At 34.3% G+C, this 72,089-nt stretch overlaps 1 protein-coding gene, 1 long non-coding RNA gene and 2 pseudogenes across 3 annotated transcripts; 1 reads left to right on the top strand and 3 right to left on the bottom strand.

Moving 5' to 3' along the window:
• Positions 1-21,025: 21,025 nt before the first annotated feature.
• LOC120178362 lies at positions 21,026-27,746 on the bottom strand. Of its 2 annotated transcripts, none has more exons than XM_039184222.1 (11): positions 26,925-27,746; positions 26,225-26,489; positions 25,472-25,634; positions 24,609-25,359; positions 24,057-24,483; positions 23,776-23,957; positions 23,301-23,457; positions 22,874-23,101; positions 22,413-22,763; positions 21,697-21,798; positions 21,026-21,606 (listed from the first exon to the last, which is right to left on the bottom strand). In XM_039184222.1, the coding sequence occupies exons 1-11, from the start codon at positions 27,503-27,505 to the stop codon at positions 21,376-21,378; spliced, it is 3,438 nt and encodes a 1,145-aa protein (XP_039040153.1). In that variant the 5' UTR covers positions 27,506-27,746; the 3' UTR covers positions 21,026-21,375. The 2 variants fall into 2 exon arrangements, with proteins under 2 accessions (XP_039040153.1, XP_039040154.1); XM_039184223.1 differs by having other exon boundaries at positions 24,609-25,356.
• On the bottom strand, positions 23,210-41,896 carry LOC120178363 (annotated as a pseudogene).
• On the top strand, positions 29,925-45,095 carry LOC120178364. The gene is made up of 4 exons (XR_005521506.1): positions 29,925-29,990; positions 30,078-30,178; positions 30,268-30,285; positions 45,086-45,095. It is a non-coding gene; the product is annotated as an uncharacterized LOC120178364 (long non-coding RNA).
• A 15,353-nt stretch (positions 45,096-60,448) lies between these two features.
• Positions 60,449-66,307, bottom strand: LOC120178346 (annotated as a pseudogene).
• Between the last annotated feature and the right edge of the window lie 5,782 nt (positions 66,308-72,089).

Genomic DNA, 72,089 nt, shown 5'->3' with positions numbered 1-72,089 from the left:
GCCGGCCTCATCGAGCTTTCCAGAAGCCAGCTGCCTCACCAAATCAGTGCTCTATGGTGAGTCACCGCCATAGCTTGGTGACTCACCAAAGATGCTACCCATGGGACCGGTCTGAGGAGTACACTGTGGTGGCTATAAAAGCCACCACTGAACCTGCAAAGAACGACAGACAACAGAAAACAGAAAGAAAAAAAACGAAAGGAAAAGGACACACAACAAAACGCCACGGCAGGAAACAGAGGCGATAACAACCAAAGAAAACAAACGAAAGAGAGCAAAACAATCACAACAACAACCAGAAAAGAAATAAAGAAGAAACGGGAAAGCAACTTACCAAAGAGGAGCCTCTACGAGCCACCGGAGAACCGAAACGTCGAAGAGAACTATCCTAGATCTACGACGATTGGTAAGGTTTTAAGCTAAAACAACCTATGATTCGGGTATAGAAAAAAATAGGCTTCGATTTGGGGTGGGTTTTATAATTTCCGGCCACCGTTAACGGTGGCCTGTGGCAGCGATCGGAGCTCGACAGCGGTGGCTGACCGGGACGGCTTCTCTCTAATTTTAGAGAGAAGCCAGAGAGAAATCTTCTCTCTCTCTGTTTGAGAGAAGAAGAGAAATGAAGAAATGAATGGTTGGCCCGAAGGGCCAGCCGGTTTAGGGTTTATAAACCCTCCTCCATACGACGTCGTTTAAGGGGGAGGAGTGTGCGTGTAATTTCTATCAGGGATAAATCCCGTCCGCAGTACTCCAAGTTTGTATATCTTACATTTTAGTCACTAAAAGCAATTTTTGATTATTTTAATTTAGTCTTCTAATTTTATTTTATTTTAATTTAGTCCTTATCAGCATATATATATATTTAGGAAAATATCAAATTTAGTCCCTCATAGTTTATTAATTATTATTTTAATCACGTATTAATTAATTAGGTTAAATTACACTATTAATCATTATCTTTCATAATATTTCGAATTATTATCTTTATTTTTAATACTTTATATTTAGTTTTATAATTTTGAATTTCTTTTATTTTGATCATTATTTAATTACAATATTATTTTGTTATTACTTTTATATTTTAATTATTGCTTTAATTATTATTTTATTATTATCTTAGTCATATAAATATATATATATATATATATATATATATATATTTTAAAAATAATAATGTTTATTTATTTTCGATATCAAAGAAAAGGGCAGTCTTAATATAACTGGATGTCCTATTCTGGTATTTTAAATAATTAAATATTATAAAAATTATAATTTAGTTTTATTTAAATTATTAAAATTTTAATATATTTTTATTTATTAATATCAAAGAAGAGAATTGTCTTAAGATACATAGAAGTCCTTTTCTGATATTTCTAAATAAATAAATATTTTATTTATAAATGTATATAAATTAATATTTTTTTTTCATAATTATAATTTTGAAATAATAAGATTATAAATTAAATATATTTTGAATTTTTAAATTTCTAATAATAGAGACAATTTATAATTAAAAAGTACCAATTTTGGGCGTTGTAGGGGTGCTAATCCTTCCCTAAATGTAACCGACCATGAATCCCTTTTTATTATAAAAAAGAAAGAATTTTTGGTTATAAACGCAGATCAGCTCATCTTTTAACTGATGTTTTCTTAAAAACTCTGTTAAAAGATAATTCTTAGGTATTCGACCTACCTAATCCAAAAGGTTGATGGCGACTCCCAAATTATTTAAAAAAATATTTATTCACATTACTTTTCCCGCCAAATAAAAAAAATTTCGTGCCCGGACGAAAACCGGTTACGACAGCTTGGCGACTCCGCTGGGGACGGTCAAACTTTTAAAATCAACTATATATTGTCTCTATTAATTATAAATTAAAAAATTCATATATTTGATTTATAATTCTTTCTTTTCAAATTTTTTATATACTTATTATTTTCATAGTATTTATATATTTTCTTATTAATATTTCATTTTTATTTGCAAGTATTTTATTTCATTAATTATTTTTTTCTGTTAGAGGTTTGAATATTTCTCCTCACACACAACACTTGCATGGCATAACATAAAGCTCTATAATTGAGTTTGTCCCTTTTAAGTGGGAGTGAAAGCGACGTCTTCGTGAGAATTTATTCTCCGTGTCAGACCTAGCAAGTAACTTTCGGGGTTCATATACTCTATGTCTTCGTGAGAATTTATTCTCCGTGTTAGTCATAGAGAAATGTATCCCCTCGAATTGAACTCAATCCATTTTAGTCTATAGTGGACTAGGATTGAGGGTTGGCAGCCTAAGGGGGCACTAACAAGGACAATTCGAGTACCTTTACTCCTAGAATTGAAACTTTGCATATAATAAACCTTAGAACTTCTCCTAATCTAAGACAGTACTAAACCTCTGTCCTTAGGTGTACACAAAGGAGAAATAAGCTTTAGCTTTTAATTTTTTAATTTATTATTTTTTCTGAATAAATGCCTGCGAACTAAAAATCATGCGGTTAGGTTAAATTTTCCAAACAAAGCATGGAACTAGAAAGCATGAGGTTAAGATTTATACCTTGATAGATAGATTTTTTTCATTAGTTAGTACTAACTATTTTATTTTTTTCTCATTTCTTTTGTTTGCATTGCATGATCATAGCATAACCAGAAGGTGTTTACTTGAAAGACTGTTCATCGTATTGGAAAGAAATTGTAAATGGATAAAAAGTTTTATGGTCAAACAAAATATGATGCGGCCAAGAAAAGACATCATGAGGGAACTCTGAAGATAGAGAAGAGCTATGCACCCAAAGATCGTATGCCCATTAAGGAGCAAGAGGAGATACGAGAAATAAGAGAGCAGATGTCCAAGATGATGGATAGAATATCTGTTTTGGCCAAAAGAGAAGAGATTCCTGCACAGAAAGAGAGAAAGCTTAATGAACATAATCCTGCAATCTCAAAGATGCAAGGGACTTCTGATCCTAATCAATTGGAGAAGTTACAGACAATCATCATTCGTATTCACAAGTCATCTGGAGATACCAAAGAAATGATGACAATTGTAAAAGCTTCCAGAGAAGAGAAGAAATCAAGTAACCTGAAATCATCGAAGTTTAGTATGCTCCCGATATCTAAAACTCAGGTTCAATTCAAGACAAAAGGCGATTCTCATGTTGATGTTATACCTATAACATATAAAGAGTTGTATGAGAAGCTACTTGAAGCACGAGAAGTGGATCCATATTATATAAAATCGTTCCAACCTCCGTATCCAAATTGGTATGACATCAACGTTCATTGTGAATATCATGCCGGAGCTCAAGGACATACCATCGAGAATTGTCTTGCCTTCAAACGCCGAGTCCAAAGTCTTTTAGATCATGGAACCTTACAATTTATGGTAAATGATCGACTTAGTTTGGTAACCGAGGGTCCTGATAGATTAATACCAAAAGTCTTCAAAGGTAAGAATATCAGTAGGGGCGCTTAAAAAGAAGAAGATTTGCTGAGGTTTAAAGCTCAAATACGTCATTTGAAGATTGAAAATGATAAATTGAGCACCAAAATGGAAACCATACATGAAGACTTCCAGAAGGTCGGTCAAGCCTTTCAAAATGCTGGTATAGGAAACACTCCAGAAGAGTGGATAGCCGGGGTCACCAAACTGAAAAAGAGTTACAACATACATGAAGATCTTGTCCAAAAACTTTTTGAACTCAAATGTTCTCTCACAAAGGAAAATGATCAACTCCAAGAATAGATATAGGAGATGAAAGAACACCAGAATGTTATGGAAGAAGCTGCAGTCCAGACAAGCAATATGACTCATAAGCTGATAAACTAACTTGGTTTTAGAGAAGAAAATGGGAAAGTTATTCCCTATATGTAAAATTTTGTTAAAGTTAGGACTGAAAGTTGTCCCCTACATGTAAAAGTTTTGTTTGATGTACTGAAGTTTTTGTGTTCAATGAAATCTGTTCTCAGATGATCACTCTTGAGTAACACCTTTTCATACATGCATTTACATTTTGTATCTGTGCATTTTCATTTTGTATTTTTACTTTTTATATCTTTGAATTGCACATTTTGCATTCTTATTTTTCCATTTATACATTTTTCACATTTTTATTTAAGTACTGTTATATAAAAACATGTTAATAATTAATGAAAGGTTTTGTAACAGTAAAACCAAGGTCATTCATTCATATTACTGTCATCATGAAAACAATGGAGCAATATTATAAGGGACTACAAGACCAAAGGCCAGAACAATTGACAGGGTTACCTCTGGATATAAGGAAAGAAACATCAGATTCAGTACCAGATGGATCAAATCAAATTATTCAGTGTGTGGCATCTGATAAAGAAAAGATAACTGCTAAAGAGCAACCATGCTATCAGAATGAAGAGTCAAGAAGGATATACTCTGGGGCATCCCACTTGAATCCAAAGAATAGCCTCGTTCATTATTCACAATATGAGGAAAGATTTAAGAGGATGGATGAAGCAATCAAAAATATGAAATGTGTTGATACTTCCCACAAAGAACTAGAAGCAAGAGAACTCAGTTTGGTTCCATATTTGATTATCCCCCATGAATTCAAAATGCCTGATTTTGAAAAATATGATGGCACTAGTTGTCCCTTAATCCATTTGAGAATGTTTTGCAGGAAAATGGAAGGATATTTGAGTTCTGATGATCTATTAATTCACTCTTTCCATGATAGTCTTGTTGGCCCAACAGTAGTCTGGTACAATCAGTTGACACAAGAACATATCAAGAGATGGGTAGATCTAGCTGATGCATTTTTGGGACAATATCGGTATGTTAAAGGCTTAGTTCCAACACGTATGGATCTTCGAAGAGTAAAGAAGAAAACCAATGAAAGATTTCAAGAATATGCCTTAAGATGGAGATGAGTGGCAGCACAAGTTCAACCTCCCATGTTAGAAAAAGAGATATCACGTATGTTTCGTGATTCCCTTCCCGCTCCTTTCTGTGAGTTGATGCAGGCAAATCCGACAAAGGAATTCGAGAATCTTGTGACAACTGGAGATTTAATTGAGAATGTAATCAGTGAAGAAAATTCAAAAGTCACATCCAGGAGCCCAACTGATCAGAAAACAAAAGCTGATGATGTAAATGTATGTCGCATCCAGAATCCCCGCAACTGCAAAAGAAAAAGAGCAAGTAACTGTTCGGATCGACCAAAGAAAGTCATGCGATCAAGAAAAACTTTGGAAGTGTTCCAAATTTCCATTTCAGACTTGTATCCTCATTTGGTTAAAGGTCAATACATCACACCAAGACCAACTAAAGTGACACCAAATCCTTCTGCTCATATCTATGATCAAGATAGAGTTTGTAATTTTCACTTGGGGGTATCCGGGCATTCTACAGGCAATTGTAGGCCACTGTTAAAAGAAATTGAGATGCTTGTTGACAAAGGGGTTTTGACACAAGAAATGATCAAGAAATGGGGGGCAAATAAGGATGAGAATCCTGATCCTATTACATACCCAACATTAGAGGAATAATGAGGCATGATAAAATAAATAAGTGGAAGTGTTATCTACCACTGTAGTACCTTTCTACTTTCAACATCTTGTTTGAACTTGTTTTTTGTTCCTTTCTCCGCCTTTTGTACAATAAATAAATTTGTGTTACTTTTATGGTTATGAGCAAGGAATCAAATTTTAATCTTGAGATTATTGAGTATCAAGTAGATTAAATATTCTTTTAATTTTTCAAGAGTTATAGATCTATTGGCAAGTGGTAAAATTATATCTTCAATATCCCATCCAATGCCAATTACTCGACCCTTACCAAAACCAAATCCTAACACTACATTTATCTGAGATTTTGAAGAAATGTCTCTACTTGTTTTTGAGACATCAACTCTAGATGTTTACCTTCTCGGATAGAGTTTGTTGGTTTATGATATTACCCCTTCCACCATATACATGACTTTAAGAGTCACACATTTATCCTTCCAAACACGAAACCATCATAAACCAAAAGACCTCAAAAGAACCAAACTTTCAATTATCCATGAATTTTACTGCAAGAAGAGACGAGATGAGGCATCATGGACCAACTCATTGATGATAATTTTGAGTGATTAGGGCATACTCAAAGAAGAAGGGGAAAGTGATTAATTGAAATAAAATATATCATGCATTAATCACATTTTTTCATGTAAGTAAAATTAATCTTGAATATTCATCCCCCTGGAGATACCTTTTTTTACAAAGGTTTCTGTGTATGAGATAACAAACAGCATTGTTTCATTTATCCTTTAATAATATATATATATATATATATATATATATCCTTTGTTGTCCCCACTTGAGCCTGAATGATTTTTCTTATGATTCAACCCTAACCAAGGATCACCCTCCACTTTAGGGGGCAAGGAGAAGGATATTTGCTCACAAGAATAAAGATTGTCAATACATTTTTATTACAAAGACAAGTTTCCATGAAGTCATGAAAGTTTTGAACTACAAAGTATGTCAAATACAGAGTGCTTGAAGATCAATCCAATCAAGAATAATGGAAAACCTCCAAAATGTAAAAGGAAAAGGAGGTGCTCAAAGCAATTGAAGTATTATACTCATCCAGCAAAGAAAGAAAAAAGAAAAATCCAGCAAAGAAAGGAAAAAAGAAAAAAAATGGAAAAAGAAAAAAAAGGGAAATAAATAAAAAAAAACAAAAAACAAAAAATTGAATCAAGATGGGTGAATTATTGAGCCTCAAGTTACAAGGTTGATCAAGTACAAACAAGAAGAGCAAGAAATGCTGAAGATATGAGAAAATGGAAATGAATCCAAAATTTGGCAGTCTAGAGGGATCCAGATGATTGAAAAATCTCCAACAAAGTAGATCCAAGTTAAGCAAGGCAAGATTGATGGCATCAGAATGAATTGATCATTGGTTTGATTACCCTTAAACACTTGTTTGGGCCTTTTTGTCCCTTTCTTTCGTAACCATAAGCCATGGCCTACGTTACGTACCTGAAAAGTCCATTTTAATCATACATGGATTTCTAAGTAAAAGAGAATATCTTCAGAATTCATTCCGCCTCTCAAGATTGATTTTTATTTGCAAAAATTGGTTTTTAAAATCTTTAATGCATGATATGAAAAATGATAAAAAAGGGGGGTTCAAGATGTAAATTTTTAAATAACATCTTAGAACCAAAGGAGGATTCGAGTTGAAAACCTGAAAAGGCGGCTCGAATATTGAATGGTGCAACAACGACATAAGAGACAATCTTAAGCTCTTAATAAAGCACCGCACATCCCAAAGACGTTCCTGAGAGTAGGGAAACAAGAAGCATCTCTACAAGATGAGCATAACAACCATTTCTTCAAGTTAGTGTAAGCCAAAACGACATACTGAACCAACTTGAAAGAACCTACTTTACCAAAATCCACCCACACCTCAAATCAGTTAATAATTTTGACACTTGCCATAGGACTATGATTTTTGAATGATTTAAAAATGTAGTTGATTTATTTGATATTTATTAAACTCATTGTTTATGATCTGATTCTATTGTGAACCTAAGAAGGGCAATACTTTGTAAAAGTCTTTCATTCTTCAATAAAGAAATGAAAAAAAACATTTTCAAACAAGACAGCCTCAAATGAGGAAGATCCTTGAAGCAACTGTTGCTTATTCTACCTCTGTTGTAGAAAAAGAATGAACGAGGCCAGAATAATGAAGCACTTCACATTTTTTGAAGGCAAGTGGTCCAAGAAGCCAGAAAGTCTGGAGAATTGAACTTGTGATACTCTCCTAAGACATTATTAGTAGTTCATCAAAAAAACATTATCGTTTATCTCATGCTGAGGGCGATAAGAATCACCAAAAAGATTATTTTCCCCAACCATCAATTCATGTTCTCTAGAAAATTACATCATAGAACCATGAACAAGTCACTACCTGTACTCTGGTTATACCGTGATGTTGGCTCAAGTCTTGATACATCATTATTGCTTCTTCTATGCCGATCACTTTCTTTGTCAAGATGATATTCATTATGTTCTTCAGAAGATTGCTGAATTTGAATTTAAGGACTTATAGCACAGAATAAGACGTTGGAACAAATTCTACATTTGTATGCCGTACAGGATTCCAAAAGTTTAGATAACCAGTTTTACCATCAATTAAATCTTTCCATGGTTAGGGAAGAGTGGGATATGACAGTGTGTATTTTGGAGCAGCAGAAGAGACAGTCAATGTGGCAGTCATTGCAAGGAAATGCACCAACAAAAATCTTCTAGTTCATCCTGATGATGTTTATTTCTTTCAGTAATGTTGTTACATGGGATGCCATCGACAACAAGGTTGAATCCACCAAATCTACTCATCAATTGCTCCAATCAATCATGATTCAGTTCTTGCACATCTATTTTCAAAGATATGCCAAGATAGTAAAAGACGGACTCTGCATCACTGATTCCAGAGAAAAGAGACAGGACATTGATACCACCGGGAAACATGTCTCTAGCAGATTTTTCTCCTTGTGTATGGTTTTTAGGGAAACCTAGAAGCATTTCCACCTCATCAGGTTCAAGTGGAACAATTTTATTCCTTCCAACCCATACCAGATTCCAGTTTTAGCACTCATCAAGAACATACTTCTGGACACTCGAAAGTCATTGTCATAAGCTTTAAGAGCCTTACAGATCCTTTCTGTCAATTTGGCACTTCCTGTACATGTTTATAAATAGTTCAACTTTGTTCTTGGATCCCAGGAAAGCCATCATTTCTTTGTCAATGGAAAAGCATCAGCATATGGAGGAAGCATAATAAGAGAAAATCTGTTCTCAATTAGCAGAATTATGAATATAGCCCTTTTCAGTGTAGTAGCATGAAAATGCTTCGAATCTACAAATTCTGGCTCTACATCGAATAAGTACTATGATATTCTAGTCCAAACATTAACTGGAGCAAGTGCTATGTGCTCATAGCATCTTCTGGAAGTGTTCTTTGAGTTATCTGATCTGATTTGGTATGAACTCCAAAATCAATCATTGGATTTAAAAGATGAATTTGCTCATGGTAGAAATAAGGAGACCCAATAGCATCTTCTGGAAGTGTTCTTTGAGTTATCTGATCTGGTTTGGTAGGAACCCCAGAACCAATCATTGGAATTGAAAAATGAACTATATGATCGTCTTCATTAAGAAGCTTCCTCTGCTTCTCCCTTTTCAAAAATCATAGCCCAAGTTTCGCCTTTGCTTGTAATTGGGATCATTGCATAATGGTTTCCTATCTTCTACCATAAGAAGTGCATCAGTAACCTTAGCCATTTGATCAGCACATATAAAATCTGTCAATTCTGCAATTGATGAATCTGAACCACGTCTCTCCATGGTTATTGAAGCCTCAGCCTCTGAGAATCCCATTTTTGTCAAGTATAATAGTTTACTCTCCTCATCAGAATCAGAATTCATGATTTCCTCGATATCAGAAGAACTATCAATATCTGTGAAATCATCCTGAAAGATTGCTTCATAAGCAGACGAGTTGTTATCAGAATCAACATGTTGCATGGGTGCGGATTTTTTGATGAGCTTGTACCATTGTATATGTAGTCTTGTCATTGCATCAGATTACTGTTTGCATAAATTGGTTTCTCTCCTACATAAAAGTATATTTCATATATGACTTTCACTGAAAGATGATAAGCCACTGTGTCAGCTTGGAACGGATTACCAAGCTATTTTTACTGCTCTGTCCGACTAAATCCCTCCAGATACAAAAAATGGTCACCTCATTCAGAAGACACATATCTCAGACGTTTCTGTTAGAATGATTGAGTACTTCTTAAGTTTATGACAACATAAAGAGAATTTCTCCAGTTACTTGACAACATTGCTATTCAGTAACACCAGAATGAGAGTATTCAAGATAAACAGATTTGGGGCATGAATAAAGCCACAAGTACAACAGTGTATTGTCAAAATTAGACCTCGTGGGGATCATGATATTCAAGTCAAACAGACATTGAGAGTCAATCAGAAGCAGAATATTGGGGCATCTCGAAAGCCCATTTCAGACAGAAATGTTTCATATGGGACATCTTGAGGACCCATTTCAACCAGAAATAGAATATTGGGGCATTTTGAAGGCTCACAACAATATGAATATTTGGGCATTCTTGGAGGCTCATCTCAACAAGAAGTAATGTTGAGCACACTTTTAACATCTGTATCAGCAATTGTGGGGGCAATTTAAAGGTTCCTTCAGACAGATCCATGTGGGGCATTTTGAAGGCTCAGATTAACAAGAAGCAAATGTTGGGGCATGCTCAAAACCCTTTTCAATCAGAATCAGAAATGTTGAAATATTCTGAATATTTATCAGCAAAATGCTGGGGCATGCTGAAAACCCATTTCAATCAGAATCAGAACTATTGATGCATTTTGAACACTTGTATTAGCCAATGTTGGAGCATGCTGAAGGCCCACAACCTCTTGTGTTAAAGATCATTGATTTGAGAAAATATTCCCAATGAAACAGAAAGATATGAAGAATGAAAATGGTGAAACAGTGATAGTCGAGCTGACTATACATAATTGTTTCGTTCATCAAGTAGTTATATTATGTTCATATTGTTGAACAAATATCTACTCAGCAAGTATGGTTTCAAGTACCCAATCTTCTTAACTATGTATCACATGACAGCGTGTTCTTTGTTAAGCTACATCATGGTTGCATGAATAAAGATGGTCCACCAGGCAGACTACTCGATCCAGGGTTCAATTCCTGAAGATCTCAGCTTTGAATTTTGCATTATCTGTGTCGGTGATAATTGAAAATATTTCTTTGAGATTCCTGTCAGTTAGTTTCAACCATACTGTTGAGGTTACTAAGATATTTTTTCACATCAGTTTTGCTTACTTGATGACATCGAAAAGGGAGACTCAACTCTCACTTATATTACTGTTATTCATGTTGTTATCGGGATCATCATTGCTAGCCAGGGTGAACTGAGTTTTCATCTATTTTGGTTTTATCATTTGTGTTTCATCCCCAGCTGCAAAAATTCCACGGATATCTTTCTGTACATGATCCTATAGCTGAAGTGTTTCTACTTTCTACAATGCTCATTGTAAAAGAAAGCATGATCAGTATCACATTTTCCTTTCCATAGATGATATCAAGATTTGTTAGGTATCTCCTATTCAATTCGACACCAGCACATTTTGTGAATTTGACTAACTTTTTGTTCATACCAACATTACACTTGAATCCCCACTGAGTTTTGTTCTCAAGAGGTCTTGTGACGTCATTCAAAAGCTTTGAACATTAGGCAAAGAGTTTCAATGATTGAGAAATCTTGGCAGAAGCCACAGGAAAGGATGAATGTGTTGTCAAATGTTTTACGAACATCTTAACAGAAACCACAGGAAAGGATGAATGTGTTGTCAAATGTTTTATGAACATCTGAATAGAAACCACAGGAAAGGATGAATGTGTTGTCAAATGTTTTACGAACATCTAAACAGAAACCACAGGAAAGGATGAATGTGTTGTCAAATGTTTACGAACATCTGAGCAAAAGCCACAGGAAAGGATGAATGCGCTGTCAAATGTTTTACGAACCTGCTATTCTGATGCTGAACCAATGTTACGATCATATGGTTTCCATTTATTGATCCAAGATGAAATCTGTATTCTTCAACCCCAAGATTAGAAGTAAGATATAATGAAGATTTATTTCCACAAAAGGGAAGCAGAAATTTTAACAATAAGAAACTAGTGGAGCCAACTATGATTGAACGACAGGTTGTTGTTAAGCATCTCGACATTATATGGTCCAAGTTTCCTTATTCGAGATCTGATAATATGGGGACATGAAAGGAATTGAGATAAATTCTCCTTATGATGTGTTTCAAATGTCAAATCAGAACAGACTCTACTCCCTTAATTAATCCCTGCTGAGTCATATATCTACATCTACACTCTTCAAAGATGATAGATTCTCTTTTTAAAGATGATAGTTTCTCTTTTCAAAGATGAAAGCTTTATGGGATTTCTACACAAGTCCAAGCAAATAAAGTTGGTTTTATCCAAAACAAAATGGGGCATCAGGGTCATAATTTTGACTACGAAAAGAGTTCCACAAGTGAAACCTTTCTTCTAAGACTTAAATGAAGCAAAGAAGGCACCACGATACAAGTTGATCAGATGATTCTGCAGAAATGCAAGCTTGATAGCATAAGTTTCTACACTGATATCTAGAGGTAACCCTGGCAATAAATGATGAAGTGAAGGAAGACCAAGTTCACCACTTTGAAGTCAAATGAAGATTGCATCAACATTCATGCATTCATAAGAACATCATTTGTACAATAGACAATGCATTACATTGATACATCTGAGTGCATTCAAACATGAAGTTTTACAGATATTCAGAAGAACAAGAAGATTCAGGGTAAAAAAATACCTTACATAAAGAAGGTATTCAAAACCACAAATACAGGAATCATACAAACATCTGAAGAAGAGATGGACGCAATCCACAAAAATGAGCATTATCTTTAGATTGGGTCATGTTACCCAATCAACATGTTATTTCAAAAAACAGAATGAGAAAACGATTTTCATAGTTTCTCATTTTATCTTTTCTAAAATGAAATTGTTGAAAAGTAAGAAAACGATTTTCTTAAGTTTTTTTACTTAGTAAACTATTTCTAACAGCCTTATCTTGAGATTGGGGCATGTTACCCAATCAACATGTTATTTTGAAAAATAATGAGAAAACGATTTCCATAGTTCTCATTCAATCTTTTCTAAAAATGAAATTGTTGAAAAGTAAGAAAAAATTTCATAGTTTCTTACTTAGTAAACTATTTCCCACATCTGTAAGTTCTTCAGTGCATGATGTTTCCAAAAAGCCTTCGGGAACTTTTTGATGTTTTCAAAACCTTCGGGTCATCTGTAAGCCCTTCAGTGCATATTCAAAAAGCCTTCGGGCCCTTCAGTGCATATTCAAAAAGCCTTCGGGAACTTTTTGATGTTTTCAAAACCTTCGGGTCATCTGTAAGTCCTTCAGTGCATGATGTTTCCAAAAAGCCTTCGGGAACTTTTTGATGTTTTCAAAACCTTCGGGTCATCTGTAAGTCCTTCAGTGCATGATGTTTCCAAAAAGCCTTCGGGAACTTTTTGATGTTTTCAAAACCTTCGGGTCATCTGTAAGCCCTTCAGTGCATGATGTATTCAAAAAGCCTTCGGGAACTTTTTGATGTTTTCAAAACCTTCGGGTCATCTGTAAGTCCTTCAGTGCATGATGTTTCCAAAAAGCCTTCGGGAACTTTTGATGTTTTCAAAACCTTCGGGTCATCTGTAAGTCCTTCAGTGCATGATGTTTCCAAAAAGCCTTCGGGAACTTTTTGATGTTTTCAAAACCTTCGGGTCATCTGTAAGCCCTTCAGTGCATGATGTTTCCAAAAAGCCTTCGGGAACTTTTTGATGTTTTCAAAACCTTCGGGTCATCTGTAAGCCCTTCAGTGCATGATGTATTCAAAAAGCCTTCGGGAACTTTTTGATATTTTCAAAACCTTCGGGTCATCTGTAAGTCCTTCAGTGCATGATGTTTCCAAAAAGCCTTCGGGAACTTTTTGATGTTTTCAAAACCTTCGGGTCATCTGTAAGTCCTTCAGTGCATGATGTTTCCAAAAAGCCTTCGGGAACTTTTTGATGTTTTCAAATCCTTCGGGTCATCTGTAAGTCCTTCAGTGCATGATGTTTCCAAAAAGCCTTTGGGAGCTTTTTAATGTTTTCAAACCCTCAGGGTCATTCATAAGACCTCTGGGCAGAATGTTTTCAACATTTCCATATTACTCAAATAAGCTAAATGAAAAATTATTGTCTTTTTTCGTCTTTGCTCTATTCTTGTTAACACAAAAATGAGCAAAGAGGGGCAGCTGTAAACACTAATTTTTTCATACTATTTTTATTATTATTATTATTATATTATTATTATTAATATATATATATATATATATATACAAAGGCCCAAGATCGGGGCCTGATTACAACTCTGGCCCAACAGTAACCAAACCCGGTGGCCCAGATCCCAGAAGTCCTAGGGTTTCACAACCCTAGGTTTATATCCCGGCCGCCACCTCCAAGCTTCAAGAACATCCACGCGGCGCCACCACTGTCTCCAGCCACCTTGCCGACGCTTCAGTTCCAGATGGTCCAACCAGTTGCTGCCGACGCTGCTGCTTCCACGACGCCGGCCTCATCGAGCTTTCCAGAAGCCAGCTGCCTCACCAAATCAGTGCTCTATGGTGAGTCACCGCCATAGCTTGGTGACTCACCAAAGATGCTACCCATGGGACCGGTCTGAGGAGTACACTGTGGTGGCTATAAAAGCCACCACTGAACCTGCAAAGAACGACAGACAACAGAAAACAGAAAGAAAAAAAAACGAAAGGAAAAGGACACACAACAAAACGCCACGGCAGGAAACAGAGGCGATAACAACCAAAGAAAACAAACGAAAGAGAGCAAAACAATCACAACAACAACCAGAAAAGAAATAAAGAAGAAACGGGAAAGCAACTTACCAAAGAGGAGCCTCTACGAGCCACCGGAGAACCGAAACGTCGAAGAGAACTATCCTAGATCTACGACGATTGGTAAGGTTTTAAGCTAAAACAACCTATGATTCGGGTATAGAAAAAAATAGGCTTCGATTTGGGGTGGGTTTTATAATTTCCGGCCACCGTTAACGGTGGCCTGTGGCAGCGATCGGAGCTCGACAGCGGTGGCTGACCGGGACGGCTTCTCTCTAATTTTAGAGAGAAGCCAGAGAGAAATCTTCTCTCTCTCTGTTTGAGAGAAGAAGAGAAATGAAAATGAATGGTTGGCCCGAAGGGCCAGCCGGTTTAGGGTTTATAAACCCTCCTCCATACGACGTCGTTTAAGGGGGAGGAGTGTGCGTGTAATTTCTATCAGGGATAAACCCCGTCCGCAGTACTCCAAGTTGTATATCTTACATTTTAGTCACTAAAAGCAATTTTTGATTATTTTAATTTAGTCTTCTAATTTTATTTTATTTTAATTTAGTCCTTATCAGCATATATATATATTTAGGAAAATATCAAATTTAGTCCCTCATAGTTTATTAATTATTATTTTAATCACGTATTAATTAATTAGGTTAAATTACACTATTAATCATTATCTTTCATAATATTTCGAATTATTATCTTTATTTTTAATACTTTATATTTAGTTTTATAATTTTGAATTTCTTTTATTTTGATCATTATTTAATTACAATATTATTTTGTTATTACTTTTATATTTTAATTATTGCTTTAATTATTATTTTATTATTATCTTAGTCATATAAATATATATATATATATATATATATATATTTAAAAAAATAATAATGTTTATTTATTTTCGATATCAAAGAAAATGGCAGTCTTAATATAACTGGATGTCCTATTCTGGTATTTTAAATAATTAAATATTATAAAAATTATAATTTAGTTTTATTTAAATTATTAAAATTTTAATATATTTTTATTTATTAATATCAAAGAAGAGAATTGTCTTAAGATACATAGAAGTCCTTTTCTGATATTTCTAAATAAATAAATATTTTATTTATAAATGTATATAAATTAATTTTTTTTTTCATAATTATAATTTTGAAATAATAAGATTATAAATTAAATATATTTTGAATTTTTAAATTTCTAATAATAGAGACAATTTATAATTAAAAAGTACCAATTTTGGGTGTTGTAGGGGTGCTAATCCTTCCCTAAATGTAACCGACCACGAATCCCTTTTTATTATAAAAAAGAAAGAATTTTTGGTTATAAACGCATATCAGCTCATCTTTTAACTGATGTTTTCTTAAAAACTCTGTTAAAAGATAATTCTTAGGTATTCGACCTACCTAATCCAAAAGGTCGATGGCGACTCCCAAATTATTTAAAAAAATATTTATTCACATTACTTTTCCCGCCAAATAAAAAAAATTTCGTGCCCGGACGAAAACCGGTTACGACAGTACGGATTGGACAGAGTTTGAGACTAGACTGGTCCCTTTATTAGGGCAGTAAATGAAACAAGACCGATCGCGAGCTATTCCAGTTCGACGAGTTATATAAGACTTTTATGTTTTTAAGTTCAAGTTCGAACTTGAGCGTCAATTGAGTTAAGTCTGAGAATGTTTCAAGTTTAAGTTTTTTTTAGCTCGAGTCGAGCTTCAACTTTTTATTTTGACTCGAACTTGAAAATTTTTAAATTCACGAGCTTTCGAGTCAAATCAAGCTTGATAACTTTAAATTTATAAATTTTCAAATAGAATTGATTTCATTTTTCAAGCCGAGTCAAGCTCAGTTATACTCGAACTCGACTAAGCTCGTTTATAACCCTAAGCCTTCCTAAGTTTTTACACTAAAGCAAATACTTTTTCATAAATTGAAAACTCTCTTCACTAGCACCGTAGCACACTAGCTTCATACAAATATAATCTTATATAACAAAAAAAAAAGATCTAGATTTAAGTAGTTGCGTTTATCTAAACGTATGTGTTATCAATTGATTAAGAATTATTTTTCTTTTAAAAGGAGCTTTGTATATATTAAGTAGAGAACACATACAAAATCCAATCATAAGGATATTGTTAAAAAACCTTCCTAAGCTTAATTGGAGGAAAAAGAATTCACCTTACCATTGTCAAACAACATTGACATAATCAAACATAAAACGAATCAACTCTACACAGCTCAAACATCGTCGCACAAAAATGAGCATCATAGCAGCACCATTTTCGCATTCGAACCTCACTATGGAACCATAATATACCCGACCAGTTACATGACTTTAAGAACGACACAAACAGAAGCAAAAAGCAGAACACTACCCTCCCCAGAAAACCAAATACAGCACACTTTAGCAACAGCAATATCGATTTTCAAGGCCACTGTTGGAGCAAAGCATAAAAACCTGCAACATAACTGTCGAACCTCGGGTTTCATACCGAAAAGCAAACAACAGACCACAAACATGCTTCTCTGTCACAATCTCCACCACAGCCAACTAGATAAAATCCATTCATCCCTCCCAGGCCAAGAGTAGGAGATAACAGTAGCTCAAAACAACCAATATTCAACCATTCATTAAGCCACCAAGCGAGAACCAGAACTATCCCATGAAGCCGCTATACAGAACCAGAGAAACAGGTATTTTCTAGCAAACCCACTAAACAAACAATCATGACCAGCATGTCTTCTATTGGGAGCTACATTGAAACATAACAGAGCACTTACAACACCAAAAATCAATCTACCTTACTCAGCACAAGGTAATGCGTGTAATCGACCAGACGATAGGGAGAAACAGCACCAGCTCAACACACACATAAGACACAGCCTATTCAAATACCAGACCAGTGTCAAAGCGACCACAACTCGAACACCCGAAAGAGACATCCATGCCATCCACCTTTAACCAAACCATAGAGGTGCATAGGACAGCAAAAAGGCAACTAACAAACCAGAAGAGTATCACTGGCTAAAAAACAATCAACTACTTAGCAAAAGGCATTTGTAGAACCATCCCAACTAACCCACATCTAATCCATACCTACTAACAGATACTACACAATGTACACATTTCCAACTCAGAAACACGTGCAAATACTTGCACAATAAAACAATGGCAAGCAAAACCAAAACCATGCTCATCATATCTTTCAATTCAAGACCACAGTATCAAGCACCATGCGAAATGACCAAACTAACCACATTGTCATGATCCTGTCAAGACACAACATAAACTCACAATGACCAAAGCCAAGATAATATCAAAGAGAAATCTGCACATTATGATAGCCTTCCAAACAAACACCTCCACCTTAGGCGGAGCGAGATTGGACCATACAAGAGTCCAGAACTTGTCTCTCTCTATCTCAGTACCCACAACCACTGAACAGTAAACACTTGAAGTATATAGCCCATTTGTCGACCCTTACCACCTCAATCTATCCCCCTCACAATTAACTCTTGTGCCATTGTTGATTATACGCATAAAATCATCCCACATATTAAGCTCCCAAGTAAACAAAGCTCTCCTAATCTCAATTTTCCATTTCCATCTACCATTCACGTACAAACCGAACTCAGCCACTTTACCACATTTTTTAACCGCCACACTAAAGATTCTTGGAAAAGTCACTTTGAGAGAAGGTACCTCAGTCCAAAAATCTTCCCAAAAATCGGTGAAATGCGCCTCCTCAAGAGAAATTCTAAGATTACTGCTAAAAGGGTCATCCTCTACTGACAACGGCTGAATTATATTCCTCCACAAACGTGATACTTTATTAGGAGGTAACGGTTTTGGGATCAAAGAACATTCATTATATCCGTATTTAGCCACCACAAACTTTTTCCATTGACTTTCAGGCTCCCTCCCGAACCTCCAGATCCACTTATTTAAGAGGGCTCGATTTTTCACCCCAAGATCCACCACCCCCAAACCTCCTTGCGATTTAGGTCTACACACCCTTTTCCAATTAACCCAGTGAATGGCCTTGCTATTACTAGCGCCCCAAAGGAAGTTTGAAATAATACTTGTCAGTTTCGAGGACACTGCAACTGGCATTTGATACAACGAGAGATAATACACTGGCAAATTTGAGCACAGATTTAACTAACGTTATCCGACCACCAAAAGATAGAAGCTTTCCTTTCCAACCCTCGAGGCGCGAAGAGACTTTCTCTACGATTGGCTTCCATAAATCAACTATATTCCTAGACTGACCGAGCGGCAACCCAAGATAGATAGTAAGGAGCTTATCCCAACCACGTTTTAAGGCCTCAAAACAACTATCCTCTATGTTGATCCCAAATAACTCTGTCTTTCTAAGATTCAAGCTAAGCCCATCAGCGATCTCAAAAATTCTGAGGAGTCTTTTGATGTTAATTATGGAATCATCTCTCTAAAATTGGTATCAATATTTCTTTCAGTAGTATCACGGACATAAGTAGGAATTGTGATTAGATAACGAAAATCGATAACATTTGACAACAAAATAGCAAACATAATACGGTCATTGTTAAACATGTGCTCATGAAATTGTAGAAGAGCCCAAATTAAAGAAAATAACTATTACAAGAGTTGGCTTCATTCCAACAAAATCTCACTACCATGGGTTGTAAATATTCATTTTTTTTCCCTCTAAATAAAATCCTAAAATATTCGATTCCAGAAACAGTTAATTTTTTTAATATTCGGTTAACGATTAATTAACCGAAAATATTTAATATCTAATATATTACATATATTAAATACTTTTTTTAAGCTCAATTCTATTAGGAATTAATACCTAATTATTTTTTGGCCACACTAAAATCACTAAATTATCAAGAGATAATTAAAATTTAACCCAAATAATAAATACTTCTAATAAACTCAAATTAGTTTAACAAAATTATCAAGACGAAATATACAAAGTTTTGATCCAGATTTTAAAGAGACTGGAAGCGTGGTACAGGAAGGCCACCGTCTTCGATCAAAAGCAAGCCATGCAATAGTAACGCGTACTGCATGGCAAGAAAATAAACTGATCGGGGTTAATCGTTGTATCCCCTGGACTAGCTGTATGTGGAGGATCAAGGGATTCATAAAGGCGATTGGGTACTGTTCGATTCTTGAAGTCGAGTTGTGGGGATTGTATGAAGCCTATAAACGGCATGGAATCATAACTTGAAAGAAGTTTAATCTACTCAATCGGGGCGAGGATATGGAAAATCGCTCGCCACACATTGTTAATCTAATTGGTCGAGAATGGAGATTAATTTTCTACTTTGTGCCGAAGAAAGGAAACAAAGCTTGCGGACGGATTAACCAAGATTGCATAGGCTCCCTTTCAATATTCATTTTTTCAACCAACCGCTAGAGGAACTAAAACCAATTCTGTTATCAGAGGAGATAAACAGGATCCAGTATCTACCCGCTCCACATAATGATGCCAGAGTTCTATAGGATTTGTTAGCTATATCTCTTCATATTCAATGCATATATATATATATATATATATACAAATATATAGACACGAGGTAGGATCTAATTACAGTGTAAAACATTTTAGTTTTACTCTTTTTTAAAGATCGTTGGATGAGGGAAAATCAAAGACTGAGATTAACAATAGAAATGTGAAGATATTCACTGGAAAAAAAGGGGTTAATATCAGTCTTTGATTTCCTTTCATCCAATGATCCTAAAAAGATGTAAAACTAAAAGTTTTACACTAGGTGTAAGTGGATCCTAATCCTATATATATATATATATATATATATATATATTGAATTAACCAAATTTTGTTCAATTCAATTAATATTTTCAACAACAAAAATGTATTCAATTTATAATTAAAGAAAATAAATTCAATTAATCCAATTAATAGAAATTCGGCTCAGTTAATTACCAAATTAATTGATTAATCACACCTACCTACTGGTTCACTCTTGAAGCACTTAATCTCTTACTTTATTCCATCATCGTTGCTTGTCCCCTCCTTCAGAATTAAAACCGGCCGTTTCTCCCGTTAACAAAACTCCAGTTTACAAAATTGAATTTAATAATTTATTTAAAGACTATAAAAAAGTTCTACAAATTCTAATTCAGGAAACTATTATATTCTCTCAATTTCAACATCAAAATACCTTTCCAAATTTGAGATTATATTATGTAATGCAATTGGAAAAAGAAAACTGGAAGAAAAAAACACTTTCATCCAACAAAACTAAACCACTAGTGAAGGTACAAATCCACAACCAAATTATCAAATCTTGTTCTCTCTAAGCTGAATTTTTAAAACACTTTGATTTTTAAGCAGTAATCAGTTGCTTCTACACAAGGTCATGAAAATGTGATAAATGGATTCCATGAGTAGCTTTATGTTATCTCCAGATTATTGGAAGTTGCTAAAGTTGGTTCCTCTACAATGTATTAATTGATACACTATAATCACACTTGCATGCATATCACATTCACAAAGGCCTTCATTTTAAAAAATACAAAATACAACTCAAGGAGTACTTGTACATTGTCCAACACATTTATTTGATAACTAGCTATGGCCAAAATTAACTTCCTATAAAACAAAAAATTACAATAACATTACACATAACACCGCTGGATGGATGTCCCTAATGCCTTGCTGCTTAATAGCTAGCTACTACACAACAAAACTATGTCAGTCAGGCCACTAAAACCTAGTAACTACAACTACTTGTGAGGGTGGTAATTAACATCTGATTCCCAACGAAACAGGTAATGAAATGACATATTCATGCAAACAATTTAGAGGTAATAATTATTAAAATTCACCAACCTAAATATTATTAACTCGAATCCTCAAATCATTTCTGTGTTTGAGCAACATATCATGAATGTCTTCTGCTGTTGGGCGGTCAACGGGATTTTCCTCTGTACATTGGCGGAAGATATCAACAAGAAATCTGATTGTCTCAGTTTCGGCCTCTGTCCCAGATTGGGTCATTGCAGTTTCGGTCAATGATTCCAATGCCTCCAGCTCCTCAGGTAGTCTTGGACGTTTGCCCATCTGCAAATATAGATCAGAAGAAACAACCTGCTTAGACCAAAGGTCTTCGAAAGAAGACGTGATCACTTCAGAATTATTGATTGCTGATACCTGAATAAGGTCATGAATGTGCAGCTCTGATACCCCAGAATAAGGAAGTTGGAGAGTCAACAATTCATAAAGCAGGCATCCAAATGACCAAATATCCACTTCCTGCAACCAGTTAGATACATACTTCACATCCACATAAGCAAAACAGTCTGTAAAATACAGAACCAAGCAACATGATCAATTCAAGCGGATACTAAATGCTACTCCTAAACATCCTACACACTTAACCTCTCTCCTTCCTCTCCTGTCTCTACTCAACACATATTAAACATTGACATATATAGTAAATCATCTTTTTTTTTTATAATTGAAGGCCTCATTAAAAACCCCCTTCATGATTAAGGAACTCAAAATGATTTCCTTAATCAGAGGAAGGAGGAAAAGAGTGCCTTATACTTCATTAATAAAAAAGATACATAAGATTTAAAACATCAAGATAAAACCCTTAAAAACAACCCGAAAACCCAAAATAAAAAACCCCTAAGAACCACACTGAAATTAGCCTATACCAGACATAGCCAGCCCATCTGCCTCTATATTAGCTGTCCTGGCAACCCATCTAATAACACCCTCCAATTCTTTAAGCCTATCAGCTATATCCCTGACAATGTTCATCTTTAACAATGTTCATGTTACTCGAATCATTTTTTCACCAAATCAAGGAATTATATCATCAATCCAAAAATAACTGATGAAATGGAAGAGAAAAAACATACCAGTCCATAAGGATTACGCTTATTCATTGCATGTAAAACCTCAGGAGCCATCCATCGAGGTGTTCCAACACAAATATCTGGAGGAGGTATCCCTAAATGAGCAATGCAACATGTATGCAGGAAAGACCTAAGAGGTACTGCATTATCAAAATCACAGAGCTTCACGATCGGGCTCCCATCAACTCTCTTCCCAGACAAATCAATCAGAATGTTTTCACTTTTTATATCACGATGAATAATATGCTTCGAGTGCAACTCTGCCAGTGCAGAAGCAACATCACATGCAATACACAATGCAAAATCCACAGGGACATGTTTCTCACCAGCTTTAGCTAGTTTCTCAATATGAGCCTGCTCATAAGCAACAGGATAAATAGGTTTAAATGCAAATCAAGTAACGATAAGGTAGCATAAAGAACAAATCATGTAACCATGAGGAAGCTTTATTAAAATATAAGCACCTTCAAAGATCCTCCTTTTATGTACTCCATCAAAACAGCAGACTGCAGGATTCGACGTTCTGGTTCTCCATCCCCTACAGAAATCCACTTTGAAGATATCTGATGCCCGTACATTTCCACTATGCATGTGTGTTTTAAAGAACCCAGTATTCTTACTTCCCCCAGGCAACTATACTCAAATTTTTTAACCTCATCGAATGAAGCACCATTTGTTTCTAGAGTACGCACCTGCAAATCCATATTAAATAAAAATTAATTGCTATAAAGGAAATATCGGTTAATTGAAAAAGCATGAGGATATCATGACTACAAAATCTGCATCACAAAATATCACTTAACTCACATATCTAAAAACCCAATAAACAATCTAAAATTCATCAATCCCTATTGCCGGCATTACAATCTAAACCTGAAGATGATAACAAACCTTTGCTGCAGCATCCATTGATCCAAATTTGCATCGAATGATAGAACTGGAAGCCACTCTTTCAATTTCATCACTTGTGGTCATAGAAGGGAAAGAACTCAACACAGGAAGGCTTTCAGATGCAAGAGATGCTTTTGTTCGACTAAGGGGAATGTATCTATAACAGAAAGCAGATAGCTATTAGAACAATGAAAACATAAAAACTCTTTTTCACAACATCACATCTAATCTAAAACACACAGATCCATTTATCTCTACAAGACAAAAGGAACAAATAGTTCAAAAGAAACGTTAAATTGCTAATAATTATAAAATGTTTAACACATTACAAGCTCTCTTTCCAAATTCCATATCTGCAATGGTACAATGAGAGCAATCTTTGACCCAAACTAATTGATTATGCTAGAAGCAGAAGAGAATCTCCAAAAACAATTTTTAAATAGACATATTAAAACATTTGCATCAAGAAATTCACCTGCAAAAGTATTCAGGATCCATCTCTTCACGTATGTCATGCGGGTGACAAGCATCAACCACCATGCGAACCCATGAATCACCCCTCTTAAGAGGAATGACATTCCAGGCATGGGGCATAAAATCCAAGTAGCCCCTGATCAGCTCACAAGGAACCGGCGGTTCCATTCGATCACATAAATACTGCAGCAATTGAAATTATACCAGGTCTTAATAAAAAGATGTCAATGAAATAAATTGATAATATCAAAAAAAATGAAAAGAGAACAGGGAAAAAATCACCTTCATTAGCAGTGCTCTATGCCTACACACACCAAATTGAAGAGTACCAATAGGAACAACAATGGAATTACGCCTTGACTTTATTGAATGTAAAGATCTCTCACAGAGCTCGGATAAAACAATATCTTCTATGGTATCCAAGGTTTTGTTAGACGCACTAGAGCTGTCATTATTTCCGGTTGAGCAGGTGCAAATGAAAGGCTTCTTATAGTTAGAACCAGATACTGCTTTCCGAGTCCTCTCTACAATACCACTTCTATCACTCCCTCCAAAATGATCCGATACAAAAAGAGCAAGCAATGACGCTATCTGAAAGTTATCAACAGCAACCCGTTCCTTATCTTTAGATAAACCATTCAAGTGCTTCAAATGAAATACCATAGCTTGAGCAGAGAGAGCAATTGCATCTAACTCTTCATCTCTTTCCCTAAAGAAAAGATATAATCATTACTCAACTAGAAGATCAGAAATATAATTTGCAAATCCCTAAAGCAGAATCTAGTACTCTTGATTTACAAAGCAACTTAAGTCCTACCACAAATGTAAAATTACCTGTCCACAAGAATTACTTCACGTGAATCGAGATTAAAGATCTGCTCATAGCTAGTCAAGGGCATGAAGGGACGATCGCGCCCAGCATCATAAAACCCATCTGTCAGGTAGTCTTCAGTTCCACAAAACGAAGTGGTACTATACTTTTGTGATATATTGGAGCAATAATCTGTTGGTTTCCGAGACTTGCATGGTTTTGGATTATTAAGATCCCTCTCAGAATGCCTTTTTGACTTAAAATTAGACTTGGATATTTCTGAGGATGAACCTTCATCTGGTTCAATAGCTCCTCCTCCTCCTCTTAGCAGGGCCAAAGATGCATCAAGCTGAGAAGATTCATCTTCACTCCTCAACTCATGACCAACTGAGGTACTATTTTTTACATTGATTCCCTTTTTATAAGTAAGTGTATCAACCTCATGTCTAACACTACTTATTTTGTCATTTTTGACTTCTGAGAGAGGTAATGGCTTATCATCATCTTTGCCTATAAGTTCAGATCCAGCTTCCACACCAGTGTCAGAGGCCAGTACATCATTATCACCGGGAGCTTCTCCATCTGCCTTCAATGTAATCACCTCAGCATGTCCTTCACCTTTCCACTTCCTGCTGTTATTTAGGCGTTCTTGCCGAGCTCTTTGTTGCAGATAATGTCTCCTCTTCCATCGTTTACTTGATCTCCGAGATGCAAAACATCTACTATTTCCCAGTGGCACGGTTAAGATGCCTGAAGAGATCTTATGAGAGCCTACTTCAAAATTGAATAGAATAATTTAACTTCACTATTAGGTAAAAAATGCACGAGAATGGGAAATAATATCATGACAGAAGCAATAGAGAAATGTCATGTATCATGAACTTACCGTTGTAAGAAACACTTCCATCAGTATCCTGAGCAGAAGCTTCATAAACATCCATTTCAACTGAAGAACTGGTGAGCTCAACACTAGATGAGCCTAAGCCATTTCCTTCCATATTGCAGCATACCCAAGAAGGTATTTGAAAGCAACTTGCAATTTTATTGTACTGGAAAATGGTGTATATGCATGAAAAAGGGGAACGAGATTAGCTTCAAAAACTACCGATTACCATAAAAGATATCTGCTTCAACAAATCCAAAAACGAAACAGGAATCGATACTTATTGCATACTTTGTGCAACACAGATACAAAGTAAAATAGCACAAGTTGGAATCTAGCATATAAAATGGCACATCTTTAGGACTTAGGATAACAGGAAAAATACTAATGACAACTAACTTTAAGTGCAACGAAAACCAAGCACAAAAAATAAATATGATGTGGCATAAAAGATACAAACCAATTAATATATAATCAAATACGAAGCAGTAATGTCTATATCAGTTTAGCACCAATGCATTTTGCTGCTAAGGTAGAAATATCATGCAAGTACACCTGGAAATAAAATTTTAGTTGAAATGAAATTATCTGCATCCTACAGAATCATATGGGCAGTACTTCAAGTTAGGACTACCAAAACTGATCAGGACAAGCAAATAACAGGTGATGAAAATATCAAGTAAAATTGCTAATTTGAATCCATTACAAGAGATTCCGGGATAGGGATCCATCTAAGTCTTTGTTTATGATAAGCACCTGAAGATTCAAAGTCTGAAGATTATGCATTATACTAAGATCAAGAGAACCCAGTGAAGTCAACCTATTATTTGACAACTCCAAGTTCTTCAATCTTTGCAATGAAGACAAGCCCGAAGGTAATTCCACCAATTTATTATTTGCAACCTTCAACGAAATCAAGTCATTCAAATAACTTATTTCAATTGGCAAACGCTTTATTTTATTGAAGGACAGATCCAGATATTCCAAATTCTTTAAGCATCCAATTTCTGGAGGAAGGTATCTGCAAGAAAACAAACACAAAAGGTCATACATTTATCCCATGCCTTGCACACGCACATATCTACCCCATCAGCATAATGGACTGGACCCAAAAAATATTGTTTCTTGCTTTCTTTACAGTTCATCCAAATACATTATCCAAATAGTAGTAATAAGTACTACTATTAGCATAATCTTAGATAAAACTTTCCACTACTTAAATCTCCATTATTTCATATATAACTTTGAGGTTTTGTAGCATTAAAAGCACAAGATTCTTTTAATCAGATTCACACTTTAAAATTGGAAAAAATCAACTAGTAGAACAAACAAACCAAAAAAAATCCTTCACTACCATAACATTGCATAAGAATAAAATCACATGTGCTGAAAAGATAACCCAAAACATTAATATAAATTAAAAATAAAATAGCCAAAGAGTTGATAAAACACATACCTAATAGAAAAATAACAAACGGAAAGCTTGGTCAAGCACTTAAGCCCAGAAATCTCACTCAAGAGAGTCAATACAGAAGATCGAGGTGGAACCCTACTAAGTTCCAGGTCTTTCAACCCTTTCAACTTGGTTAAAGACATTCCATTGATCCCCGGCGACGATACCTTCACCTGTAAACACTCTAATCCCACCAAACCCCCCATTTCGGCAGGAAACAAATTAATTTCGTTCCCAAAAAACTTCAAATTTCTTAACCTACTGAATGCCCCAACCGATTTCGGAATCAAATTGAACACGTTCTTGTACAAATAAAGCCCGTCCACGGACTCCTTCGAATCCCCCAATATGGAAAATTCCACACTTCTTTCGGAAACATCGAGAACAGTTACTTCTTCCGTACAACTATTACTGCGGTCGTTGTTGGTGGTGTTGTCGTGAGCATTTTTGCCTTCGACGGCAGTGGTTTCGGCTGTGCTATTAGAGTCATTTCCGTCATTGTTTTCGTCATTTTTTTGGTTGGAGTTTTGGTCGGGAATCTCCGGGAGGGTCTCAATGATGTCGGTGGAATCATGGAGCTGCATTGGATTTGTGGACAAATTTGTAATTTTGGGGACGGGAAATGGAAAATGAGGAGAAGAAAAGAGGGACTCAGGAGGGGAGATAGGGTTGGGGATAGGGGTTTGAATAAGAGATCTGTTTGGAAGGAGGGAAAAGCGTGGGAAAATTGGCGAGAAAGGGAGCGGAGAGGGAAAATATCGGAAGGAACCGCTCCCCTGGCTTTTTTAGCAGAAATGAAATAGAAACCCTAGAAAGTAGACGAACGTACTACTTCTATACTTCAATTTTTTCTTTTTCGTTTTTACCTTTATGATAAAAGTTTCAGGGTAAACGACGTAAATGATCACTCGACTTTCTTTTTCCTCTTGTTTTTATCACTAAAATTTAAAATCTTCTAATTTAATAACTGAACTTTATACATTGAACTTTTTAGTCACTTAATCGTTAACTTTGTAACGGCGTTATGACTGTTCGACAAAATGTTAATCCAAGAAGTCACGCATGAAGTGCTTCATCAAGCTCGTCACTTACCATCATCTGATGCCCGCGTGCTACACCCTTGACATGGTTTCCGTCGATGCTCTTCGGACCAAGGACAAGAAAGTGGTTGCTTGCAAGGCAACCAAGGAGAGATTTGAAGAGAGGTTCTAGACTGGAGAGAAAATGTGGTTCTTTACTATGCTTAGGTTTTGAGGCCATTGCATGCGTTGCCAAGTCTCCATTTCTTCCGTTGAAGCTAGAGGAGCAATGGATAAAGTTCCTTGGCAGAGTCTTTAAATGCATCGCTGGTGAGATGACCAATGCTTGAGGAGTCTGTTTCTATTCTTCGAAATAGCCGTCTTGAAATCGCTTTCCAACACAATCGAGGTTAAGACGAGGTCCGTCGTAAATTGCAGGCCATGTATGATTGCTAGTGCCTCCTCAAAGAAAACTGAGGTAATGTTGTAATTTATCCGTTGTCCAGTGCCATGAATATTGCCTTTATCATCTCTCACGATGATGCACCACTATGATTTCTTTTCGTTGCAGACAAAACTTGCACCAACATTGGACCAGAGCATGAAAGTGTGGATGTCCGACGTCTCAGTGAGGAGAGTTTTGGACTCGGTATGATGATTTTGGATAAAGGTAACTACATTTTCAATGTCCTATCCTTCATGCTCGTGAACATATTTATTTCGAAAGAACCAGATGGTATCTCTACAAAAATTGAGGAGAAATCATGACATGACATATATAGGAATAACTTGGAGAACCGATTTAATGAATATTTCTTTACCTTCAAGGGAAAAGAAGGGAGTACTCCAATCGTTGATTCGTCTTAGAAATTTATCTTCTAAGCTTAGGAAAGCCCTTTTCTTGTTATGCCCTATCATACATGGAAGGCCAGGGTAAGTCTTTGGGTTATCCATGTCAAAAACACTTAATATTAGGGTGATCATTCGATCGAGTCGAGTCAAAAAATTTTGAGTTATTCGAGTTGAGGAGTCATATTTTATAACTCAAATTTGATTTGAAATTTTTTCGAATCGAGTTGTTCGAGTTTTTATTTAAATTTAATTGTAAATTTTTATAATATTATGGTACTATTTGATTCTAATTTAAACAACTTTCTATAACTATATAAAATATATATACATTTCTTCGTATTTTTTCATATGTGATATATATAGGTCATACATAGTCAAGAGACTCGACTTAAAGTTAAAGATCATTCCATTATTTACTAAAAAAATTAAGTTATTCGAGTTCTATTTTATAATTCGACTCGAATTTGAATTTTTTTAAGTCAATTCGAATTTATGAAATTACGACTTGAAATTAATTTGAGTCGAGTTGAAAAGATCGATTTTTAATAGAGTTGAGTTTTCTTCACCCCTACCCAATATATTACAAACATTTGTCTTGTTAGAATCTATGACATTTGATTCCAGAATTCCTTTTAAGTTCTGCTCTCATGTGGTTGATGCTTCCCCAAAAATTAAACTTTCACATGCGAAGAAGACTAAGGGTCTATTTGGAACGGGGAAAATAATTTACGGAAAATGTTTTCCCCGTTTTCAGGTGTTTAGTTCGTGTAAAACACCCAGGTCAACGGAAAATGAAATCCGGTCAATGGAAAACTGAGAGTAAAACACGGTATTTCGACTTACCGTTTGGAAAAAGGTAAGTCGTTTTCCAAATTTCTCGTGTCCCTTGTTCCACACAGAGAACACGGTAATTTCTTTCTCCCTTCCCTTGCTCCACACGGGAAAATCGATCGACTGTTTGGAATCCTTCTCACCGGTGAGACGGGTGGTCGTCTCCTCAGGTATGTCTCATTTCTTCTTCTCCATTTTCAACTTCCTTGACCTTCTTTTCTTGTTTTATCTTTCCCTAATTTTCCATTTTCAATTTCACCGACGGGAAAGCTGTTATTTATGGGCCGAAAGCTGGAACCAGAAAAGAATGAAAACCCCGAGAAAGCTTGCATTGAAGTTATTTGGAAGCCTAAAACCGAACAAATAGGTGATTTCTTAACACCCCTTTTAATTATTCTTGCGTTTGAAGTTTGGTAAACTGGGAAATTTCTAAAATATGTACATTGGTGTTTAGGGAAACTAGAAAAGGAATATGAAATGATATTGAAGAGAACCATGCAGAGTATTTGTATTTTGACTGTTAATCCAAATACTACAACATCAGTTATAATACAGGTCAGTTATTTGTTAGCTATTTGTGGAAAAGTATATCTTGTTTATGGCCGAGTTGTTCATAGATCAAGTTTTTATGTTTTGTATTGCAGGTTGCCAACGATGATGGTGTTGTATCTTTTATGCATTTCCCTTAGGATTGTTTTACAATTTCATTTATTTGTGCCATGAGTTTCGGTTTTCCAAAGATTAGGCTTCCAGTGTTTATAGTTTTCCAAAGATTAGGCTTCCATATTTGTTAGTTATTTGTGGAAAACTATACTTTGACTGCAGTTGTTTACAACTCAGTGCTGCTGTAACACCCCAACCCGTACCCGACCTGGATACGAGTCTGAGGTGTCACATTGACTACTCAAACATTTACTTTTACAAAATATCCAAGATTCAGTTTGATATTTCTAATAAAACCATTTATTTTCGATGATATAAAACATATGCTTTTACAAAACTGATCAGAGCATATCTAATACAAATATTTTAATTACATGCCAACTAAATTCTATATATAACAAAATACATGTTATTCATTTAGGTTCTGATCTGACCTTCGGTAAAGAGAAATTAACATGTCTTGCTCCTCTTAGCTTCTCTTCCTGCTTTCCTGAACCTATGTGTGAAACACTCACACGCTAAGTCATAGACTTTGTGAGACATATAAATACATATGTAAATTATCAAATGCATGTACATATCATGTAATACAACGTCATACTGGTATACATATTTTTTCATGTAACAATTACATACACACATGCATGTCACCATTTATATTTTCTCATACTCTTATATGATTATCCTTTCTATCTCTTATCTCTTGTTCATATGATCTCTTATTTTCATATTCTATATCTTATAACATGTTCTTACATCATCATATGAGTCATTGATATTCATTCATATATATACCTTAACATATATTCATGTACATCCCATAACAAATGCCATAACCCATAACGCACATTCTTTCCTGTAACATATACACACATTCACATATATCATCATATATAACATGTAACACATTTCTCATTGCAACTCACATTTTATCGTTATCTTTTTGGTTAGCCCATGCACACTATTGAGAACTTAAGGTATATGAGTACATAGAGGTTGTGCACTATGCTGTCATCACAGCTCGTATAATTCCCCCTAGGGGCGCGTAGAATTTGTCCCGAATGACCACGTAGATGTCCCGAAGGACCACTTATAACACATATGTCCCGAAGGACCACTATGTCTCAAAGGACCGCGTAGACCCTCGACTCTTGGCATGCCAACTATACCTATAGCTCTCATAACACATGACATGGGCATTATCTTTTACCTCATTACACATTCACATATTCATATCATATAGACACAGAGTCACGTAGTTTACTTTCACGTAGCATTTTTTCATGAAATTCACATTCATGTATCACATAACTTTCCACTTGTACTTGTATTCTTTTTTTCACATAGCTCATATAACATACATAGCATATCGTGTAACGTTCTCATAGAAACACATATGAGTCATATCACTTTCACATTGATTTTATCATATATCTTATCTCTTATGATCATATAACCTATTATCACACATACATGCATTCACAAAGTTCACATATAAAGATACATTCAACAATTAAACCTATGCATTTACTCATATACTTCTAGCACCATATTATTACAGGATCATACTCATGTACTCTTAAACATCATTATACTATACTTATATTATTGTACTCATGTCATCTATTATCGGAATTAGACTCATCGCAAGTCTTAATTTTATAAACATCATGTACACTTAATATCATGTACTCACATGGTCTCACTAGTCAATACCGATCTGTTATCTTTTCCTTGATCGATCTTATTTGCCAAGTTCCGGAACTTGTTTAGGCTCTGAATCTACATAGTAACTCATTGATACTAATCAATATATTACTTAATATATTCTAAACTATCATTTCTTGGGCTAAAAGAAGAGCCATTTTCATCTTTTAATGAAGGTATGCATCGATGCATAAATCTTATTCGATGTTTACATTTAAGGGGGTGCATTCATGCACTACTTGTGCATCGATGCACTAATGGCATTCGATGTTCGTATTTTAGAAGAGTGCATCGATGCACTTCAGGTGCATCGATACACCTTGAACAATTTCTGGGATTTACTCTTGATGCATCGGTGCACATTGAATGTGCACCGATGCACATAGCCCATAATTCCAATTTATACCTGAAAATTCACTCTTTTCAACTTAATTACTTCATATATCATCCTCTTTCTTATTCTTAACTTACATATACATGTTTAAACTCATTTATATTCATTTATCTCGTCTTTAACCTTAATATCCTCTCCTCTTCATTAACTTCAAGAATCATACCAGATTTTCAACATGTTTTAAAACTCATTCTATCACTTCACATCTCTTAATTTAACCCTTGACAAGTCAAATTCAACTTCAAAATCTATTAACCCCTTCTATTTCAAAAATTCACTTAAAAACTCATTTTCTTTAATCTCTTTTATATCTTTCATCTTGTTGTTTTAGAACAAATTAAGTTTTCCTTAAGCTTAATTATCCTCTAATGATCATAACCCAACCTTAAAATCAATAATTAATCCACAAGCAAAGAAACTCACCTTTGAGCTTGGAGATACGGGAGGAAGAAGAAGGAGACTGAAGAATGCTCTGTAGAAATTATCTCCTTCCCACATGCTTATTACCCTTTATAAAGGGAAATACAAAAATCTTTCCTAAAAAATGACCATAATACCCTTATTACTTCAAACTTTGTTATTTAAATCCAACATCAATACTTTTCATTTAAATCCCTAAACTTTCAATCTCTTATGAGATTGGTCACTAAATTACCAAAAATTCTATTTTGGTCATTGACCCGACTTTTGGGATGTTACAGCTGCTTTATATAGGAATGAATTGAGTTACCTTGGTTTCTTGTAAATTTTGTTTAGATCCTATTTGCCGATATTGATGTCTTTCATAATAAGAGAAAATGAAGGCATTTGCATATTTAGTCTTCTCAAACTCAGTCCATTCAGTCCTTCCTGAAGATCACCAAGTGTGCAAGGTGAACTTATTCAAAATGGGATTATTACCTCTGTTACTCACGATATAATGTCAGGTATTCATTGTTGTCTATTGGTCTTTACTTTTTATTTTAAGTTTACTTTGTGGCTGCAGTCACATATAATTGCAAAGATTTTCATGTTTTTGGAGATTTAAGGCTACTATCAGATAAACGAAATGCATCACTTTCATTGGCTTTCATTCTGGACCAAGAACTTGTGAATTGATAATACCAGCTTCAATGAAATGAAGTTGCTTGCCTTTGAAGTCTTTCTTGCATGGAATTTGGGTGTTGTAACAACTATGATGTTTATTTTTGGCCTCTTGAAGTATTAGTCGGGCTTAAATAATCTGTGATGCAATATTTGATTCTAATATATTCTTTATTTGAATCCTTCTTCCAGTGGATGATTATTTTTACTGCCTAGAACGAGGGCGTGCTGCAAGCACCAAATTGTCTGATTTTCTCAGGAAGAACTTGCAACAACAGTCAACTGATTCATCTAAAGCTGGGTGACTTTATAGCACGCTCAGGAATCTCTGGTTTGTTGAATTTCATATTCTACCGGATATTAGCATTAGCCATAGTTGTACTGATTGATCACTCATTTCCTCATACTTCCACAACCCTTTTGACCAAATTGTATTAGAAGTTTGATGTAAAGATACCCTTATTGTTTCTAAGTTGTGATCTTGCTACTATCATTGTTGTTTAATGAAAGGAAGCCTTTACTTCCATGGCAATTGATTTTTACTAGTCTTTAATGAATCAATCGATTTTTCACTGGTTCGAAAAATCTTTAGATTAATGATATTTGCCTATTCGGACAGAGTACCTGTTCGTAATTCAATTGGTTATGTATTATTGTTGTTTTAATTTGGTGTACTATTAATTAAACATTCTTAGGATTTATAAACTTTTATAATATATTTTTAATCAATTATTAATATTATCTAATATACAGATTTTTATAAAATATAATTATATATAAAAAATGAACCTTTAAAAATAATAAATAATAAAATTTATCTAATATATACAGTTTCTTCATTAAAAACATATTCTGAAAATAGTTTTCAGGAAAATTACCCAAACAGTGTAAAACATTTTACAATGTACCATCCAAACACTGGAAAATGTTTTCTGAAAAATGATTTACATTTCTGTAAAACATTTTCCATATTTTATTTTCCGGAAAACGTTTTCAGTGAACCAAACGGACCCTAAGTTACAAGCAAACACACATCCTATCACCCTTAGTCCATTCTTCAGAAAAATCCATTTTGCGCATGATACTTTCGATAAAATTCCACTCGACGCAATCATATGCCTTGCTCATATCAAGTTTGAGAACAAACGATACGTACCGATTAGTGCATCTCTTTTTAAGAGAGTGAAGGATCTCAAAAGCCGTTATAATATTGTCACTGATTATCCGTCCTGTGATAAATGCATTTTGGACTTGCTCGATGCATAAATGGAGCAAAGGATCTATGCACCGATTAGAAGCATTTATGATGAGAAATATTAGTTCATGTAATGTAGCATGTCAAGCCCAGTTTTAGTGGTAAGCAAACTGCATAAAACTGCTGTCTTGGTTTGAAAATAGGAACCACACTGAAAGTTGCACCGCAAACTTGACCGGAACTGTCCACCCGAGGCATTGCCTTCAACTCATTGAGGGGGTGTTCATAGCTCTTTAACCCACCAGAAGAAGAGAAGAAGCACCCTGAAATAGAAATGGCAGAATTTCCAAACATCATCAGCAATGAAGTTGTCATTGTTCTCCTAAATTTTGCTAATGATCTTATTTAGAATGAACAAACTAAAACATGCATGGACATAAGGAAATAGATGGATTAACCCCAAATTTCAACCATGTTTGAAAGTTAATGGAAACACAGTAACTGTGATAAACAAACCAATATAGGAAGGAAACAAATGTGAATATGTACATATAATATATCACGCATATTTATCCATTGAAATGTATTTATTTCTATGCAAATTAATCTGGTCCCCTCCACCACCATTTATTTCTACATACTTGTGCAGCAAAGCCCCGGTATCTATCAGAATTGTATCATAACGGAATTTCAGTCTATACGGGTACCATAATATCAGATTGGGGAGGGGGAGGGTAGAATTAGAGATTGATAGAAAAGCAACGATATGGGCTTGCGTAAGAAGGAAACAGAAAATATCTATTATAATTCTATAATCAGCTATGGGTTTGAATCTAAGAGAAATTCTAGAGAATGTTTGCTACCCTGAAATTTTCTTGTCTTTCCTGACCGATAAGGAAAAAAAATTGGGATCCAAAGCTTGTAAAATGACTTGCTGAGTGACAAAAAATTACGACCTTTCGGGAATGGAGCAAAAGACTTCCCACAGCCCTTCTTGACAGTCTCCACATCATCCGCAAGAACAAGGTGGCCTTCAGCATCGGTTCCTCAGAAGAAAGGTACACTTCCATCAGCATCCTGCACAAGACAAGGGCAAAAAATTCAATCACATAGAAGAACAAAACGTTTAAATCAAATATAGAGATATCCATTGTATTGGCTGACAAAATCAGGTTTACTTACAGAGGCTACAAATGTGGCTTTTGAAAAGCTATCATAGATAATGAAAGCAAACTTCCCCTGGATATGTCTTACCACCTGGTCAGGAGGGACTTCTCTGAGGGTTCGGTAAGCTTCGATTACAATGATCCCCTCTGTTTTGTTCAAGCCATACTGTTGCTTAAGAACAGCAATGTTCTCAATGTGGCCTTGAAACAAGCAGAATGTCATCCACAACCACAAACAGTCTGGAAACATAGAAATATATCAATCCGTGAAGCCATTGCATTGTGAAAACAATTAAAAAGAAAAACCTGCAAGATTTCCATCTGTACCATATCCCATGGTAAAACAATTCATCTATATATAAAAACAGCTTGAATTTCTCCACGTCAATATCACATAAAATCTTTTGTATCATATTATGACTACGAGCCATACAAAAACACCACCATCACAAGAAACAAAAATAAACAGAAAAGCAGAGAGAAAACCCAAACATTTTACAAATTCTGGCCACCCGATGAAACAATAAAGCAAAAAAACAAAACCCAGAAAAGATCGGGATTAGTTCGACAAAACCCACCAAGCAGAAAAGTGAAAAAAGACACTGATGAAATCTTCAGCATGATAAACAGAGAAAAGTTTTACCTGGGGAGAAGTGGGTTTTGTTTTTTGAGAGAATAAGCCATAACGCCAGAAGAACCAAGACTGATGGTGACAGAACCAGGATAAAGAGTGGCAAAGTGGTTAGCTAAGAAGCCATTTTTGAGAGCACAAAGTGCCAGAGGGTTATCAGGAGCATTAAGAGCATCTGGGCTCTTGGCAACTTATTTGTCGAAAACCTGCTAGCAATTCTTCCTTTGAAAAGATCCAAAACTTCAACAGAACCAAATACCAAGAAAAGGGATTCTTGATGTTTCCTTTGACTCATAGATATGTCGGGCAGTGGAAATTGGTGATGTGATATATATCTGTAGCAGGAGAAGATTGGATTAGCTTTTTAGATCTTACACATACATAATATAAGCAAATTTAGGGGTGTAAAAATAATTAGGGGTAGCCCTTTTTGTCTTTTACCTAATATTATTATTTTATTTTTTAATTTATTGAGGACGTAGATATACCTTTTGTAATATAATTAGGATTAAATAAATTGAGTTTGAACAATAAAATTATGTTCGTTTTTGTTTATTTTTTTGTTTTTAAAAGTGTTTATATTTGATCGATATTTATTTAAATTTTTAATATCATGTTTAAATTCGTGTTCATATATTTATTTTTGAAGGTCATATTCGTTCGTTTAAGCAAATTTAGAGGTAGCCCTATTTGTCTTTTACCTAATATTATTATTTTATTTTTTAATTTATTGAGGACGTAGATATACCCTTTGTAATATAATTAGGGGTGTAAATAAATTGAGTTTGAACGAATAAAATTATGTTCGTTTTTGTTTATTTGTTTGTTTTTAAAAATGTTTATATTCGATCGATATTTATTTAAATTTTTAATATCATGTTCAAATTCGTGTTCATATATTTATTTTTGAAGGTCATGTTCGTTCGTTTAGCATTCGAGAAAATATTCGTTTAAAGTTTATGAACATGTTCGCAAACATGTCCATTTGGCACTCATGAACATGTTTGTTTAACGTTAGTGAATATTTTCATTTAGCTTTTGCGAACATTTTTATTTAGTTTTTGCGAACATTTTCATTTGTTGTTGAACATTTTCATTTGCAAGAGAAAAATGATAAAATTATGTCATTAGTGTTTAAGCTACTTAAGTTTCATAATTTAAACTTTAAATTTAACCATGTGTTCAATTTAGTCCATAAATTCACAATTATTTAAAACATAATAAAATAAAACGTAAATGAGCTTATCAATAGTTTGTTCATGAACATAAACGAACGAGTCAATAAACAAACCTATAAATAAGCTTTTTCATGAGCATAAATGAATAAGTCGATAAACGAGCTTGTTCGTGAACATAAAACAAACCGAACACACCTCATTTTGTGTTCGTTAGATTTTTAAATGAACATAAAAAATTTGTTCATACTCGTTTATTTAGTTTAATAAACGAACATAAACGGACGTTATACAAATAGTTCATGATCAATTCACTAAATACTCTATTCAGTTACACCCTTAAATATAATACCCTAAATTGATGTATTTTTAAAAGAAAATAGTTTAAATAACTTAAACTTAAATATTAATGTTAAGTTTTTTAATTTTATTTATTTGTGAATATTGGCCTTATTTGCATCTTGTCCAATTAAGCTTTCGTTAAAGGAGACTGGGACATTTGGAATCCAATTTTCCTATTAATCCTTCTTCGAATCATTTTATATATTTTTAATTTCAATCTATTAAAATTAGGTTGAATTTGAACTAGACAAATTATTTATAAAAAAAATACAAAATAAATAACCAGTTGAACAATTTCTTTTTATTTATTTCAATTGGCTTTGTGTGTGCAATTTTTCTCAGATAAAAAATTATCATATGTAATTTGGTCACAAGCTTTTCCGAATTTAGGACTAATAACCGGTATACTAAGTGACGGATCTCGAAATAGTTTTTAAGATAAATAAATATATATATATATATATATATATATATATATATATATATATATATATATATATATATATATTAACAATATAAAATAAATGAACATAAATAAAATTTTAGAATAAATAGTAATAGAATCAATAACTAATTAAAGGAAATTCGAATTCTAGCTATGTATAAGCTGGATCCGCCTCTGGGTACAATTTCTAATATTTACGCAATGCTGCAAATAAGACACTGGGCATCTAAATTGAAGGTAAAATAGCAAGCTGAAGCATATAAAAAAGTGAGTTAAAAAAAATTCACTTCCCAAAGCTGAAGTGTGTGGAAATATAATACTTGAATAACAACAAAAAAACACCAAAAATGATTAAGATATTTGTGAACTCATTCATGTACAGGATTGTTCCTGTTCAAACTCGGTTGTATGCAACAGATTTGCTGAAGAGACGACGGATATAGAAAACTTGAAGTACACTTGCAGCCACTAGCAGAATGTATTCTCCAACTGTGTATCCTATTACACACTTTCTTGTGCTCTCATTTGCTGCACCAATCACCCTGGTGCGTGTAAATACAAGTTTGCCGTAATTGTATACAATGTTTATCAGAAATTTACGAAAATGTTATATAATCATTCTGCAAATGCGATATCGATGTTAATGAATCAATTAGGAGAAAACCATGAATCGGGTAGTGATTCATTAGTTACTAGACATGATGATGCATTTCATTAAAACTTGTGATTTCCAGTCCTTTATAGATTAGTTTTACAACTCAACTGTTCCCTAACCAGAAACAGGTCAATTATAGGTATAATATCAAAAAATATCCTAACGTTTGATTAAATAATACCTGTATTTTTTCTTTTGTAATATTTTGGCTCCAAATGTTTTATTTTAGGGCAAAAAGATCCTTTATAGATGGGAATCATTTGTCAACAAACGACCAATGCTCCAAAATAGGAGTTTTTTGCCATAAAATGAAACGTTGAGAGTCATAGTGACTATTTGTCAAATGTTAGGGATATTTTTGCCTAAAATTAAATATGGGGGACAAAAAGCTCTAAAAATAATATGGTCAAAATAACTATTTAGTCAAACGTTGATAATATTGTAGATATCGATATCACGCATGTGAAGGTCAAGGTTAGTGGTAACATTGCATCAGAAAGAGAGAGCAATGAGAAATGAACAAAAAGACCCATCAACATGAAAACCTAGTGTACGCTTAGAATATTGTTCCTTCTAAAGGATTCGAGTCCGAGTAGCTGCGTCTGCAGGATGTGTTGTGTTGTCAATAAACTAAGAAAAATTTTAAACAAATATTATCTTGGTCACCCAGACTATTAAAAGAAAATAGTGTATGCTTTGATAACACTAGTGCTAGCAAGAAAATTTAAATTGAAATAACGTAGTACTCCTTAATTATCAAGTTTCAGCTCATGCAAAAGTAGGACACGGAAGCAACTTACCATGACGATGCAAAGTATCACGAGCTTTCAAGTACTTTTGTTCAGCTGTAACAGACTCCAAATCTTCTCTCAACTTAGCAATTTTAACATTAATAGGGTTCAAATGTTCTGTAACAAAGAGAATCAAGAAGAAAAAAACAAAAGATTAAATGTGAGGGAAAAATACTAATATGATCTGCAAAATCAACTTAAGTGCTAGAGTCAAAGTTGAACGCCAGTAGTAACAGGCTAACAGCCACCATTTACAGCTTTGCCTAGAAAGAAAATTAGATGTATATAGACATAAAAATATACCAACAAGAATATAACAAACCATCTTTTGCAAGATCATGCTCAGAGGGGATATGGCCGATATAATGTGGAAAGCAACGGTCTCCGGCATCGAGTTGGCGTTGTGAAAGCAAAACTTGTACATTCCACTTCGTGGGGCACTGAATTCAAACTTGTCCCCTTCATAGTGTGAATTATATTACCCCCAGGAGAAGTTACCTGCATCAAGTCAAATATAAGAAGGATTATAATAAAGCCCTCTTCTGCATTGTTTTTCAAGAGTTCTTCCTTTATCAAACCTTTGTCAAAGGTACTTTAGAATAAAATTACCTATTTGTCTTCATTTGTATGACCAATTTTTTTTTTATATTTCAAAAATAATGTTTAAAATAATGATTTTATATATTTAAAAATACTTTTCATAAACAATACAAAACACTTAAAATTTAGATTTAAAATTATTAAATTAAAATTTATATAATAAGATTATATTTTACTTATTATGTAATTTAAATTTTCAACTATATTAATATATTAAAAATAATTGATAGATTTGAGTGATTTATTTTGATATGTATAAAAAATGAAACATATAAGGATAAGAAAGAAAATACAAGTATTGTTATTTGTTGACTTTTTTAATAGGACATTTTGAATTAGATAATTTAAAATTTAAACGGGATAAATTTAATGAGACGAAAAGAATATTAATAAATTCAAATATAATTAAATTAATATATTAAATTTTCTAACGTATTGTTTAAACAAATAATTTGCTTTTGTTTTCAAAAGTAATTTTTTAATTATAACTCTAGACAATTAAATCTTAAATGAAACTTTTTAAAAAAATAGTATAAAACTAATTTTTAACCTTTCTTATAGAGATACCCAAATCAACTTATTAAAAAAAGACTCCGGAAATAACACTGAAACATAAGCGCCTATAATTCAACAGAACTACATACCCCACATGTAATATCATATCAATTCAAATCAACGAGCTTAGGGATGAATTGAAGAAAGTTGATGGGTCGTTGTCTTTATAAAAAATTTAAGTTTCATATAATTAAAGTAATTTTAATATATAATCTGTTGAGCACACTGAAAGCGCGTTACATTACCTACAAACCATTAAAATCAAACACCACAAGTCGTAGATCACAGTTTTACAGATACAAAACCATCCGAAAACACCGAAAAATGAATTCTTAAAGTTCATAAAAGAACCCAACATTAGCCAATTGAATTAAATTATGCAAATATCCCAGAAAAACAACCATCAACTATTGGAATTCGAGACCCAGACATAAAAGCAATTGAAAAGGGATCCATTACTTAAAAGGAGTCGAATACCCATACAGCAAATCAATCCAAATTCCACGAGATAAAAAAAGACATCGAAATCAGATATCTGGTAAAATATACTTACGATGAAATCAATGCCGGGATGATCAGAGCTCCAGAAAATATCGTGGTCGACGACGATAAAGTTGCCCGAAATCGTGTCGCCTTCGTAAAGCACGTATTCGTAAACGCATTCGACTTCGATTACGGTCACGGAAAGCGAGGAAACGTTACACCCCCAATCCAATAGAAGAAAACACATCAACGCCCACATTTCCCCCTTCTCTTCTCCATCTTTTTTCCAGAAATTTTGATCTCAAGGGATTCTTTTGCCCCCTGATTTGATTTCTAACGACTTGTAGTCTCGTAAAGAAATTAAAAATCTCTACTTCTATTTTATTTTATTTTAGATTTTCACGACTGTCTTGGTACCATTGAGAATCACATCCAAAAAAGATATGTAAACTATATTTAAAGACACTAAATTATGTTTAAATAATTTTTTATTATTAATTTTTTTAAAATTATAAAATGATAATTAAACATGTTAAATAAACATTATGACGTTGATTATCATTAAGTAATGATGTGATATGAAGTTTAATGATTAATATTAATCATGGTTATTTTTAGAGTAAAGTCCACAATTAGTCCCCTGACTATAGGGTGATGCTTTGTTAAGTCATTCAACTATTAAAAGTTACAAAATAGTTCTTCGGCTATGGGATGTTGCTTTATTGAGTCCGTCGACTATTAAAAGTTACAAAATGATCATTCAACTAATTAGTGTATTCCAAACTCGTCATTTTTCGTTAAAAATTTGATGGCATTCTGATCTGGATGTTAGCATGTTGATTGAGATATGATAAAATCTGACCTCAGAATCTAAAAAAACTATAATATATATGTCAACAGGTTAACATCCAACTCATATTGTTGTCAAATTTTTAACAAAAAAGGACGGGTTCGGAACATACTAGATAGTCGGTTGACCATTTTGTAACTTTTAATAGTCGAGAGACTCAACAAATCAACACCCTATAGTCGGGGATTATTTTGTAACTTTTAATAATCGAGGGACTCAATAAAATATCACCCAATAGTCAAGGTACTATTTTGTACTTTACCCTTATTTTTAATTAAAAATGCATGGAAAACACATTACGTGCATGTTGAAAAGGAATAAATATTGGGGGGAAATTGATTCACCATGATTGAGATGATGGGAAAACATGTTAGAAATGTTATTTGGATCTTTATGCTATTAGGTGCTTCATATAAAATCAATCTAACCATTAATATGCTTTCTAGAAAACTTTTAGTTTATATATGAAAAGACAAATTAATAACGGGTTGATTTAGTGTGATGGAATAATGAATTCTTTAAATAAGATTTGATACTTGAAGATTATGAATGAATAAACCAAGTTAGTAATTTCCACTCAATCAAGCTCTAAAAAGATAGTATCCATAATTTTTTACAAGTGATTAAAATAAGAGAAAATAACTTCAGTGACCGAAAATGCCTTATAATATACGATTTTAACCATTTTTTTTTGGATTTGCGAAAATAACCAACAAATTCGCAACGCGAACTCCAATTCCGCAACACAGTTTCCAAATTCGCAACGCGAATTTCCCAAATTCGCAACTCAGTTTCTGAAATCGCAACGCGAATTTGTAATTCGCAAAGCGCGTTTATTTTCGCAACGTGGATTTTATTTTCAAATTCGAAACAAGAATATTAATTTCGCAACACAAATGTAAACAATATATCCCGTAAATCGTAACTCATAACCTAAAACCTTAAATCGTAACTTAGTCCCATCTCCATCTTTCACTCTCTACGGCGACAACCGTCCCCATCTCCGACGACATCCATCTCTCAGAGCCACACTCTCATAACCATTCACGACCACAAATAGAAAATCAACCATCAAGAGTTAGTTTTTCTAATTATTTTTATTTTTATTTTTTTTTATTATTAGATTTTTCATATTTAAATTGATGATAAATTTACTCGTAATTTCAATATATAGATTAACCATTTCACTTAGATTGCTTAATAAATTCATTCGGTTGCTGCCAATACTGCTAAACTGTTTAGTCTTTAACCCTGTGAAGTTAGTATTTGTCTTTTGGTTGAAGTAATGCAATTCATTCAAGTTTCAATTTACAGAAGAAGAGTAGTTTTTAAAACTTAAAGTCGCAACACGAAAATCGCAAGGCGAAAATGAAATTCGCAACGCGATTTCAGTTTTCACGTTGCGAATTTCATTTTTGCGTTGTGAATTTTATTTTCGTGTTGAAAATTTCATTTTCATGTTGCGAATTTAAGTTTCAAAAACTACTCTTCTCCTGAAAATTGAAACTTGAATGAATTGCATTACTTCAACCAAAAAACAAAGACAAATACTAATTTCACAGTGTTGCGAATTTAAGTTTCAAGAATAAACTACTACTCTTTATGTTGTCCTTGAACCTGCACTAAACCTATATGTTGTCCTTTTAAATGTTTATATAAGTTCTTACTTCTGGAATGTCATCTGATGCATTTTGTGAACTATGATAGAATAATGACTTGGGTGAATACAGAGCTAGTTTGAAACATATTTGGCTATATTTTCCCTGTTTAATATCATGTCTGTTTATTGTGTATAATTTGTAGTTTTTGGTATATCTAACTTGGTATTTTTATTGTTTTTGTTAGGAATTTTTTTCGGATGCATTGACTTTAAGGAATAAATTAAGCCTAGCCATTACAATTGCGTCGACACTTACACTTGTACAAAGAAATTTGTTTGAGAATACTTGTTTCGGGCCATGGCTGAAAGTACAACATCCAGGTGGAGATGCTATGTTGACTTATTTGTTTCTTCAGACCATGACTAACGATCTACCCGAGGGGATACAATATGGTGATGAAGAGATATGGTTTCATTTTCCACCGGCGTATACTCGTTTTGGGCGGGAGGAGTTTTGCTTACTCACTGTTCTACGTTTCGGACGACACGATGAAGTAGGTCCATACACTAGTCATATCGACCGCCCATCATGGTTATTTCTATATAATGTTTCCAAAATTATAATTAATTATTTAACAATTACTAAAATTAATGTTTGTGTATTATATTGTTTGTAGATTTGGATATTTGAGGCTTTTCCCAACATGCGTACATATGCCATCAAAAATTCAAATGATATTCCTAGGGCTATTACTTGGAGGAGGATCCGGCTATTGGATTGGGAAGATTTACTACCATATACGACGATGAATGATATAAGTTAACACAAATACTACCATATATAAACAAGTTATTACTAGTAGACATTTGAATTTGTTTGGGCTTTTATATTGTTAGGAGGCAAACTATCCATTACAGAGGCTGACACCCACAAAGGTTGAGCTTACCACTGATTGGTGGCAAGCTAGTAGGCATTTTTTATGGGACGGATGATGAGCACCCCCTACTTCGAGAGCCATCACCTGATCGAGCCGATTCTATAGCTCGACACCGAGAGCCATCACCTGATCAAGCCGATTATACACCTAGACACCGAGAGCCATCACATATTCCATCACATCATCGAGCCTCTTCTCCACCATCACCTCATGATACGCGACTGGAAAATATGCCACGATATTTATCTCCCCGTTCTCTACCTCCACGGGATGAGTTAGAGGAGTTACGTGATGAGGTCGGTACTTTACGTGATGATAATGGTGTATGGCGTGATGAGGTACAATATTTATGTGGTGAGGTAGCTGTTTTACGCGATGACAATGGTGCTTTACGTGGTGATGTATCTACGTTACGTGATGAGGTAGCCGCTCTATGTGAGATTGTTTCATCGTTGTAGAATGAGGTTTATACTCTACGCAATGAGGTAGGTTTGTTTAATTTTATAAGAAATACTATATTAAAAATGCAAATAACCTTTTTTCGGCATTATTTATTTATTTATTTACTAATTTATGTATTAATTTATTTTTAGTGGCCCGATAAGGTAGGTGCTTTACGTCGGGTTTTTCTTGCACGACGGGGTTCACGCATCAGACGTTGTAGACGTGCCATTACATCTCCTTTCACCCCAGTAGTTCCAAGACTGCGTAAGAATAAGCCTGACCCACCTACCATTGTTCATGATCCACCTCCCATTGTTCATGATTCACCTGTCATCATTCAAGAGGCCCCTCCCATCGTCCAAGAGGCCCATCCCATCGTTTAAGAGGCCCCTTCCATTATTCAGGATCCACCTCCCACCGTTCAGGATCCACATGGCATACTATGTCGACATATTGGTAAACCCCCTATTGTGCCCGATATGATGGATCAAAGTTGGCTTTCGTATCAGTTATCGGCCAGTACCATTCCTCAGTACGAGATGAGCACACTACCGGACACAATTATGGATAATACCATTTGGGCTAAGACCGTAGTTAATTTTTAACTACATGAGCGGAGCCAAGGGTTCTACATTGACATATGCAAGATCGACAATATACATTTGTTTCTTAAGCGGTCTTGGTGGGTGTTTTATTAGGGATTGAAGAGAATGACTATTTCGAATGGGGGGTAAGTATTATATTCTTCTTATATTGATTTTGATTATTTTTTTAAAATTTATTAAATTCACTAATATATGTATTTTTTTATAAAACAGCATATTGATGCATAGGTGTAACACCCCCAACCCGTACCCGACCCGGATACGAGTCTGAGGTGTCACATTGACTTTTCAAACTTTGACTCTTAACAAAATTCAAAGAAAATTTAAATCTTTCATTAAAGTAAAAGCGGTTTAGTTACATAAATTGACCACAATACCCAAAATCAATCAGAGCATAACTAATTCAACCAATTAGTACATGCCAACTATACTCAAAATAACCAAAAACATTTAAATTCTCTATTTTCTGATCTGAAATTTTGTAAGGGAGGTGCTGATCTGTCTTACTCTTCTTCGCTTCTCTTCTAGCTTCTGTAACCAACGTGTGAAACAATCACACACTAAGTCTATGACAATTATTAGATACCTACACCTTGTAATTTGATACTAGCAACTTAAACGAACTTATTAAACCAATATTTACAATTTTCCTTTAGGGGGAATCGGTTCCCTACTATGGGGGTATCGATTCCCTCATGTCATTCTGGAAATTTTTGTTCGTTTGAAGGGGTATTGGTTCCCCTTGAATGGGTACCGATTCCCCTTGCCAGAAATCATATTTTTAGCTCGAAAATCACTTCATTTTCAGCTCAACACTTCATACTTCACTCTCTTTAATATTCCTAACTTTCATACACATACTTAAACTCATTTCTACTCCATAATCACTTCTTTAAACTCAAAATTCTATCATTTACATGGCAATCAAAAATCACACTAAATTTCCAACATGTTCTAAAGCCCATTCTATCACTTCATATCTCTTAATTTAACCCTTGACAAGTCAAATTAAACTTCAAAATCTATTAACTCCTTCTATTTCAAAAATTCACTTAAAAACTCAGTTTTCTTAATTTCTCATAACTTGCTAATCTTTGAGTTTTAAGCCACCTAAAGCTTTCCTTAATCTTTCTTAACATCCCAAGAATCAAAACAAGCTTTAAAACGAAAAAATTAACCAACTAAAGACCCACTTACCTTATACAAGGCTTCACGGTGGAGAGGAGGAAGAAGAAGACTGAAGAATACTCTGGAGAAATTATCTCCTTTCCCACGTTTTTTATATCCCTTAAAAAAAAGAATAAAAATATTCTCTTAGAAAAGACCATAATACCCTTGTTATTTCCAAACTTTACCATTAAATCCAACATCAATTTTCTTCAATTAAATCCATGAACTTTTAACTTATTTCGAAATCGAGCACATAGTTTTTAAAATTTGCAATTTAGTCACTGACCCTAATTTGGGATGTTACAATAGGTGTCACGTCTTCTGGTTATAAGGAAATTGAAGAAAATAAAAAATACGTGATGGACTATTTTGCCTTCGTCTTTTCACGCAACTCACTTGCAGGATCAGAGAGATGCTTCATATGCGTTGGGTAATGGCAAAGTTATCCTTTATCCTGCGTGGTGGGAGGTCGATAATGTTAGTATTTATTTTTGCATATTTAAAGGTGTTCATAAAATTTATTTGATGTGCGCAGTTGAATTATTATTTATTATATTACAGGTGTTTATCCCTGTTATGGAACGTCGTCATTGGATTCTCGTCGAGCTTCAGCTCCCATCCCTGAAGATGATAGTATATGGCATCATGTTTAATTACATACCATTGTATGATTTGAAAGATATTATTTGTAGGGGATGGAGCGATCATTTGGCTAAATACTTGGATGCGATTGATTATTGGACTAATTCAGGAAACAAGAAGCCAAATAAGTTAAAAGTTATAATCATGAGAGACGAGACAGCGCCACAACAAACGTCAGGAGCCAGAGGGGATTGTAGTCCTCTTGTATGCATGTACTTGGAACGTATGACGAGAGGAGGTAAACAGTTTCTACCTCCAACAGATAAAGATAGAGATGCAGTAGGGATGTGGTTTTGGTATTTTATGGCTAGAGAGATATATGCGAGACGTTGCCTATATGCATCTGGGTACTGAAAGTGTCCATAAACAACCATTTGTTATTGGTAAGTTTGAGCAAGTGTTGTTAACATATATACTCTTTGTTTTAGATGAAATATTGATCAAAAGTAGTTTGAAAATGTTTGGTTAAGTACCTAGAATTCAATAATTTTGGCTAATATTTGTTGGTTTTAGATGTGTAGAAAATCTCATGGCCATAACGTTTCTGCAGGTTAATCCTTCAAGTGAGCTGCGTGAAATTGATGTATTTGGATGTAAGCACCCTATTGTTAGGAGCATTTGGATATACTGTCTGGGGCAAATTGATGTATTAATGTTCTGTCAAGTGTAAATAAGAATTTTTTTTGTTTAATTGATTTGTTGTTTAATTTCAATATGCATTATGTTGAAGGCAAAAAAGACATGTTGAAGGTACACTACCTTTAAGAAAATCGAATTCGCAATGCGAAAGTCAAATTCGCGTTGTGATTTTTATTTTCGCGTGTCGAATTCAATTTTCGTATTGCAAATTTGACTTTCGCAACAATCGCAACGCGAATTTGACTTTCAATTCAATTCAAGGCAGACACCTTCAAAAAGATAACAAACAACAATTTGATAAGTGATAACAATTGAACAAATTATAGCAATGTTAAAACTCAAGTTACTAATGCATGCCTAACTGAAAATGTATGCATTCACACATAAAATACACATAATACAACGTTTGCATTTAAAAATCACCTAAGTTAATAGTCCCAAAAGGTGAAGCCGGTTGTGATTAGGATTTTGATTTTGATGAGGATCCATATTTTGGTAGAGGAAAAGATGATTGTGATGACACTAGTAATCTACAGGTCAACCTTGTATGACCACTTTCCTTGCACCGAATACATGTCGATATCTTCTTCTCTTCACCCTTAGACGGTATATGATCGTGATTTTTTTATCGGCCAGGTAGCCTTCTGTCCATGACTGGTGGCAAAACTATTTGTAAGGCATCTGGTATGTCTCACTTAGAAGGATGTGGAATAGGGTAGACATTCTCGGCATAAGTTTGTCTATATACTTCTGTAGTGTAGCAATCCATAGCGTATGCGCTTGAATCATCTTGGTTTAGATGAAGAGCAACTTTTATAACATGGCCACACGGATAACCAGATGTTTGCCATTTCATACAACTACACGTCTTTGTATTTAGATCGACAAATCCATTTAAGTTATTATCCAATACTTCAAACAAAGTGTTTGAACATGGTTCAACTCTCCATGACGTTGACTTCACAACACGTTTCGTTATCTTTTTTTTCCAGTCTATGGTGTAACACGACGTTCCAATGTTCCTGTAAATTTAAATAAATAATACTTAGTAAAATCTATTAAATATGATAAGTTACGAATTTAAAGAAATAATACCTGCATGGTTTCTTTTCTTGTAGTACCACTGTTGAATAGAGGCTCGAAAAAACTCCATTAACATAGTAATGGGTAATTTTCGGGAATGACGACTTAGAGCATTGATTAATTCTGCACTATTAGACGTCATGAAACCATATCTTGCTCCAAGTTGATGTACTCTTGACCATCTTTCAAATCCGACATCTTCTAGTGTTTGAGCACATTGAGGTAAAACACGTCTTAAACAATTTATATGCTTATTAAAATCCACTTCCCGATAAGCTTTTACAGCCTTCCAATATGTCCATTTGTGATTTTTTATACCAGCAGACCTTGATTTTAGATTTACGTACAAATGAACACCACAAAGTCCATGAAAAGCATATGGGAAACACCTTCTAACAACGTTGTCAATTGAGTTTGCCCTATCGGATATGATTGTCAGATTGCTAATAGGACCTATGCAATCCCTAAGATGCCCCATAAACCATGTCCATGAATCATAGGTTTCAGATTTGCCAACCCCGTAAGCTATTGGCAGTATCCCATTGTTAGCATCCATGGCTACTGCTAATAAGTTTACTCCAAGGTATTGACGTTTCAAATGTGCTCCATCAACTATAATAATTGGGCACATGCAAGTAATAAACGAACGAATCTACAAAATAATATACACAAGAAATATAATCATTTAAATGTGAAATGCATATAAATAACAAAAACGAGTCAACAAAATTATATTGATTTACTAACCGCATCACCAATGGTGATAAACAATAACTCAAAACGTCCATCTCTATATGTTTTGATATGAGTTACCGACCCAGGATTTTTCAGCTTTAAATTGTGACAATAAGCCAGCAGTTGGGCAAACGATACTTCTGGCGACCCCCTCAACAATTCCAAGGCATAACATTTGGCTCTCCAAGCTTGAGAATATGAGATACTAATCTTGAACCGAGCATTCATGTCAGTCATAATTTCATGTCCCTGTATACCCTGTCATTCAAAAACATTAACTCAGCCAGAAAACCACCCAACAACTTTTTGTTTGTATATCTATGGTGAGGAAAAAATTGGGTTCTTGAACATGTATGTTTATCAATAAAAGTCCTAACTTGAAACATTTCGCAATCTTTCATCCTCTTTGCAATCATACGCCACGTACAGTTTTTGTCAATCATACACTTTGTTTCGAAACGATCTTTGCTTGATTTGTTAACTTTTAGTTTATAGCCATCTTCAACACATTTCGTATACAAAGCTATCTTCAAGTCTTCCTTTGTATCAAAACAATCATCTTTCTTGATACGAATAACTTTTGTGTAACAATCAACTGCTATCTTTACCAACTCTTCTTCCGGTATCTGAAGTAATTCTGGAATATTCCAGTTATACTCCCGTGGCATTTTCTTCTTTTTCTTTTCTTTGGGGACTTCTTCTTCAGGTTTATACGAATTACAGAATGGATGTTCAACATGTTCATTCATAGCCGTAACTTCCTCCTAATTATCATCAACAACATCTTCCTCGGCGGTGGCTGTTTCATCATCAAAATTCGGGTATTGACCAATATCAAAATCATTACACGCATGATTTGTTTCTTCTTCTGAAACATCATCAAAATCCGAGTATTGACGAATATCAAAGTTCGGGTATTGACCAAGATCAAATTTCGAATACTGACTAGTACTCACATTTTTTTTCTGTTGGCTCATTTTCGTCTATATGGTCAATACGAATACCGGAATTTGGTGCTGAAAGTTGATTGGGATTTGGATTAGGGAAAGGTTGTGGGTTTTGAGATTATGTTTGATATTGTGTTTGGTATTGGAAATGTGGTGAAACAAAATTTTCTTGGTGATAAAATTGTGGTGGAACCATTAAATTTTGAGGTTGATAACAACGTTGTACATTGTGAGCACCATAAACTGGGGCTGAAGAACTTAGTTGATTACTACCCGCTACTGACCCAATTTCACTACTTCTAGGTTCAACAATATACAATGTAACATCATCTTGCAAAACACTAATGTAAGCAATGAATCGTTCAACATCTTTATTGTCGGTTAACAAATAAACTTTACCTTTTCTCTGATAAGATAGCCTAAATCCACTTAGAGGCTCTAAATTCAATTTCTTTGAAACACGTAACATTAGAGTTTCATAAGTTAACTTTTTTAACGACAATTTTAGTTGAAGATTCATGGGTAAATGCTTTATATATTGTAAAACACTATTAACATTCTTCAAAACATAAATATATCCAAACATGATCAACATTAGATGATTTCATTCTACAAATTGTAAATTAATTTACTAAATAAACGAGATAAACTAGATATCATCACTAACTTAGAGAAAAACATACCTTTATTAAGTTTATAGTTGATAATTTGAGAGAGAAATCATTGAAAAATTATATAGAAATAAAATTATGTAAAAAAAAATAGAGATGGGAAGGATGTCGTTGGATATAGGAACGGATGTCACCGGAGAGAGTGAGAGATAAAGATGGAATGAGTTGTGATTTAGGGATTTAGGTTATGAGTTGCTACTGCTGCGTAGTTTATATACCCAAAACATTTGTGTTGCAAAAATAAAAGCTGTTGCGAATTCAATAATCGAGTTACGAAAACAAAATTCGTGTTGCGAATTAGAAAATATTGTTGCGAAAAGGAAACTTGTGTTGCGAAAAGAAATTTGCGTTGCGAATTCAGAAATCGAGTTGCGAATTTGAAATTCAGTGTTGCGAATTTTAAAATCGCGTTGCGATTTCAGAAACTGAGTTGCGAATTTGGAAACTGTGTTGTGAAATTGGAGTTCGCGTTGCGAATTTGTTGGTTATTTTCGTAAATCCAAAAAAAAGTTGGTTAAAATCGTATATTATAAGGCATTTTCGGTCACTGAAGTTATTTTCTCTTAAAATTATTAACTTTCTATTGATTATTCATGTTAATCAATTTAATTTTTAGTAAAATACATAAATGGTCCATTGATTATAGGATGATGCTTTGTTGAGTCATCCGACTATTGAAAGTTACAAATGACCCCTATTATAAGATGTTTTGTTGAGTGTCTAAATTATTAAAAGTTACAAAATTATCATCCGACTATGCATATATTCTAAACTCATCATTTTCGTTAAAAAATTGACGGTAATCTGAGCTGAACATTAACTTGTTGATTGAGATATGATAAAATCTTATATCAAAATCTCAAATGATTATCATATCTCAATCATCATGTTAATGTTAAACTCTGACAATCGTTAATTATTTAATGAAAAAAAACGAGTTTGGAATATAATGAATTATCAAGTGACCATTTTGTAACTTTTTAATAGTCGATGGACTCAACAAAGCAATGTCCTATAATCGAGAGACCATTTTGCAAGTTTTCGTAATTAAGAAACTCAACAAAGCAATATTTTATAGTCGGGTGATCATATGTTTACTTTACCCTTTAATTTTATTTAAATATATCAATGTTAATTTTTAAAAAAGTTTAATCACATATTTTTCAATCTATAATGATAAAAATAAAAATGTTATTATTATTTATTTAAATATTATAAAAAAATCATATTTCAAACGATTCAAAATTCTCTAGAACTCGTTAAACTTCAACGTATCTCATATTTTGCATAATTTTTATATTTATATAGAATAATTTTAAATTTGTTTGCATTTATACACAATATTAAATATTTAAATTATAATTAATATAACTAAAATTAAAATTATTTTATAATTAATTTTTCAAACCCCGAGCGTAGCCGGGTTATAAACTCTAGTGAAATTGAAAGTAAGAAGCATGATACAGACAATGTAATTAGCACAAAATATACAAATCCAGGTTAAAAGCAAAGGAAAAGAAAAGCTTTGCTCGCCGCTACAACTGGCTCTCTATAACTCAAAGCCAATAAGAGATCTCAACATCAGAAACAAGAAATTCCCGAACATGATCCTCTTCAGCATCGCAAAGTACAAAATTCATCAGACAACTCCATCATACCATTCACAACACGAGTCCATCCGAGAAAGAAACTCGACCCTTACAAGCCATATTCATATGTGTGTGTATGTATACAGGTGTCAACACACCTTTTCGTCCTACTAGGATTCAAACTTCTAAAAATATGATATAATTTTGCTAGGATTTAAACTCCTAAAAATAGGATAGAGTTCTACTATGATTTAAATTCCTAAAGATAGGATCCACAAGCACTATAAATAGCCATTGTAACTCGCTATTGTAACACACGATTTACAGACAAAATATAGAGAAAAACACGAAAAATACAAAGGCAAAGCTATTGTAAACGATTCGAAGTAATAAAGGTGAAAGCTTTTTTTATCATTCGTTTGTTTCTCTTTACTCTTCACTTGCATGCGTTGTTAATCATGTTTTCTTTAGAGAACCCCAAAGACAAATGTTTTAGCCGATGACCTAGAGAGAGTTTTTTTCGAAATTTTGATTTCAAATCTACGCTCCCTAGAGGCTATTTCGCAAAAACAAATTACATTTTTGGAATGAGAGTACAAAAATCTATCAAAAAATGAAAACTTTTTTATTTTTGTCGGTTTTAATCTTCGATGTTCTTTGACATTTACCCACTTAATTTACATTCTTTTCATTTTAATCCCTTAATTAGTTTTTTTTTTAAATATATACATACTTGCTAATTTTATTTTTAATTTATCACTTTTTTAATTTTTCTCTATTTATATACGTTATTACCCATATATATATATTTATTTTCTTTGTATTTTTATTATTACTATTATATTTATTATTATTTTTACTATTATATTTTCCTTTTATTCTACTTATTTATATTATATATGTATATTTTTTATATTTTATTATTATTATATTTTTTACTTTCTCTTTTTTTTATTATTCTTGTATTTTTACTTGTATTATTTTATATTATTTATTTTGTATATATATATATATATATATATATATGCGTATGTTCTTTTTAATATTTTAATTTTTATACCTATTATAATAAATATTTGGTTTTTTTATTTTAAGTGCTATATTTTATAATATTATACATATATTTTTCTATTAATTTTCTATATTTTTTATTATCATTATATTATATTTATTTTCTTTTTTATTGATATTATTGTTGTTATATATACATTTTACTATTATTATATATATATATTCTACACAATTTAATTATATCTACCTACTTTTAAGGTAATATTTCTATCCTTTTTACTTATTTTTGATTATATTTTCGAGTAAATAGTTGGACTAATCGTTTTCTCATGATTTCAGCCTTCAAAGTTTTTTTTTTCATCTAATGCTCTATACCCGAGCTCCAAACCTTGTTTTAAGTGGGGGTGAAAGCGACACCTTCGTGTGAATTTATTCACCGTGCGGGCCTAGCAAGTAGCCTTCGGGATTCATATACCTTATGTCTTCGTGTGAATTTATTCACCATGCGGGCATAAGGGAATGTGTCATCTCGAGTTTAACTTAGCCTATACAAGCCTGTGATGGGTTTAGGACTAAGGGTCTGGCAAGCCCCAAGGGGGCACCGACAAGGAGAACTCGAGTACCTTTTTTTAGAACCTAAACCCAGAGACTACAAGGAGTTAGGGCCCACCCCAAAACCTCGTTTTAAACCCTAGGATGCTGAAATTATTTTCTGCTTTACTTTCTGTTCAAAACATGTGAACTAGAAATTTATGCGGTTAGGACTTGTTCAAAATCAACTTGCGGGATAGAGATCTTGTCCGGGTAGGAATAATAAGCAAATGGGGTAGATATCATGTGGGGTAGGACTTTTATTTTCATGATTGCTTTGATTATTATCTTTACCTTACTAACTCTTTTCATTTTTTTCCTCTATTTTATTTTATTTCCATCATCTGCATCATTCAAAAGAGGTGTTGATCCACCAAAAAACGTGTTCGTTAACCATAAATAATCTGCATTAATGGACAAAGGTGTTGTAATACAAGAGATTAAAAACCCCGAGGTACGACTATGGTCCGAGAAGACTCAGAAAGAAAAGGGAGACAGTCTTCAAGGAAGTTATGTGTCAGAGCTTGTTAGTTATGCCTCTATCAGCCTAAAATAGAACAATGTACAAGAACTTCGAGACATCTGGGACAGTTGGAAGAATGATCGAAAACAGAAGTTCAGTCAGCAGTATGGTGACATTGCACTTTTGCTTCATGTTAAGACCGGTGAGCCCTTAATCAGAGCCTTGATTCAATTCTGGAACCCGAGATACAGTTGTTTCACTTTTTAACCAAGAGGACATGGTACCTACCATCGAGGAGTATACTACACTATTGCACTGTGAAAGCATTAAACTGGAGCGAGCCTACATCAAACACATCAAGAGTCAGCCTTTCAAGAACATACTGGCCAAGATTGCAGGGGTTGATGAAAAGTGGGTGACTGACCGACTCTGAAACAAAGGTAATGGGCAAGGAATTCAGTGGATCCACATAAGGAAACTAATGAATGACCACCTTGATGAATGGAAGACTATAAACCTTTTTTGCACTAGGTTTGTATGGCTTGATCATCTTTCCGAAGATTTTGGGATGCATTGACGCAGCCGTGGTGGAACTGTTTGAGCAACTTCCGAAACGAGTCAACCCAACACCAATCATCTTAGCCGAGACCTTTCGGTCTCTCAACCATTGTCAAAGAGCTGGCGGATGTAGATTCATTGGATGTGTTCAGCTCCTTTAAGTCTGGATTCACAGCCACTTCTGGAAGACTAATTGGGTTGCCTACCGCCGATTTAGCACTACGTATTCACCTTTGAGAGAGTTCATCACCATGAAATGGCATGAAGGAACTTCAAAAGAGAAGTGGATGAAAGTCTTCACTCATCTATCAAGACCGAGATATTACTTGGAGAGCCCCCTGGTTGTTCCTCAGTGACGTTCTTTTCCAATGTGGGGACTCTGACACTATGACCTTACCTGAACTTTGGGATGCAGTTGGGTATGCTCCATTGTTAGCACTTAGACATTATGGGGCACGTCAATTTGTCCTAGTAACATGCAGACTAGATAAATTAGAGTTTGAGTATCACGGTGACAACTATAAGAAGATGATCAAGGAAGCAGTCGATTCATGGAAGAAAGTATTCCGGATGGATGTGGTAGTTGCCAGAAACATGCTTGCTCCGGACTATGTGGAGCGGCGAAGATTGAAGAAAAATGACAATATTCCAGTGCCTGACTGTGAGGACACCCGGACCATGGAGGAACATCTCAGGCCCGTCCCTTCTGAACTTGAGATAGCCAAAATAGAGTTTGAAGCTGTGAACAATGAGCTGGGGGAGAGAATAAAGGAACTTGAGGCTGAGCGCTATCAGTGGAATCTAGATGCTGACTCTCAGAAAGATCGAGCAGACAAACTAGAAAGAGAACAAAAAAGAGTTCGTTTAGAGTTCGTTTAGTGCTCGAAGACTTGAGAAAGGGGTATCAAGATAAAGTCAAGAATAACTCCAAGTTGAAAGTGGCTTTTAAATACTGGAATGAGAGAGCTTGGAAGGAACAGATGAAGACTGCCCAGAGGCACTTAGTAGGCAGTCAACATCAAAACTAATGCTTGAGAATCCGGATGGCTGATCTGGAGAAACAACATGAGAGAGATGGCAAAACAATAGCTGATTTAGAAGCTATTGTAGATGGTTTCAAGAAGCAAGCAAGCAAGCAAGCTTCAGATAGTGCCCTTCGACGGATGTTTACAGTGGCGTTTCTATTGGGAGCAAGCACAACAAAGGGTGAAGGCTAGAGACGCAGTCATCCGAGACTTCCTGGATCAAGTACAGAAGGCAGCTCACCATCTACACGGCCTGGAAAGGGAAGCTGTAGTGGTCCAACAAGGCATACAACCAGTGACAGATGAAAACAGAAGACTTGTCAACCTGTTGGAAGCTGTTCGAGGTCTAGAGGATTTAGTCCGAATGTACCTTTGATTGTTTTCATGTCTCTTACAAGATAAAACATTTTTGTCGAAATAAGGATTATTTATAATAATGGGCACTTTTTTGGATCAATGCCTCGAACATTTCATGCTTTTTTTTTCATTTTGCGTTGTGCATCTACATTTCATTTTTAAGCATTTTCATAAACATGAAATTTCTTCATGGAGGATCCGATGAAGTGGTTTTAACCACATGACACCACATGGAAGCAAGATTGTAACATCAAAATAAAAAACTGAAAATAATACAGTGGGAGCCTGATCAGTTGATTGTAGGACAAAGCCTGCCAGGATAATCTAAGAAAAGAATCCCCATATCCTAAGGGCTACGATGTTGAAGTTGTTAGCTGTTACCACATAAGAAGCCCCAAACATTCCTCTGAAAACTGTAAGGCGCTTGCCGAAGAAGGGGGTATGGCATATACCATTTGCACTTAGAGGATTGTTTTGTTTGAACACGTCTTTGATCTTTCATGTTTGCTTAATCTTTTAAATGATTGAATTTATGTTGCTTTCTAAGGTGGAGCAATTGAACAAATTTTAATCTTTAGTTCTTCGAATGTTAAATGAATTAATGAATCTTTAGTTCATTTTAACATGAGCATTATTCTAAAGAACCAACTTGGGGCATCTCGCGGGGAGCCTGAACATTAAGACATCTGGGAAAAAAGAAGAAGAATTCTTTCGAAATAATTCTATCATACATTAATTACACTGTTTTCATGTGAATATAATTAATCTTGAAAATCTATCCCCCTGGGGATACCTCTTCTGTGAAGATTTACATGTATAAAATGATGAACGACTTTCTTTCTTTATCCCTTCACAACAGGAGAAAAAATATATCCCTTGTGTCCCCTTTTGAGCTTGTATTATTTTTCTTCTGATTCAACCCTAACCAAGGATCACCCTCCACACTGGGGGGCAAGGTGGAAGAAATATGCTCACAAGAGCGAAGACATTGATTCAGAGGAGATACCAAAAGGTGAACCAAATGCCAAGTGCGAAGATTCAATCAGAACAAAAAGGGCAAAAACAAAAAAGAAAAGAAGCAAAAAAGAAGAACAAAAAAGAAAGAACAAAAATCAAAAAGAAAAATGGACAAAAAAAGCACATGCAAAGATTCCTTAAAGACAAATGGTACATCAAACTTTAAACTATGAGATTGATCAAGCACAATCATTCCCGAATCACTGAATCACTTCACTCGAAGATTATAGAGTATCAAGAGAGAGAAACATTTTGAGCAAGATTGAAGGCATCAGAATGAATTGATCCTTGGTTCAACACCCTGAAACACTTGTTTGGGTCTATTTATCCTTTTCTTTCATAACCATGAACCCTGGCCTACATTACGTGCCTTAAAAGTCCCTTATAATCATACATGGATTTCTAAACAAAAGAAAATATCTTCAGATTTCATCTCGCCCATCAGGATTAATCTTTATTTGCAAAAAACAATGTAATTAATGCATGGTAGAGAAAATAACAAAGGGGGCTTCAAGACGTAAATCCTGAATAACGTCTTGAAACCAAAGGAGGATTCGAGTTGAAAACCTGAAAAGGCGACTCGAATATAAAAATTGTGCAACTGAGGCGATCACACAAATTCTTTGATAAGGCATCGCACAATCCAAATATGACTATGAAAGCTGGGAGTCGGAGAACACTTCCAGTAGAGGAGCATGCAAGCTACCCCATCAAACCTTTGAGCATCAAATGCCAAACCTTTGAGCATTAAATGCCAAACCTTTGACCAAACACAATAACCTGAGACATTTTTATCATTTCCTTACTTAACTATTTCCCAAAGATAGCTTTGATCTTGGCACGTGTCAAATAGCTATAATTTATTGAAGGATTAACATTATAATTAAACATTTGATATCCAATGAACTCTAGTTTTATAATTCGTCTCAACTGTAAAACCGTGAAAGAGACAATATTTCCAAAACTTTTGATTAAACATTTTTTGAAACTCTTTATTGATATTTTCAGAACTTTGAAAATAAAAGAAAAAGAAAAACATTATATGTGTATATGTTCTTTTCGTCATTTAATTTATTAATTTATATATATTTACTTTTTTTTATTTTATATATATATATTATTCGTACTTTGTTATTATTATTTTGTTTATTTGTTTTATTTATTTTCTTTTTCTTTTCTTTTTTATATATATTTTATTATTTATTTTTTTACTTACTATTTTATCTTTGATTTCTTCATTTTATCATTTTACTTAATTTGTTTTCTTTTCATTTTAATTTAATTAATTAATTTCTTACAATTTTATCTAACATAAATTTTTTACTTTCTTAAGGATACATTTCCAATCAATCAAATGTAAGTTTTGGATCGTTATTTTACCTTTTAATTTTAACTTTCAACTTTCTTAATTAAAGACAACTGGAAATTACATAGTACCGAAAGGGCGGTTCAATGGTGCTAATTTTTCCTTAACCGTAACCGACTCCCGGATCCGACATATCACTGGTAAGACGCAGATCAAGTAAGAAATAAGATATCCGATCAACCCACTTTTCGTAAAGTAAATGATCGGTGGCGACTCCCAATCCATTTTTCACGTCGAAGCCCAATTCCGGGACACAACCGAAAGACAGTTGCGACAACAGGCATGTCAAAGGCGTCTGCTATTGAATTAGTATGATGATGCATAAAAGGCACATTTGATTCGGTGTTCTTGACCACCAGCATGGAAATCAAAATACAATATATGATTCCACACCCCATACTCCAAAGGCTGACCGGAGAGTAAACTATATTAATAACTAACGAGCAATTAGATACGGACATTATCCGAATCAAAGAAATATGTAACTTGAAATTCCCCAAATTCAACTGCAACTAAACCATTTCACATGGTCGACAGTATCATGGTCTGTTGTAACTTGAGAATTCTAGTACTTGCAAAATTATAATATCGACAATATGTAAGCATATTTGTATCATTAAAATATAGCGAAGTTTAATTTTAAAACTTACTTCCATCATTGAGATCTACAGAAAGATTCACAAGCTTTGCTTGGATGTCAGCTGAGCTACAAAACGCATGTGACACTGTAGATTTCGGTGGAGAATTTGCTCCACTCCGACGTGATTGTCCAATTGAGTAGTGAGTTCCTATCTGCTGGTTCAGGTACATCTCAAAGCTAGAAGAAGTTTGTCCTGTATGCTTCCTGCCTTTAAAAAATCTTCCCCTAACAGAAGCATAATCCAGAAAGAAATTTAAAGGGTTAATACACAAATTGGTCGTTGAGGTCATATGCCAAGGTCAATCACATCAGCATTTCCAGCCCAGCAAATCTTCATCATACTTTAAAATAATAAATAGAAATTTAGGACTAAAAAGTAAAATAAAAATTCTAGGAAAAGAAGAGAGGACTAGTTGGTCATCAGTCTGCTTGAAGTTGGCAAGAGTGGTGCCAGGCTGGGGAAGAAATGAGCAAGAGGAGAGTGAAGAAGATAGAGGGCAAGGCGGCAGCAGCGGCTGATTGATCGCTGGTCTACCTTGGGACTGCCATTACCCTGTCCCCTTCTCTCCCCTTTTCCCTTTCTCTGTCTGATTACGTCCTTTTTCTTCCAGGCTCTTCATTTCATCTTTTTAAGATAGTTTTTGAAAATTAAAAAAAAAAAAAAAGATTTCAATCCAAAATGATCTTATTTATATTTAGTTTTCTAATTCAAAAGAATAAAATTAAAATTAAAACAAATAAACTTGGAAAAAAAAATTACAGTGCTGGCGTGGCATTGCTAATGTGTGAAATTGATGACGTGTCACATTTTTATATTGGTCAAAAACTAGCATGTCATTAAAAGCTTATGGTCGATGATTAAACATGAGTGACAGAAGAAAATTTTGGATACTTAATCGTAGTTTTTTAATTTAGACACTAAACCGTGAAAAAAAGATATAGCTCTGCAGATAATTTGTATATCAGTCCATATTTAAAACTTAAAAAATGAAATGCAATAGCTTGACAGGTGTAGCAACTTGAGATTAGGGCTACCTTTAGTAAATGATATCTTAGCCAAGTATAGATACCTGTCTTTTCGCTTTTCAAGATATTGCTGCAATGATACTTTTCTGTTCATCTGCCCATCTATATCTTAAAACCGGCAGCAAGTGTTACAACGGGAAATAAAGAACAAATAATCATATGTTATCAAGCAGTAAAAAAGAACTTCTATTTCCCCAATCATCAATAGAGTATCATGAATGCCCCAAGGTACTAACTGAGATGTTTTCAAGCAACCATTTGAATATGGTCTTCAAGAGTTCATTTACTGACAATAACGTGATCATTTCCTTTTATGTTGCATAAAAAAAGTGGGAACCAACTCCAGAACTGCAGAATTGAGCTTCATAATGATGACTAAAAAGTAAGGATCAGTCTCCTCCATCTTCTTGGTAGCAAATCTATGGTCATAGGCATTCTTTTCAGATTTATCTATATTATATAGCTCAATTGATTGGTAAAGTTTATTGTACATAAAGCATAGTGTTTTATCCCGTAGGCAATTTCTCCACATTTGAGATGATTCATCATGATAATGGACTGCTCGGCTAGACTCTAACTTTTGGCTGCAAAATATAGCCACTGAAATTCAAAGCTGTTTTTCTATTCAAGTTATTTGTACTCTAGGAAACAAAAGTTATGATATCATTTACACATTAAAGAGCTCTACAAAAACAATAAATGAAGGGGAAAATGCCATACCAGAGTCACGACTGATATTTACTTTTTCCCTAAACTGCTGCTGGTATTCTATCATCTTTCCTGCAAAAGCAATAATCACAATAATTAGATTATCACCAAGTTACTAAATTCCGCATTAAGATTTAAAAAAATGGTCAACCATGTAATGTCATTGGATTAACTACAACTTAGAATTCAAGTATGTGCCACTCTTATGCCAATACTCTATTTTTTCACTTAGTATAGGATCCAAAATATTTACTCATTGCATCCAGCTCTTTATACACATACAATTTAAAGGGAAGATATACAATCCACAAAAATCATGCCCACAGGAAATCATAAAAGAGATAAAAGTCAGTTCTATATGGATAACAAAGAGAGATGTTTCAAGTGCAAACAGATTCTGCTAATTTTCTCCAAACACCAGAAACAACCAATGACAGTTTTCTTTCTATAATCAGAAATGCTAATCTGCTACAGTTAAAGTAAGCATAGATGCTTTTCAATACCATTATTTGCTTCCTTGCATTGGCCAAATAAAGCAATTCATTTATCCATTTGAAGACACTAACCAGTTTGCATGGTATGAGAGTTCAAGGTAGTAGAAGCAACAAGGTAATTTTTCTCTCCGGCTTCTCGTGCATGGCCAAGAAAGGACCTAAGGGCAGCATTTCCATTACATAGATTGTCCTGAGTAAAATCAATAGTAGAAGCTGCAAGATGCATGATTGCATGTGCCTGCAAACTCATATTTGGATGCATTGGAAGAAGGCCAACAAGCTATCATTGTTCTCCAGGTACATATCCACAAAAAGAGGAAGCTTCATTACCTTAGCAAGCGGTACTCCATCATACACATTGATCTTTCCTCAGTAAAAAATCGTCATTTGCCCACCCAGCTCATTTGTTTCACACCGATTTCTGTCGAACAATTTTAATACTTCCATTGAGAGCCTAAACTAAGGAATACATGTAACAGCCTCAATACCGGGTTAGTGACTATTGTAAAACTTTAGAATTTGGTGACTAAAGCATAATAATTGAATAGTATTGTAATTTGGCATAGGGTTAAATTGCAAGGAAGATGGAATTGAAGGATAGAATGGTCATTTGCAAGGAAATAATTAAAGAAGAGATATATATATTAGCTACACGTGGAAGAGAAGGAAGCAAAACACAAGGTTTCAGAGTTCTCTTCTTTCTTCTTTCTCCACACGTGAAGAGGTCAAAACAAAGGTGAGATTCTCATGAGCTAATTGTTTGCTGAAATTTAAGTTTGGTTTTGCTCCTTAAATGCTAATTAAGCTTAAGGAAACTTAATTTGTTTTAAAACAACAAGATGAAGGGTGTAGGAAGAATTAAAGATTATGATTTCTTGAATAGAATTTTGAAATAGAGTTCATATTTGGAATCGGATGTTGAATTTGACTTGTCATCGACTTCATTAAGACATACGAAGTGTTAGAATTAAATTTAGAACATGTGGAATTTGAGTGAGATTCTTACATTCTATGGAGGAATGAATTTGAAGTTTAAGAGATATTGAATGGGTATTAATTATAGGTGTATAAGAGTTAAGCATATATAAAGGGGTGAAATATGAAGAGTTGAGAGGATTAGGAAGGGATTTTCGTGCTCAAAGCATCATTTATGGGCTGTGTGCATCGATACACATTTAATGTGTACCGATGCACTCTGAAATAAATGATCATCGAATGCCATTAGTGCAGCGATGCACCCGCTTAAAATACAAACATCGAATGGGATTTGTGTACCGATGCACAGGTAGTGCATCGATGCACCCGTCAAGGAATGCATCGATACACTGTAGAGTGCATCGATGCATACCTTCATTAAAGATAAAATAGCTTTCTTTTTAGCCTAAGGAGTGGTAGTTTAGAATATATCAATTAGTATACTAATATGTATTAATGTATTACTATGTAGATATAGAACGTATTCCTTAGATGAATTAGAATCGAAGAATTAGAATCGAGTCAAAGCAAGGCTAAGGTGAGTGCATATCTTAGATGAAATGGAATTGAGATAAGACTTGCGATAAGTCTATCTCTTATAATTGAATTTATGATTCCATATTCATGCACATGCATACATATATATGTGCATTAATATTATAGTGACTTCATGTATAATTCATTTATGATTTAACATGATATTATATGAATGAATACCATCATCAGAGAATCCTTCCAGGTATGTGAAATAAGAGAAATGATCATATGAAGTGACTTATGTGTTTATATGGACAATGATGAAAGAGATATGAAATGAAAATGTTTTATAATTAAGCCCATGTTATTTAATATGAGTTGTAGGTATAATTGGCATGCAAGAGTCGAGGGATTATCAGTGGTCCTTCGGGACATAGTGGTCCTTCGGATAAATATTCAGTGCCCCTAGGGGATTTTATTCGAGCTGCGGTGACAGCATTGTGCACAACCTCAGTGTACTCGCGTACCTTTTGTTCTCAATAATGTACATAGGCAATCCAAAGATAAATTAAAGTGAAATTAGCATGCAAATGTATGTTTTATATGTACATGTTATCATCATATATGTTATAGTGTAATAGATACATGAAAGTTGAAATGTCTTGATCAATGGTAAGAATGCATGTTCATAAATTCATTGTTATACATGTGTATACATATATTTATGTTATGCCTCACTAAGTCTGTGACTTAGCGTGTAAGCTATTTACACGTAGGTACCAAGAATCTAAAAGAGCAGAAATAGGGGTGGCAAGGTCAGCATCATTACTAGAAAGATCATATCAGAAGTAACTGATAAAGTATGTATTTTGTCGTGTATAGTGTTAGCATGTAAGAAAAGTGTCAGTTATGAATGCTCTGATCGATTTTGGTTGTTTTGGTCCTTTCATGTAAATAAACAACTTTTATGTTAATGAAAGTTTTAAATTTTCCTTGAATTTTGTTAAGAGTCAAAGTTTGAAAAGTCAATGTGACACCTCAGACTCGTATTCGGGTCGGATGCGGGTTGAGGGTGTTACATCACAAGAGTATACAACCATACATTACCTTGTAAATCCAAATTGAATGTAATTAACACAGCCTATCCACAAATACATACATATATATTGTTGAAGCAAGTTGTTACTATTAGCCTTGACTATATTACAAGTGTTAAGGTAATATCCACACAACATACAAAATCATACTCTCGACACTTAACATTCTATAGATTGAATTCCATAGATCAACGGAAGGGAAAGATGATAGCACTTTTACATAAAGGCGGAACTACTCTAAGCCGAATGAAAATTTTAGAGAGACAATAAATATTGTCCCTTCAGAAAACCCAATTATTCAATTGCATCTCTTCTTGAAACATATAAATGAATAAATAGACTGTAAAATCCAAGTCCACCAATACCAAAGGAACCGGATAAAACCATCAATTCAAAGCACACTAAACGATAGGAAATAGAATTAAACCTAGGAGAAAGAGTCTTCTTATCCTTGTCACCGCCCTGACAACTCATCTCCACCACCGGAGAAGTTTTCAAAGGACCTTCTTCTTCTCCAAGGACGGTTTCTTTTGCTGAACTACCAGAATAAGAATCTACCTAAAAATAGCATTCGAAGATCTAAATAACAATAGTAAGCAAACAGTGCAAAAAAAAGTGGAAATACATGAAAGAGGAGTGAACTTACATGCGCCAGTACATTTTGCGAAGGAACTAGTGGAGGTGGTGGACAAATGACGATTTTCCGGATAGCACAGGCAGTGGAATCTTCGTTGCTTTCCAACAATGCCTTGAGCGAATCACTTGCTGAATTGCCTGTGATTTGTTCCACGACGGCCTTCGCATCCCTGTCAATGTTTAGTTATTACATTGTATTCCTGTCCCTCCATGCCCTCCATGTTTCGAGGTATTCTAGATACGGTTAAGAAAAATAAAATACCGAGCCAAAAAAAGAGAGGCATAAGCGGACCTTTTTCTTTGAGGAATTTGCGACAATCTTCGCGAGTGAGTTGAGAAATGTCTTCTTCGATTATTTGGATGAGGGTTTATCAAGTATGGAACTGAATGATACCGTTGTAGTCGCCTCTGCCATTACTCCAGCTACCATCTAACCGTCGCCGGAAAAACCACCATGTGCAACCGCTGCCGCAATTTTGTCTGCTAAAAGAGCGGCCGCCGCAATAAGAAATTTTACCGGAGAAAGCGTTTACCTAATTAAATTTTAACTCAAATAAAAATATAATTTATTAAACTCAAATTAATCCAACTAAAAAACTATAATTTTTTACTAATTCGATCACCGATCTAATTAATCGAACTTTGTTCACTTCAATTGAATGATTTAAAAAATCGATGCAATTAACAGTTAAAGAATTTTTTTGATTATTTGATTTTGAGGAATTTGGTCAATTCAATGACTGAACCGACCGTTTGAACATCTGATGTTGTCAAAATTGCTATGGCATTATACGCAAGCATATGTATCGTTCAAGTAATAAAGTGGAACTTATAAAAGCTTCGAATGTCGAACCCACAAGGACCTAAATCGATTACAAGGACTTGTGTGAAAAAAATCCAAAGATATATGAATGAAATGATAGAATAAGAAAAAAAATCCGAAGTATTGAAATCAGATTGATAAATGTTAAAAGTGTTACAACATTTAGGAGAGCATTAAGTTAATGATCGAATAAATTAGGATGATAATTGGCAGCTTCTACTATGATTATATAATAAACCTTATTTTCATGTATCTAACAAAGATTAATAGCATCTAATTAACAAGAATCACCTGTCATTGATTCAAGTAATCAAACCATTAACAATGCTAGATAATTGGCAGCATGTATCTCAACATGCAAAAATGTTTCTCATCTGTAACACCCCAACCCGTACCCGACCTGAATACGAGTTCGAGATGTCACATTGACTTTTTAAAACGATATTCTTATAAAATATCAAAACATTTGAGCTTGTTTTAAGAAAATCCAATAAAATTCTATTAAATTATACTTCATTATAAAAATCTAAAAAAATACATATCTATGAACAGTACTATACTGTATGAACAATACCATGAACAGTAATAACAGTACCGTGAACAGTACCATAAACAGTGAAAACTTTCGAATATCAATTGTGTATCGATGCACTGCTACAGTAACTTTCGTAAAACGTTCATAATCGTTCATTATTACACATTTGCCATTTACATAAACACATTTAAAATATTACAAAACTCTATCATATGATTTTAACAAAACGAGTAAAACATATTGTATTCAAACCTTTATTTACATGCCAACCACAATTCTTATTACAAAATACATACTATTTAATTCTTATTACAAAATACATACACTATTCTTATTGAATTCGAGTACATTGAGGTTGTGCACTATGTTGTCACCACAGCTCGTATGGGGTCCCACTAGGGGCTATGAAATTTGTCCCGAATGACCTATGTATTGTATTTGTCCTGAAGGACCACTTCTTAAGAACCATATACATATTCCAATGGATCACATATGTGTCTCACAAGACCCTGTAAATATTCCAAAGAATACATATATGTCCCGAAGGACCACGTAGAACCCTCGACTCTTGGCATGCCAATTATACCTATAGCTCCCGTATCATATACCATGGGCATTATTCTTGTGTTTAATATGTTCATGTACTCATGCCATTTCTCTTGTGATCACATATACCTTTTCTTCTGTCACATACCACATGTATGTGTAAACATCTATGTCATTTCATATAACATGTAATACATATTGCATATAATCATGTATATCATATCCTATATCTTATGTTTATGCAGATCATGTAACATATATATAATAACCTATACTCATTTCATGTATTCATGCACATATCAGAATCACAAATCAAATAACATTCTAGGAGTCACTTCTTACCATAGTAACTCCATCTCTGGCTCATCGCAAGCCAATGTTCGTTCAATACCATAAGTACAATTAAAATTTGCACTCACCTTAGCCTTGCTTTGATTCGATCCTAACTCTTTGATTGTTCTGGAACTTGTTTAGGCTCAATATCTACATAAACATAATTTTCGAGACAATTATCAAAAGCCTAAACCTTATAACTTGGTATTAATAACTTAGGCTAATCTAATGAACTAAAATTCCATTTTTCCTTTAGGGGTGTATCGATGCACTATGGGTGCATCGGTACACAAAATTGCTTCGAAATTCTCATGCATCGATGCACCCCTTAATGCATCGATGCACCTGCCCATAATAGGCTACTTCATCCGAAAATCATCAACACTTCACCCGAATTTTCATGTATAAAATCCTTATCATGCTACTAAACTCATCTATTACAACTTTAACTAATTTCTATTATTTCAACACTTTATAATCTCCCATATTTCATCCAAATTCTTAAGGCTAATAATCATACCCAATTTTCTATGTTATCCAAACTTAATTCTAACACTTCTAACTTCTTATTCTCATAGATGACAAGTCAAATTCATCCTCCAAATTCATTTAAACCTTATTATTCAAAATTTCACTTAAAAACCCATTTTCTTTAATCTTTCATAACTCATTTATCTTTTGATTTTAAGGCAAATTAAGTTTTCCTTAAGCTTAATTATCATCTAAGGATCAAAACCCAACTTAAATTTCAGCTAATAATCAACAACGAAGAAATCTTACCTTTGCAAGCTTGGCTCTCTTTCTCTCGTATGATGAAGAAGAAGAAAATGAAGTGGAGAAAAATATCTCCTCGTCCTTATCCCACATGTTTATATATCATTTTATTATCATTTCCAAGTCAAATGACCATTTTTCCCTTTAATTCTTTTAAAAATTACTAACAACCCTTCAGGAAATCCTTTCAAATAAATCATTGAACTTTTCCACTTTAATCACCAAATTCTAAAATTTTACAATTTAGTCACTAACCCATAGTTTGGGATGTTACATCATCAAAACCAATGTTGAACGAAAGTAGCATTTAATGATTTTCATTTCTAAACATCATCAATAATACATACATAAAGATAACTATATTTCTAGAATTATCTTAACAGTTGTCGCAACCGTCTTTCGGGTGAATCCAGAATTAGGCTTCGACTTAAATAAAAACACGTTAGAGTCGCCACCGATCATTTAAAAAATATATAGGATGATCGGACACCATTTTACATGATCTATGTTCTACCAAAAATATGTCAGATTCAGGAATCGGTTACAGTCAAGGAAGGATTAACACCCTTGAACTGCCCTTTCGATACCATTTTAATTTGTCGGTTGTCTTAATTGCAAAATTTAAAGTTAAAATTTACAGATTCGATCTGAATTACTTACCTTTTGATCAATTGAAATTGTCCTAAAAAGATAAAAAAAATAAAATTAAAAAAACAAAACAAACAAAACAAAGAGTTAGTATTAAGATTGAAATAAAGTAAATAAAAGGAATAAAAGAAAATTCAAATTAAAACAGATTAAATTGGAAAGAATTAAAAGTTAAGGATCAAATTGATGTTAATTGAAAGCTGCAAAGGGAAAAATGAAAGTTAGAAGGCTAATTTGCAAATATAAGAAATATAAACGGGAACTAAATTGAATTAATTCAAAATTTCAGAGTCAATTTACAATAGGTGACTAAAATGAATTACACTTCAAAGTTATAGGGACTGCATAAATAATTAAATTGTTTGTTATTTACCCTCTAGTCCCTCTGTTATATATACCCCAAAAACTAAAAAAATCATTTTTAACCTATCTCTAAAAAAATCCACAAAATCCTCTCCTAAACACTCATCTCTTTTCTCTATCCGGCCCATGGCCGACCGCCCCCCCGGTGGCATCCCACCACCACCAGACGTCGTCGGCCACCACTTCCGGTGGCCAGAGACCCAATGGCCTACCTCTTTCGCAAGCCCTCAACCCCGAGAACCCAAAATCAACGTCCGATTATGTCAAAACAAAGCCAATCGATGTAGATCTGAAAAACAAGTTCTGATTTTTTTACCTTTTTTAGGGAAAAAGTTTCGTTTTCGGATGACCTTCCCTTCCGAAGAAGCCCTTACACGTTCCCGGTGTCCTTCGGCGAGACAAAGCTTTGAGTTTTGCTTTTTGATTTCGATCTCGAGCACTCTTTGCTTTGGTTTTTCGTTTGTGTGTTTGGTATACTGTTTTTTAGCCTTTTCTCACTCCGATGTATTGTTTGGCTGCAATGGATTGCTTTAAATTCGTTGGGTTTTTTCTGCGTTGTTCGCTAATTTTTTCGATGTTTTATAGGATTTTTCGCCTGTTCTCGTCGACAGCTTTGGTAGGGTATTTATACCCCACCGTCAGAGGTTAATTTTGTCCTTTGTGGTTCTGAAAATGACGGGATTCGTGTGGGTTGTTGTCGAGTATTTCGAGATGGTGCAGTCTCGCTCGGTATGACATAATGTACTCCGATTTTTGTGACTTTCTCGGTTTCTGGTGCCGGGAATCTCGGTCGGTGATTGGAACCTTTCTGGCGCGTGGTTTCCACGCGCGCGACATGATCTCCTCATGCGGCGCCTTCCCCTAATGCTAAAACCCTAACATTTTACTTTGGGTTGTATCAGGCCCACTACCAGGCCTATTGTGTTGGGTCAAGCTTGTATGGCCCGGTTTAACTCTCTTACTGGACTCTAATTTGGACCTAAAACGAAAATAGGGAAAATATTAATAAATAAAAATAATTAATGAAAAATAATATGTTTTCAAAAAAATCATTTTTAAAACTATATATGATATACGCTTTCAAAAATTATTTTCAAAACTATATAATATATATTTTCGAAATGTTTTCAAAAACTATATTATATATTTTCAAAACGTTTCAAAAACTATATATATATATATGTTTTCAAAATATTTTCAAAAACTATACTATATTAATATATATTAAATAAACCCCAGACGAAAATGGGTGTCTATAGCTTCCCTCTTTGTCCTTTTCGTGTAACGAAAAATAGGAAAAAGATACAAGGACACAAATTTTCGTTCGGTAGTTGCGGATGACTTCTCCGTCACGAAGTTGGGTCAGTCTTGAAATAATATCCTTCTTCATAAAATCGGAATTTGAATCGGAAGGTGGTTTCTTATTGCCAAATCGTAGTCAACCTTAGTATTCTTCTCAGTTTAAAGACCTCAGTTTAAAAATTCAACCAGAAAATATGCCCTCGAGCTGAATGAAATTGAACTCGAAGGTTTTTGTTGACAGATAACCGTTATCGTCTTGAACTATGCTATAAATTTGGCTGGGAGATAGTTCCTTGTTTCTAAATCATAGCTAACCTAGGACTTCTTCTTGACTTAAATACCTCAGTTTAAACTTCAATCGGAAAGTAGTTCCTCGTTGCTACCATGCAGTTGATATGCCTTCGAGCTGAATGGAATCGAACTCGAAAGTTTTATTGAAAGATAACCCTTCTCACCTTGAGCTATACTGTAATTTTGGATGGGATATAATTCTTTGTTGCTAAATTGCAGCCAACCCAGGTCTTCTTCTTGACTTAAAGACCTCAGTTTAAGCTTTAACCGGAAAGTAGTTCCTCGTTGCTACCATACGGTTGATATGCCTTCAAACTGAATGAAATTGAACTCGAAGGTTTTGTTGACAGATAACACTTCTAGCCTTGAGTTATGCTGTAAACTGTTCCTCTAAGTGAAGGATGGCTCCCCTTCGCGGGTCTAAGATGGTCATAATTCTTTAGATGAATCCTCTTTACGGGAAAGCCAAGTGGTATATTCCTCAGGCAATTCCCCTTCGCAAGTCTGAACCAAGTGAGATGATCTTTGAATGGCTCCCTTCCATGGGAAAGCCATGTGATATATTCCTCAGGTGATTCCTCTTCACGGGTCTGAACCAAGTGAGATGATCTT

The sequence above is a fragment of the Hibiscus syriacus genome, unplaced genomic scaffold (assembly GCF_006381635.1).
Source record: "Hibiscus syriacus cultivar Baekdansim isolate YM2019G1 unplaced genomic scaffold, ASM638163v2 tig00112347_pilon, whole genome shotgun sequence".
Lineage (NCBI taxonomy): Eukaryota > Viridiplantae > Streptophyta > Magnoliopsida > Malvales > Malvaceae > Hibiscus > Hibiscus syriacus.
The sequence above is the reverse complement of the archived record's forward strand: the minus strand, read 5'-3'. Positions and strand labels throughout refer to the sequence as shown.

Coding starts and splice junctions, on each gene's coding strand:
- LOC120178362 (XM_039184222.1), bottom strand. CDS start 27,505: ATGCAGCTCCATGATTCCACCGACATCATTGAGACCCTCCCGGAGATT. Junction 24,484..24,608: donor GAAGTAATTCTTGTGGACAG/GTAATTTTACAT, acceptor TCTTTTCTTTAG/GGAAAGAGATGAAGAGTTAG. Junction 23,102..23,300: donor CAATGGATGCTGCAGCAAAG/GTTTGTTATCAT, acceptor ATGGATTTGCAG/GTGCGTACTCTAGAAACAAA.